This window comes from Mus musculus, chromosome 7 (assembly GCF_000001635.26).
Source record: "Mus musculus strain C57BL/6J chromosome 7, GRCm38.p6 C57BL/6J".
In the NCBI taxonomy this organism is placed as follows: domain Eukaryota; kingdom Metazoa; phylum Chordata; class Mammalia; order Rodentia; family Muridae; genus Mus; species Mus musculus.
In genome coordinates this window covers 65,565,359-65,619,599 of record NC_000073.6, presented here as the reverse complement: position 1 = coordinate 65,619,599, position 54,241 = coordinate 65,565,359, and the positions used below count along the sequence as shown (strand labels likewise).

Genomic DNA, 54,241 nt, shown 5'->3' with positions numbered 1-54,241 from the left:
CTATCTGAATTTCTCACAAAGGTTCCCAAATTACCTCTAACTTCACCACCTTTGCCCTCACGTTGTCTCGTGAGCAATTAATTATCCCCTTAAAAACATTCTTGGGCCAGGAAGGAAGCAGAGCACTTGCCTAGCCAACACTGTGAAGTCCTGGGTTTTGCTCCAGCTCAGGCCCTCCGCATAAAGCCCCCGTCCACCCTCCATAAAGATCATTGCTTCCCAACAATACACACCATGCCAAAAGTTTATTTTGGGGGGCTTAGATTTATTGAAAGAAATACACAATAAACAATTCTTCATAGTAAGAAGAAAACACAGTAATCAGAATTTCACGGCTGGATGCAGAACTAATTGCTATAGTATTTACTCAATATTTAAAAATACAGTTTATTGAGATCCCGTTATGGGCTATGCCTGAGCCCTGGAAGCATTTAAACTTTAATATTATATCTTATGAGTTATAGATGTCTCTTGTGTGTTCCTTATTACTCACTTCGTCTCCTTAAGCAAAATTCAAATAAAAGATGAACTTTTCACTTCAGAGTTTACAATCAGTGTGTGGGATAAGCTATTGACTGACTGGATTCATGAGTCTGAGGTGAAAATGAACCATGGTCCTCACTTAAAACAAGAATGGAGGTACATGGCCACTAGATGGTACTATTAAATCCCACATTGTTCAAGCTTGACATTAGTAGTGAATTTTATTTTAGTATTATTTTTTTTTTTTACAAAGAATAAATTCCTCTTAGTACATTCTTGGCCTTCCTATCAGTATGTACCTCCTGACTTGGGTCTGCTAAGTCACCTGTTTTGAAGGGATGACAGCCTTTGATTCATAACAAGAACCCATAAGTTATGTTCTCTGGGTTAAATGGAGAAGAGCCACGGATTCCCTGTTTTCTTTCATAATTGCCTTTGCGCTAAAAATATCGCAAAGATTTGAAATAATAATTTTCATAGCCAACTAGGAAATTTCAGAGACAACAGAGATGGCATTGAAGAAAGCCAGAGTTAACCATTCTTCCTGATGTACGCAGTTGATGCCATAGGCTTGTTTGTTTTCATTGCTGAGTCTAGCATGGAAGAATGTTGTTCTTATCAGTGGGATTCAAGCAACTGATGCCCTGTTTAATCCAAGCACTGAAGTCCCCAGCGGCCCCTCTGACAGTCTTAGTGCTGGGCTCAGTCACCCAGGAAAACAACCCGTTCAGTCCAGAAAGCACTGGTATATATATATATACACTGGAATGTATATATATACTATTTACATGAGATCATTTTTATTCTGCTCTGTAACGCATAGCTGAAGTCCCTTGCTCATTTTTAATGAATGCATCACAGAAATGGTTCTCCAAGTCCCGACGCAGTTCAGCTTTCAACAATTCCTTCAGACTAGAAGCTTCCCCTCCAGGCAGCCGGCATTTGAATTGTGTGCATCAGGTCAAAGGTGCAAAGACAGTTCCAGGAGCTTCTACCGATAGCAAAATCCATCAGTGTTCACGTCTCAGATAAAATGACACAGCGCTTGCAGGTGACTATTGGGCCTCTTTCTAGATATTTTAAACCATCCCTAGATCACTTACAATGCTGTATGCAATGCAAATGATTTTATTCTATGTTGTTCGGGGAGTAATTGACAATTCAAAGTCTATCCACATTCAGGACAGATACAATCTTTTCCTTTAATGTGTTCAGTCCATAGTAGTTTACACTAATGGGTACAGAACTCAGGAACACAGAGGTCTGGTTATGTAGATAAGGATCTCTTCAACAAGGAACACATTGAATGATTAAATTGCAAAAATAAATAGCTGAAAAACACACTTACATTTATATCTAATCCTACGTCCTTCACAAAAGAGCATATCCTCTAAACATCTAGCTCAGTGCCTTAAAAAGAAATCCCTTATATGTATTTATACATAAATACAAATATATGTATTCAAGTTAAAAGTGCAACCATATGTATATGTATATATGTATGTATATACATATATATATATATACACACACACACATATACACATACACACACACACACACACACACACACACACACATATATATATATGAAAGAAAATGGCTTCCATAGGCTTGTAGGGAGGGGCACTATTAGGAGGTGTGACCTTGTTGAAGAGTTTCTTCTTACTATGGAAAACAAATGAGCTCCTAGGTTCCAGTCACCCAGCTTTAGTGATGGTCACTATTTTTTGTCCTTGCTTTCTCTATGTCTGCATCCACACCCACGTCCCTCTTCCAATCAAGTGGGGTGTTTGTTTGTTTGTTTGTTTTGGTTTGCAGTTTTATTGGAGGTAAAGTTTACATATATCAAAGGCCATAAAAGTAACAAAGTTTGGCATGTACCACTGGCAAATGCACTATGCAACTCACCCCCACTTTGTGACATAGCACATTCCCCTCACACTGGAAACTTCATGTCTCTTTCCCAGTGATTCCCTACCAACCATGTTCAACTCATAGGACTCTTTCATCCTGCAGGGAGGGCTTCACTTGTTTAGGTCCAGGCTGTCATCTGAATGAAGAGTACAATATTTATTATTTTGTACCCAGGTTCTTCTGGTCCACATAATGTATATGAAGTTCAGCTACTAAATAAATACTTTTTTAGATTTATTTATTCCATGTATATGAGTGCTCTATCTGCACGCACACCTGCATGCCAGAAGAGGGTATAAAGATCCCAGGATAGATGGTTGTGAGCCACCATGTGGTTGCTGGGAATTGAACTCAAGACCTCTGGAAGTGCACTTAACCACTGAGCCATCTCTCCAGCCCCTCGATACATACTTTAAAGTATTTATGATTTAAAAACATCATGCTGGGAAACAGTGATGACAGGCTAATTGTGTGTGTAGCAAAAAGATCCAACAAGTCAAAAGGGCTGAAGTAAAGAGTGTATCACACTGTGGCATAGCTACAGTGGTCCAGACAGTTATATAGTGTCTGTTTAGAGGTATTCAGAGATCTGTTTTCTGGGAGCAGGATCTACACAGGCTGTTAGTCACTGTCTCCATTTCACAGTGCCCTGGAATAACTGAAGCTAGAGGTTCTTACAGTTACCACTTTCTAACAAAAGTGGTTCTTCTCAGAGGCAACAGCATCTTTGCTCTGAGCCCATCATGTCCTGGGGCAGTATTGGCCTTGATGTAAGATTGCAGTATCTCTGGTAGTCACCCATTGTGGAATCCATGTTCCCTTTAGACAGAACAACAATGTAAAATAAGATATTTGGATGGAAGTCTCTCTTTTGAGCTGGCACGTCTTGGCCCCCTACTATGGTTGATTTGAAAGAAGTTTGGTTTGGTTTGGTTTGGTTTGGTTTGGTTTTTTGCAGGGAAGAGAAAGGACATGAGGATAGAAATGTCAGGTGACACGTCCCAGGGGTCTAAGGAACAGAAGTTCACAGGAAGGAACTGGAGCCCTTGTCAGAGTATCTTCAAGTTAACCTGCTAGGTCTGGAGGAAACAATTCAACAGAAAAGTCAAAATGCAAAGGCCAGAAAGGAGCACGTCCATGAAACTGTATTTAGCAGTAATAGGAACCAAGAAAGCCAGCCCCGTGTGCACATCCACAGAAGCCATCCTGTCCCCTTGGGCTACACAGAAACCATGTTGAGAGCATGGTGAATTCCTATTGCCGCAAGAGAATCACTAAGTTCCTAAGAGCCTTGAGGAGCACTGAGGTGTGCTCTAGTCTCATAGCTAATTCAGCCGACAAGCTAGATAAGTACAAGGGGCCAATTCAAGTTCACCTACTCCAGTGCCTCCAGTGTAATAACCAGTCCCACTAGAAAGGACATCAGCTGAACAGCTCTCCTAGGTGAAGAGATACCCAAAAAGGGTAGAGGTGGGATGTGTTAGGGAAAATTTGGATATCAGGATTGATGAAGGCAATGATGTAGGTAGTGGTTCAATTAGCTAGAAGACAGCAATGGGTGTTAACTACACGTTAATGCTTGAAGCATTGAGGCACCTGGCAATATGTAGGCAGGAAACTAAATAGTAATTCTAGGAAAAGAGGAAGTTGAGACATTAAAGAAATAAGGAAACTAAAACCAGTCTAAGAAGGGGTTGAAACCGAGGAATTTAGTGTTGGAGTGCTATTGATTATTGGAAAGGGAGAGTATTTCAAAGCTTTCTTAGAGGAGGTGTAACCTGGTTAAGGAGATGGGTAAAGGCAAGGGGGAGAGCATGCTTGACTGAATTGACACTTTTATCTAGAGTCTCACTAGATGTATTGATCTTAAATGTTTGTGAGACCTGTATGTTGTCTTAGAGAGTTGGAGGTGTGTGTGTGTGTGTGTGTGTGTGTGTATGTGTGTGTGTGTGAAAGAGAGAGAGACAGAGAGACACAGAGACAGAGACAGAGACAGAGAGACAGACAGAGAGACAGAGACAGAGAGGGGATTTTTTAAAAACCTAATAAGGTGGTATATTTGTGTTCTGACAGGTTTTATGTCAAGTTGACCAAGCTGGAGTCATCAGAGAGGAGGGAACCGCAATTAAAAATTTGAGAGGGAGATCTCAATTAAGATCTGGCTATAGGTAAGCCTATAGGGCATTTTCTTAATTACTGATTGATGTGCTGAGCCCACTGTGAGGGTTGCCATCCCTGAGTTGATGGTCCTGGGTTCTATAAGAAAGCAGGCTGAGCAAGCCACGAGGAGCAAGCCAGTACGCAGCACCCCTCCGTAGCCTTTGCATCAGCTCTAGCCTCCAGGTTCCTACCCTGCTTGAGTTCCTGTCTCAACTCCCTTCCCTGATGAACTTTGATGTGGAAGTGTAAACAAAACAAATTGTTTCCTCCCCAAGTTGCTTTTGGTCTTGGTGTTTCATCAAAGCAACAGTAACCAACCCTAACTAATACGAGTTGATTAGTGAAAGGAACGGATCCTTCCCTGGGGTCAGTGGCCTGAACACCAAGGGGAGCCCGGCTTGAGAGGCTAATGCCTGACAAGACTACACTACACCATCAAGTGGCAAGCAAAGAGATGTGTGGAAGGAGGGATATGCTCGTATATTTGGCCATGAGAATGTTGGAAGGGGTGACGGGGCTCCATTGGAACTGTATATGAAGAGAAATTATTAATTGGGTCCATTTCAATGGAGTGACTAGGTAAACACTGTCAATCCAATCAAGATCTAAAGGCAGGCAAAGCCAGTAGTCTTTTAAAAAGGTTAAATTGTGTTATCTGAGGAGATCGTGGGACTTTTGGAGAAGGTGGGAAGTGGAGACTGCTGTAGGCCACTAGGGAAAGGAACAAGTAGAGAAAGTTATAATAGTTTCAAGGATTGGGACCCTGTGGAGTTGGGGTGAGATCATGGCTTTAGAAACGTAACCATTTCTGTCCAGGTTAAGTCAGAAAAAGTCTGAAGTCTGAAATCTAGCATAAAGTATTTAAAGTGATCAGGACATGTAAGCTAGTACCAAGTAGAGCCTGTGATTTTCTAAGACGTCATCAGAGTTGAGAGATATGAGGTTTCATTTCAGGGGAGAAGAGAGATTGGGAGTCACTGGGTGAACTGAAACTGCCATCTCATTTATGGCTCTTAGTGCCTGGATCATCCTGTAAGCCCCAGCTGATGTCTTGACTGCCAAGATGGGGGTGTTGCATGGTGAACTGTGGAAGTGTAACGGCTGAGTGGCCAGGAGCTTGTTAATTAAGGACTGTAGATTCACAAGGGCGTCAAGTTTCAATGAGAAATAGGATCTTCAGGGGAAGTCAGCAAGGTTTGGAAGAGTAATTTACAACAGGTGCAGTGGTTAGGGAAGGGCTGAAGCTTGATGTATATGTTACATGATGAAATGGCCTCTACCTCGGCGTTGTGAAAGGGCTGCAGGGGTAGGAGAAGCATCAAAGTATTAGAGGGTTATGCAAAAGTAAATCAACCTGTAATTTTGACATGACATCTCTTCCTAATAGAGAAATTGCGCAGTTTGGCCAGACCAGGAAAGAAGAAGGGAAAAAGTGTTGGTTGTTTCCTCCCACACTTCTCAGGAAAAACCAGCCAGCCAGATTGGGGCCTGACAGCAATGTTGGTGAGAAGAATCGGGGACTGAGAGTTGGAAACTGGGAGATTTGTCAAGGAAGAATATGTGGCCCTTGTGTTGATTAGAAAAAGGGCTTTGAGGCATTCCATATCTAAAGTCACCCAAGGCTCATATTTATAAATATAGGAAGCATGGCATTAGCAAAGCCCTGGAGTCCATCACCCCTCAGGGGATGGATCTTTTCTGATGGACTCTTACTCATCTATGACCTCAGCAAGGTCCCAGTGCTTTCCATTGTGTGGGACCCCTGAGAACAGAACGTCCTGTCTCTTACAAGGGAGACAGTTTCACTTTCAGGAGTCCTCCCATTTGCAATTGGGGCAGGTGCTAGAGGTGGGTTATGGCAAGTCATGTGTCCCTGATTGCCACTGCAGAACCAGGTGGAGGGTGGCTTTTCTGAAGAAGGAGGCTGTTTTGAGCTGTGGGGATGAGGGTCTGGGTAGTCCTAAGATGGGTGGGATGTAATGATGTTTTGATGCTTTGATGTTGAAAGAGGCCTGGTTAGTAGAATGGATAGCTAGAACAGCCTAGCCTCATTGCCTCTTGGGGACCAGGTCATTGTATTTATGCATGGCTTCTATTACCCCAAACTGAAACAGGGCAGGGTTTTTAGCAAGCTCCTCAGTGAGCAATTTATTGCAACAGATAGGCTTGATGGTAGCCAATCTCCTTCCCTCTATTAGACAAGAAGTCATGAAGTTCCTAGTAGCCTCTATCAACAGCATAGAGTCTGATATGACTAGTTAGGTTTCCATCCAGGGCCTGCATCAGCACCATGGTTGGCCTTTCTGGGTCATGGGCATAGGCTTCACTGGCCCATCTTTGTATCAGTGTTCCTATGTAAGATTATCCCTCCAATGTATAGCACATAGTTCAAATAACAGAAAACCTCCTGCAGGTAAGGTCAAGGGCTACTGTAAATTCTTTAATCTCTTATTGAAGTGGGAGGGACCAAGAGCCCAATTCTATCTCAGTCTGTGACAGGTCTGACATAGGAAATGGCTCATGTACTCTGATGGTTCAAGTTTCCCCACTGGCCACTTAATGAAGGGGAAAGAGAAATTTGAGGTTTAGTTTTGGTTGTCCCTGATAAGAGTTTTCTTTCCCTTTCTCTTCTCACCTCCTCTGTATGGTGTGTGTGTGTGTGTGTGTGTGTGTGTGTGTGTGTGTGTGTGTGTGTGTATCTAGGTAAGGTAGAGAGATTTAAAGGATTGGGGCTGTCCAGGGGAGCAGCAGGAACCCTGGCTATAGGGTCAGAGTGAAAGCAGCCCTAGCAGGGGTTATCAAGAACATTTGAGCTGGTCGTGGTGGCGCACGCCTTTAGTCCCAGCATTTAGGAGGCAGAGGCAGGCGGATTTCTGAGTTCGAGGCCAGCCTAGTCTACAAAGTGAGTTCCAGGACAGCCAGGGCTACACAGAGAAACCCTGTCTCGAAAAAAAAAAATCTGGATTGGATATTGGTCTTCCAAATTTGGCAAGACACATGTAGCTTCTCTCATGCAAGGCAGAATCTTGGGACAGTGCCGTCAAGGACTTTAGAGGACTTTATAAGGTTGTAACAGAAAAAGTAAGGTATAGACTTGGTGTATTGTAGAGGGTCCAGACCTGACAATGCTTCTCAGATTGTAGCCTGGTGACATCACACAGGAAAATTACCTGTGTGTGGCTCAAATTTGTTCCAGTGTTCCAGTATTTAAGAATATAGCTTACTGGGAAGTCAGAAGGGAAAGAGGTCTGTCCCACAGCCAGACTACTGAGGAACTGCCCCACAGGAGGTTCTCTTAGTAAGTAGTGACCCCCTCTTACTATCTATAATGGACTGGAGGCACCCCTTTATAAGGGGGATTCACCTACTAAAAAGGGTTTCTCCAAGTTCAGGGACATCAACACAAAGACATGTCTACCTCTCAGTGCAAGGTTAGATTATTCAAGGGATTTGTGTAAGCAAAGGAGAGGCTCACTCACTGACTCAATGGAAGGTGGGGGCTTACTCCACAACAGTGCTTGAGGAATGAGACAGAAAGGCAAGGGTTGCGAAAGCACGTGAGTCAGCTGCCACTGTGCCAGTTCAGATAAATAATAGTACAGACATCGAGATGGGAGAAGGAATAGAAGACACAAGCCCTCCAAAGTGCAGTGGCAGCAAATCTGTCAGGGAGAAGGGAGTGGGAGTCCTCCAAAGATATGTGGGCTCATCCTGAATGAGTAGCTGCCAATCATACCCCTCACTGAGAGCGAAAGGGGCTCTGAGGAGAGGAATGTAACCCCCTTACCATCACGGGCTGTAAAATGTAAAAACCGTCCAGCTTCTCCATTGCTTTCATGTCCGTCCAAAGTGTAGCCTTGGCCAGGGTCTGTCAGTTAAGAATGGGCAGTAAGCTTTTCCACAAGGCACCAAAAGGAATCCCAATGCATGATGGTAACCCAGGGTCACAACTTGGAGGCCTTTGGGCATCTCTGGAAAGCAGCCCCAGCTAGGACTTTCAGTTGCCACAGAACAACTGACCAAATACCACTAGCATTACTCGGAGGGGAGGCAAGAAGAGAAGTCCCCATGTGGGTCCCAAAGTTGTGTCAGGAAGTGTTGGTAATGGGCCAGTGATGTGGGAGATGAAAGGACTTACCAGGACGTGAAAGCGGAAGTAGAGTTTATCCACACACTGTGGTACAGCTACAGAGGCAGGAGAGTAGACGCTGTCTGCACAGAGGCATTCCTGGGGGTGCCCTTATGCAGAGACTTCCAGGCAGGCGGTGTTTCAGCGTTTGCAATAACTGCAGACAGGCTTGTTATAGTTCCATCTCTTTGAGGAGATAACGATCCTGCTCACAGGCTACAACGGTTTTGTTTGTCTAAGCCCAACCTGTCCTTGGGTAGTAAGCCTTGTTCTGAAGCTAAAACAGCTGAGTCTAGCCATCACTCCAAAATAGTGTCCACAGAAAGCAATCATGGGAGCAGAGGGCAAGCAGGTTGGCATGAGTGTGTGGAAGCCCCAGGGCGCCAGGAAACAGGACTTTTGCTCTTTTCTCTTGGCCCCAAGTCAATGGCCTGCTTCTAATTGCTGGGAGCCTGGAAACTGATTCTCAGCCCCACATCCCACTCCTTGCAGCTTCTGTGACTCACCGCTGTGCCACTGGGTGGCGGTGCCAGCTGGCAATCTTGCTCGGAGCTGATACACTCACATCTCCCTATGAGGACCAGGCATGTCTGCCAAGTTCCATCCCATGCGCCCTGGAAAGATGGGAAGACACATGCATCTGAAATGCTTTCTGCCTCAGAACTGGAGATACAAGATCAAGGGGAGTCATCCAGGAGCCATGGGCCAGAGCTGGTGCCAGGAGCTGGCCTTGCTTTACTAACTCAGAACCCAGCCTTATATTTCTGATGGATGGAATCTGACCATCCTGCAGGGATGGGTTGCCAAAGCTATTTTTGATTTGTGTGGGTACAGTGCAAAGTCAAAAAAAAAAATGTAACCCATAGAATACAGCTGCAATTATTAAACAAAAAACCAAAACACAAAGCAAAAAACTCTACCGACCAGATCAGATCAGAAATGCAGCAATCAGGCTCTAGGTCAGGAATCCAGGTCAGGCACACAGAAGAAGACCACGTGGCTCTGAGCCTAGCTTGGGAGCACCAGATGAGCGAGGCAGAAGAATGAAAGGAGCACTCACTCCCAGAAGAACTCGGGATCAAGATCAGACTGGAGCAGCAGTCGTCCAGCAGAGGAAAGGGTATCCGGAGGCATATGTGGCTGGGGCAGTAGGCTCCTCCCTAAGTAACTGACTACCTTCCCTGGAATTCCAGAAGGGTGTAAAGTCAGGTGCTATGGGAAGCACAGGGAACAACCTCTAGTAGTTGGTTTCGATGAAAGTATGAAAGGGTGAGTATCCTCATCATCTACTGATGCATAATAAACTATTAACACAAACAGCACCTGCGGGCAGGATACCTGGACACAGCTCACTTGTGAATCCAGCTCCAGGTTTCTCAGAAGGCTACAGTCAGGGTGTCAGACATGATGTCATCTGAAGGTGCCACTGGAGCAGGATCGCGTCTAAGCTTCCCCCATGTCCTTTTTGGAGGCATTCAGTTCTGCTAGACACTGGGATAAGGGTCGTGCTCCATTGGCGGTGGTCGGAGGCTGCCCCCAGCTTCTTGCCGTGTGAATGTCCCCAACTCGCTATAATCACAGCAAGCATGTGAGAAGAGTCAGAGAATGAATGAATAAAGAAGATGGAAAACATAGTCTTTTATAGTCCACTCTCATGATACCCATCATCCTTGCTGAATTACATACATTGAAATGGGGTTATTGGGTTCATCTCCCACATACAAGGAGGGGATTATTCTATCCATTGCATGGCTATCAGGAGTGGGAATCTCACCAGAAGCTAGTTGCATTGCTAGAGATTGGGAAGGTAGAAATGTCTTGGGCCTCAAATACAATGACAGGATGGAATTCCGTAGGCCTCCGATGACGAATCCATGTGTCGGTGAGTGTGCAGTGAGAATGTGGCTTCCAGAACCACAACCTATGACTATCTGAGACACAGGACAGCTCCAGGACGAGAGCAAGCTGGAGAGACAGGTTAGCAAGCATCCTGTTCTGGCCACCAGCAAGGCATGGTCATTTAACTTCATTGCACATGTCCCCACCATAAGAGAGTTCTCCACTAGGACCAGCAGGCCTCCTTGAGAACTTTTAACAGACCTACCTCCAGCTGATGTCCATTTTCCAGAAAAATCTCATGTGATTCCAAAAGAACCGGCTGATGAAACTGACCTTGACCACGGTATTAGACCATATGGGAGAAATGAGCCACTTAAACATTTTTAAAAACAAAATAAAGTCTGAAAATTATGTTTCTTTTATTAAACAGTTACTGGTTTCTTAGGAATAATTTTGCTTTCTGTTTTCAACAACAACAACAACAACAACAACAACAAAACGTAAAATGTACAAATCAATTAATATGCTTGAATGAATTTTGAAAATAGCTTTTAAAAGCCAAGTATGACTGATACTTGTAATTCAAGCACTTCAAGGGCTGAAGGGGGAGGATTGCTGTAAATTTAAAGTCACCTTAGGCTACAGTGTAAGGCTTTGCCGAAAACAGAACAAAACAAAAACAAGCAAGCAAAAAACAAAAACAGAAAGGGGGACAAATGTCACACAACCAAACTACATATTGTCATTACCTCTGCTGTTGTTTCAAGAAATTCCTCATCAGGAGACCCAAGCCTTGGAGACAGTTCTGGCTCCTTCCACATCTTAAGTTACTGTTACAGACAATCGCCACACTCTATGTGGAGGATCTTCACCTTCTGCTCCGTCTCCCTGCTCAGGTTCACGCCCTGCTCCCTGTAGCTCTGCTCCCTGCAGGGCATAACACTCATGGTCCTCCTGTTTGTCTCCACACAGCTTTTAGGCTTCCTTCTGGAACATTCACCACATGTCAGTCCCTGTGTGCCATACAGAGTGCTTGCACTATTGGCACCACTCTCGACCCGAACCAATTCTCACATCTCCACTCCATGGTGCCTTGTTCTAGACCCACTACCCCAGATGAACCCTGCCCCTTTATCCTTCTCTGTCCACCTCAGAGACCGCACATGCACCAACCCCAACTACTGTCTTTCCTTAGCATTTTGGACTTGATATATTCCATGCCATTCTTTCTGTCTTAAGTATCGACTTGAGGTCATTAAGTCCTCTTGCACCACTGAGGCCACTCTATGAAGATAAATTCAGTCTTCACAACTGCGTGCAAAGTTGATACAATAATCTCCAGTTTATGGTTGGGAATACTACAGTTCAAGGCTTCAAAGCTAATAAAGGTTAAAGACAATACCCAAATTTAGGCACTGGGGTCCCCTCTGGTCAGGGCTCCACTGACATCCCCCCCCCAACCCCCTTAGATCAGGAGGCTCTGAGTTCTCCAAATCTTTTGAGTCTTCACAAGAACTGGGCATTTGGTCCTGGCTAGAAAGCAGAGAGATGTGTGCACACTTTTGAAAGACGATTTGTGCTGTAATTCATCAAGTCCTGATAAACTTAAATGGGTAAATAAACTTAACTTGTATTTCATTAATACTGCTTAATGGAAATTCTAAGTTTCTGGTCACAGTGCACGTCTGTATTAAACACAAACACTGGTCAGTTAGGCCTCATGCTTGGCCATGAAATAGCTACACTAAAGGCAGTATTGGGGTGTCTTAAAATTTGGGCTTTTACAGGAATAGACTCCAGGGTGTAACACTGTAATCTATAAAAAGTACTAACAGTAACCATTGCCATGGCAACATGGTGCATTCATTAGTTGGCTTCAGAGGCAAAGCACTTCAGGGAGGAAGCTTTGCTGAGCGTCACCGTAGCTAATTAGCTCCACAGCGTGGATTTGAACTCACTCCTGGCACCTGGAATCTCATTCCCAGAGTCTAATACCTTGTTCACTTATGCTGCCCTATGTCTCTCTTCTCGCTATGTACTCAAGGCTAGCCTTAAACATATGATAACATGTGTGTGTGTGTGTATGTTCTTCTGTGTGTCTTTGTGTGTTTGTCTGTGTGCGTGTCACATAATGTATATGGAAGTCAGAGGACAACCCATGTCTCAGTTCTCTCCTTCCATCCCAGAGAGACAACTAGGTGGTGTAGCTTGGCAACAAGCACTTTTGCCCACTGAGCTACCTCAGCAGCCTTAGCTTTATCTTCGTAATTCTCCTCTTCTATTTCCCCTTTGTCCTGAACATCTGCTTTGTGTGTGTTTCTATAACCTGCCTGCTCTCCAGGCAGAGAGAATCAATAGGATATAGAGGGTGATTTGTGAGAATCGTCACCTATGATTATGGACGCTGAGAGGCTCCATGACAGGCTTTGAACAGCTACAAACCTTAGGATGCATGACGCATAACCGAATCCAGGTCCAGTGGCCCCAGAACCAAAGAAACTGAAGGGGGAAACTCCTGGGTGAGAGCCAGAGTTCAGTCTAAACACCAGAGAGCCCGGAGTTCTGACATCCATGAGGAGACACGCATCCCAGCTCCAGGAGAGAGACACAGGCTTTTCCTCTGTTCTATTCTCATATTCCCCAGGCCATTGGATGGTGCCCACCCACAGAAGAAATGGCTCTCCCCCTCTTACTGCTGGGCTCTATGCCAATCTCCTCTAGCAGCACACCTCTATGCATGCCCAATTGCCAAGGCATTCCTTCATCTAGTCAAGCTGACATCTCAAATAACTAACACTCTGCCCCAGATTCCTCTCTAGCTGTGGAATGATACACCAGGACACATGGACAATCCCTGATCCTTCATGGGCTGCTCTAGCTGAGGCTGGCGTCCCAGGGTCTGTGAGCTTTCACAAGTAGGACATTTGCTGATAGGAATACTGTGCATTCTCATAGTGAGTACAACATGGGTGTTTCTTTGTGGTCACCTGTTCATTCTAAAGAAGGAAACAGCAAGAGAAACCTAAAAGGCTTCCAAGACAGTGAACAAAGGACTCCTAAATCTTCTTGGCCCCACCCAGGTTAACATTCTAAAATTAAAATTGCATTTGTTTATTTTTATATCTATGAGTGTTTTGTCTGCATAGATGTCTGTGTACCACATATGGGTACAATACCAGAAAATGGCATCAGATCCCATGGACCTGGAGCTATTGACAGTTGGGAGCTGCCATATTGGTGCTAGCAATCAAACCCAGGTCCTCTAGAAGAGCAGCCAGAGCTCTTAACCACTAAGCCATCTCTGCAGGCCCCGGGCTAATGTTTCTAGGGCACATCATATTCTTTATTATACTCTTTTTTGATGTTTTGTCTTGCGTGCGCCCAACTGGCCAGGAAGAACGACGCTGCAACAGGATCTTTCTGCACACGTTTATTCAGTCCTGTTTCTTCTTGTTTATATCTCCCTTGTTTATATCTCCCTTGTTTATATCTCCCTTGTTTATATCTCCCTTGTTTTTATATCTCCCTTGTTTTTATATCTCCCCCGAACCCTGGGCCTCTCACTCTTTTATACTCTCAGTTCCCATCCACGCACAGCAGGCCACGCCACCTCACCAGGCACGCAGCTTCAGCTAATCAGGGCAGCAGGGGCAAATCTCCACCAAATTGGATTCACCTGTATCCTGGTACACCTTCGCAGCACTCAAGATGTTTGTGTCTTATATGAGGAAGTCAGGTGCAAGTCATATGACTTAGCTGCAGTCCCTGGCGCCTTTGGGACTGCCGCCACACCCGCTCCCCACAATTCCCCCTTTTTTCTTTTTTGGCAGAGAGAATGTCTGTAGATAGCCCCCCGCAGCCATGCCCCTTACCCGTCCTTGGGTGACAAACAGCATTGGTTTGATCCCTGTCTTAGGTTGGTGACATGCCCAGGGAGTCTTATCACTGACTACCTCTCTATCATGCCAAGCCACACCTGGGGAGATTGTGTTTTGCTTGTGGCAGGTGCATCAAAAGGCCAGGATGTTGATAATCTATGGCCAGATCTTAATTGCTGCAAGCAAGCCTCATGGGTGAAGGTAGAGGTCTGATCCCCAGTGTGCAAGCATAGGGGCCCTACACAAAACCATCCCTTAGGCTCATCACCCAGAGAGGTCTTGGCCAGCTCCCGTGTCGTTTTTCCTGGGGGAAGGGAACTAGGACACTGAACCTTCATGCAATCAGACGTGCCTTCCACAGGATGCCAACAGCAAGCTATCCTCTGTGCAGTGCTTAGCCTCGCACCCCACGGCATAACGCAGCATAATTTCTTTTAGAGTGGCAAACCGAATCTGAGGAGATTGTCCCGCCTCCACTGCAGCAAAAGCCTACGCTACCATGGCGAAAGTGCGGGCCGCACACTCTGCACCTAACACATGTGCCAAACACAAAAAACACACACACTATAACAAGCATACATCCCAGGGCTCTCATCCCCGCTCATCTTCCCTGAAGCAAGGGATAGATGGCCAGCGGGGCTATCTCTTTAAGGGGAATTCAGGGATCAAAAAGCGTGGAAAAATTTGAACATCATGTCGAGCTGGTATCGGCTTCTGGAATACCGAAAGGATCTCTCATCTCAGCTCCATCCTTTGTGCTTGTGGGATCATCCACCACATCCACAGGGGCAACTGGATCAGGAGCCTCATTCTTGCAGCGTCTCATCAATCTCTCCGGCACCCAAAGAGGTTCTGTCTGGTCCTGTGGAAACACAAACAGACCTTCTCGCCCAAGTCAACACCTGATCTACTCGATCCCCAGGGGGGATGGACACAATACCTCGTGGTGATGAGACCATAACCTCAATCACCTGTGTGTCCATCTGGGGAGTCAATATGAGAGTCAAGTTTTCACTAACTTCCCCTCTGTTAGGCAATGATTTCCACGCCCTTATAGGAATCTGATTCACCTGCTCAAACACCTGCACTGGATATCCTGTCTGTTGTTGTGCAAATCTACCTTGATCAAGCAGCATATCTCTATCCCATGCAAATTTAGCTTGATCAGTGAAAATAGGACATCCCAGCAAGGAGAATCTATCCTCTTTCCAGACCTCCGGACAGAAGGTCTGCCCATAGATGGCTGACGAGGAGGCATAGGGAGGAGGCGCAGAAGCTAATTCGCCTTCCTCTTCCGCCTCAGCTCTTTTATTTTGTCCTTTCTGTCCACCTGATAACACTGTGTCTCCTTTCTTTTTCCTTTTTCTTTTTAAGCCCTTTTCCTCTTCCGACATACTTTCTTGTTGCTCTGTAAGGATTTTCTGACCTGTCTTGACTGCCTCTACACACAGTTTCAAACAGTAACAGAGTCCATATATCAGAACAAGCAAGACCAAAACTATCAGACCTACCCACAAAGGGTCAATAGGAGAAAAAAGCATAACTACTCAGCGAGGATCTCTTGATCACTACACTGAGGTTATCATAGTTCCTTAACTTGTCCCCAAACCGGGAACCTTAACTTGTCCCAAAGCCAGGAACCTTTCGTTACCTTGTGCCTGCTTCCTGGCAACTTTATGCTCGCCTCTATTTTATCCGAGGTCCTTCCCAAACTCCTGGGGTCGCAAGTTTCACTCACCGTGAACTTACCCTGCCGGCAACCACTGACTGCTGCAAGTTCTGAACTCGGTGGGGGAGTCGGTTCCCCGTACGGGCCACCAATTGTCGCGCCCACTCTCGACCAGCAAGAACGACGTGACCACCAGTCCTTTTAACAGCAGTTTATTCAGCAAATTTCAGTCTTCCTCTCTCTTCTTTCTCTTTATCAGTACCGTTCCCCAGCTGAAGAGTTCTGAATCCACGCCAGATCCTTCTCAACAGTCTGTTTTACGGGAACACTTCATTACCACAGTTCCCCGTGATGCAGTTCTGAATCCTCCCTGTAGCAGGGGGTCTTCGCTCATGCCTGAAGATGTTTCTTTTCCCAGGTTTTCTCGTCCCGGGTCTTCTCGTCCCGTCCCGGGTCTCAGCACCAACTCTTGCGCGCACCCAACTGGCCAGGAAGAACGACGCTGCAACAGGATCTTTCTGCACACGTTTATTCAGTCCTGTTTCTTCTTGTTTATATCTCCCTTGTTTATATCTCCCTTGTTTATATCTCCCTTGTTTTTATATCTCCCTTGTTTATATCTCCCTTGTTTTTATATCTCCCCCGAACCCTGGGCCTCTCACTCTTTTATACTCTCAGTTCCCATCCACGCACAGCAGGCCACGCCACCTCACCAGGCACGCAGCTTCAGCTAATCAGGGCAGCAGGGGCAAATCTCCACCAAATTGGATTCACCTGTATCCTGGTACACCTTCGCAGCACTCAAGATGTTTGTGTCTTATATGAGGAAGTCAGGTGCAAGTCATATGACTTAGCTGCAGTCCCTGGCGCCTTTGGGACTGCCGCCACACCCGCTCCCCACAGTTTTGATTCCTGAGAAGAAAATGAAATGGCCTATAAAGCTAATGGATCCTGTAGTCAAAGAGGAAACGGAAGACATGGTAATGTGTCCCTTAGCGGAACAGAGACCACACTAAATGTTCTTGCCACTGCCCTTAGAGACATATCATTTAGATTCAGAGCAAGGAAATTAGTAACAGCCGACAAGAGACTCTCTGTGGGTTGTGGGGTGGGAAAGGTTGGTCCTCCATGCTAGCTGGAAGGGCTGAGGCTCATCAAGAAGCTGTCTGTTCCAAGTCACGGAACAATGCAGGGGAGTGAATAACAAATACTGCTCTGCTCAGAAAAATGCTCAGAGACACTAAAAAGAAAACATATCTCTATGTATGACTTATCCCATTATTCCATGTAATACAGCTGTCGATTAGAACAGAAATCACCTCTTTCTGGAAAATGAGAGCACAAGTTATAGAATCTCATGGTAGAGAGTCTTGGGACCCTGTCCTGGGCAGAGAATTGATTGGCTCCTACATCCAGAGTTCACATCTTAAGAAATAAATGGACAGGCCAGCTCGGTCTGAAGGAGTAAGTGGGAAGGCAAAAGCAGACTTACAGCCAAGAATCTGCAGTAGAACACAGCACCGTGGCTATGTATCAACACAGAAATAACCATAGCATCAAAAGCAGGAGCCTGGGGAGCTTCCAACGCATCCAGACCATAGGTGCCACTGATCTTTACAATCCAAGCTTGAAACACAAACTTAAATGCACTGTCAAGAGACAATATTACAATCAGAGAGTCTGAAGTTACTAACTGGTATTACCCCAGTTCTACATGGTGTCATCCTCATCAAATGAAATGTTGTACAATCCACGTAGAACTGGGGTGTCGTTTGCTGGTGGAGCGCTTGCCTCACATGAGCAAAGTCTTGAGTTTGACCTCCAGCATCACACTTAATTAGTTAATTGGGTGATTAATTAAGTTAAAGCAAATAAATAGGATAAATATCCCAATTAACAAGGCATAGGAGGTTAGTTGGGTGGAAAGAACTGGGCTAGTGGAAGCGGAAACAAAATAAAAAGCAGATTGGTCAACAGCTACTTTTGAAGAGAATAATAGAAAAGTTTGGTAAGTGACAGGTTGTTTTCAGTTACATCTTCAGTGTAAGGATGAAGGCAGAAAGAACTTTACTGTCATGGCAATTAAATCTGGCCTATTTGTGAAATCTTGCCTTTCTCTCTGTGTAATCCTGATTTCTTGGAAGGCCAGATAAAGAGCTTACCCTGAGCTTGGGGGCAGTGAATTTTTGTGTGACTCGATTTTTTTATTTTTAGCCTGCTGTGTTAGCTCAAGACAGTGGTGCCATGTAATTTTTAGTTAACAGCATTTCTGCTGGATTGGCGATCGATGATTAAGAGGAGGAGGTTGGAGGAGCACGCCCTGGTTTTTTTAACTTAATTACTTAATTTAATTTTCTGTTGTCTTTGATAACGCCCATAAAAGACACTGCATCTTTCCGGAGGCATTCCTAGCCTAAATGGGCAGGCCACTCCAGGTAGCTGAGGGCCTTGGTGCTCAGGTCTGAGCTAGAACCCTGCAGAGGGAAACGGCTTAGACGGCTGTTTCTCAACCTTCCCAGTGCTGCGACCCTTTAATACAGGTCATGTGGTGGTGAATCCCAGCCATAAAGCTATCATATTGCTGCTTCATAACTATAATTTCACAACTGTTATGAATCATAACGTAAATATCTGATATGTAGGATATCTAATATGAGACTCCCCCCACCCCACCCCACCCTCCCCAGAAAGGATCATGACCCACAGGTTGAAACCCGCTGGCTTAGATGGACACATTTGAGAAAATATGTGAGGATTTAATTCTAAATTTCCATTTCATTGGCTGTGAAATTCCTTCTGTTTTATAGTTTATCTTTAACATACCAACTCTGAGGAGACATCTTGTGTCCTACTTTGTTCCTCATATATGTAGTAAACTCCATGACCAAAAGCAACTTTGAAAGGAAAGGTTTGTTTCAGCGTGCAGCTGATAGTCCACCATGAATGGAAGTCAGGGCAGGAACTCAAAGCTTCCTGGAGGCAGGAGCTGAAGAAGAAACCATGGAGGAGTGCTGCTTGCTGGCATGCTCCTTGTGACTCTCTCAGTTTACTTTTTAAATTATAACTTAGGACCACTTGCCCAGCAGTGGTACTGCCTACAGTGGGCTGGGTCCTCCCCATCAATCATTCATTAAGAGACTGCCCCATAGACTTGCGTACAGGCAATCTGATGCAGGCATTTTCTCAGTTGAGGTTCACTCTTCCCAAATGACTCTAATTTATGTCACGTTGAAAATAGCAAGCAAGCAAACAAACAAACAAAACCCTAGCCAATACAACTTAGTAGTGAAGCAATTGCCATACAGGCACGAGAACTAGGGTTTGGTTCCCAACACCCATGTAAATATGAGATGGGAATAGCAACCACCTGTAATTCCAATCTCAGAGGTAGAGACAGGGGATCCCCAGGGCAAAGCTAGCTAGTAAGACTAGCTATGTCAGTGAGTTCTGGGTTTGATTGAGAGGTCCTGCCGGAATGAGTAAGGTGCAAAAGCCATTGTAGATGATTCTCAATGGCAACCTTGGGTTGTTCCAAGCAGGCATACATATATGTGAACATATATCCATAAATACACATATATGGAGATATGTGTAAATCAGGAAAAGGAGGTAATATCATCAAACATCCAAATGAGTAAAATTATTACTCACAAGCATGATCTTGCATATGCATGAAAAAAAATTCATAAGCCAACTGTCAGAGCAAGAAAGTGACTCAAAATGAACATGTAAAAGTGAGCTGCACATCTCTGTGTTAACAATGAACAATAATAAAAGGAAATTAAGAAAGTGATTTCGGGGCTACAGAGATGGCTCAGAGGTTAAGAGCACTGACTGCTCTTCCAGAGGTCCTGAGTTCAGTTCCCAGCAATCACATGGTGGCTCACAACCATCTGTAATGGGATCTGATGCCCCCTTTGGCATGTCTAAAGACAGTGACAGTGTACTCATATACAGAAAAGAAAAGAAAAGAAAAGAAAAGAAGAGAAGAGAAGAGAAGAGAAGAGAATTTCTTTGTGACAGAGTTTTAAAAATAGTTAGAAATTAACAATAGACAAGAGATTTTACACTAAAAACTGCAAAACGTTCCAGAAAAAAATTAAAGATTAACATAGATTATAATGCAGTCCGCATTCATGAAATGGAAGACTAACTATTGCTAAGATGTCAATACTACCCAAAGGAATATACAGACTGAACATGATCCCTATCAAATTCTCAAAGGCATTTTTACAGAAAAAAAACATAGTTAATGAGTATTATCTAAGGTACTGGGCAGTAGGGAAAATGCAAATCAGTCACAGTGGGGGCCTGAGGTGTGGCTCAGTGGTACAGCTCTTGCCTAGGATGCCTGAGGCCCTGGGCTTGATCTCCACTACATCCAAATGTTTACAAGACTGGAGGAAAAGAAGGGAGGGAGAGAGGGAGGAAGGGAGGAAGGGAAAGAGGGAAGGAGGGACGGAGGGACGGAGGGACGGAGGGACGGAGGGACGGAGGGACGGAGGGACGGAGGGAGGGATAATAATGGAAGTACAAGGAACTATACTATGAGGTACCATCTCTCTTCCATTAGTTTGGCTACTATTGATCATCAGAGGATGTAGGGAGTCAGAATCCCTGTGACCACCAGAGGGATGAGAAATGGTATCTCAGTTATGGAAGACAGAAGAATGCTTTCTCAGATTGGAGCTACCACCTGAGCCACAATTACACTTCTGAGTATTCATCCCCTCAAAGATGAGGCAGCCCAACTGTCCATCAGTGGATGACTGGGTAGCAGGGACGCTCACCCGTACAGTGAAATAGTCTTTAACATTAGGGCATTCTAGCACGTGTTACAACATGAGTGAGATTTAGAACACCCACAGACAAGTGACTGCTTGCATGCCGTAGTTAAACTCGTAGAAGCAGAAAGCAGAATGTTGGTTGCCAGGGACTGGAGAGATAGAAAGTGAGAGGTGTTATTTATGGGTATAGAATTTCAGTTTTCTAAGATGAGAAAGATCCAAAGATGTTGATTGTGGAACTAAATATGCTAACAGTACTGGACACTGGAGAATGGTTAAGGTGCTATAGTTCTCTTAGGTATATTTTACAATTCAAAATTTATAAGGAGACATTTAACATAGCCCATTCTGTTCTGAAATAATTAATTTAATAATTATGCAGGGTACAGTATTATTTGAGCACTCAGAATGAAGACTATATTTGCATAAAACTCCTTGTACAGTCAGTAACAAAGCTTTTCAATCAAGGCACTTGAGATGCGGTCACTCACCACTGAACACTGGGCTACTCTGGGAAATGGGCTGTTGGGTGATTTCATTATTGCGTAAGAACACAGAGTGTACATACATGAAGCAAATGACCATATACATCATCACCAGGTGAGAGAATAGGTCTTCGTTTTCTGTGTATGTATCTTGGCATATATGTGTTTATGTATGTGCGTGTACACACATGTGCATCTGTGCATGGAGGCAAGAGGGCAGCTTGGCTGTTGTTCTTCAGGTGTGAGTCATCTTTATTTCTGAGCCAAGGTTTCTCACTGGCCTAGAACTCACCAAGTAGGCTAAGCTGGCCAGCCTCTGCCTCTCTCTGTTTCGTTTGTGCTGGGGGAATAAGTATGTTCCACCACACCTGATTTTTGTTTGTTCATTTCTTTTGTTATGTTGTTTAACACAGACTATTTACTGGGCTTGAAGTCAGGCCATCATTCTTTTAAAGCAATTGTTTTATCAACTGAGCCTTTGGCTCTGCCCTTGGTGATAGAGTCTTAAGGGTTCATCATGAGCACTGTTAAGTAGCACATGACAGTGTTTATAGGCCTCTTTTTTTTTTAATGCACTGCAAGGAACAGTTCTTTGATTCAGACATAATCATGATATAAATTATAGCTTTGTCTTAAACACCATCTTTGTCTACTCACTGAAGTGTGGTCTTCCTCTGTTCACTTCCATAAGTCTTACTTTCCTAAGATTCCTAATATGGGTTGCTTTGAAAAGTAAGTGAGCAAACCTGTCACCACTGTTAATTTCTCCTAAAGCTACTATCTTCTCCCAGCATCAGGTTTTCCATCATGAGAAAGATTTCTTTCTTAGGCTGATCTTGAAGAACTGGTTCTAGGATTTCTACAGTTGGGTCTACAGACATATGCATTTCCACGGGAATAGACACTAAGCTTTCAGATAGAACCTTCTTGGAGGGTCCAGAGAAATGAGGTCAAGAGCCGGGAGCACAGGGCAGCCATAAGGCCTCTTCTCATCCCACAACTAACCACAGTGTGAATGCTTTGCTCAATGGCCCTGACTTTTCTTCCAGATTTGGGTGTGGCAACAACTAGGGTGACCATTATCTTCCTGGCTTAAACGTCGAGGCCCTGGAAAACATTGATCAAAAAGAATTTTCCCCCTTTCCAGGAGCTTTGGAAATTCAGCAGAACAATAACTTAAGTTTATTTCAGGGCCATGCTTTTGTTGTCACTGAGATGGTAGTAATGTTTTTTTCTGTTTTGCGTTTTGAGGCACTGTCTTACTATATATCCCAGGCTGGCCTCGATCTCGTGATCTTCCCTGACTCAGACTCCTAAGTGCTGAGATTACCAGTGTGAACCACTATGGCTGGCTTGGAAAGACAATTTCTTTCTTTCTTTCTTTCTTTTTTTTTTTATAGGATCTTTAAAACCTTTTTGCTCCATTTTCCTGTTTGTACAGATGATTTTCTTAGCAGTCAGTGCAGTGACATGGAAGTTGTTGATGTTCAGCCACCCAATAACCCACTCAGAACATTGGAGATAAAAATAGAGACCTCGATCTCGGAGCAAAGAGCCGCTCAGCGTATTTATTTAGTGTGTTATAATTAAAACTGTTGTGAACTCTGCAGCTTCGTTTTGAAGAGGCTGAGAAAACCCTTTTTTTCAGGTTAGTTCGAGAAAAACTCACACTTCCTGGATTCCAGTTTGTGCCCTGGGATCTAAAAATGAACCTAAGGTTGGAAATAAAAGGCACGTGTCATGCCATTGTGCTGTGCCCAGAGTGGTGGAGACACAAAGGGATGTGTGTGTAGTGCATGCCCAGCCCGTATCCAAAGCACACACTTAGGATACGCTCAGCTGAAGCTTGGTGAGTCCATTTTTAAACCAAGGATGTTATTGTTCACACATGCTTTTTTTTTTTTTTTTTTTTTCTCAACTGCCGATGGAGAGCAGCTCCCAGACCCTATCATCAACTGTATTCTCACCTTTTGGATTGAATTCTTTTTAGATTAATTGAAGCAGTAAAAGAAACGGCAGGAAGAAAAAAAAAAGCATTTCCAGCAAAAGGAGGTGGCTGAAGGGTAGCTACAGTGTTTACCAGACTGCATTTTTGGAGAGGGCAAGCCCCCAGAGGCTGTAGGAACATGGCCGGTGGGGCTTCCTAGCCCAGGACTTTGCCATGGTTTGAATGCACTCTCCCGTAGTTTATGTGTTAAAAACACAACCTCCCAAAATTGTATGCTGATGTATTTAGAGGTAAGACCTTTGGGAAGTGACTAGGATTAAGTTGAGGGCATGAAGTGAGATCCCCCTTGCACTCATTTGTGCTTTGAAAGCCAAGAAGGAGACATGCTGAGCTACCTACCTGCTCTCTTTCACCTTATTACAATGTAGCAAAAAGGCTCCCAAGCAAGCACCAAGCAGTTACAATGTAGCAAAAAGGCTCCCAACTGCCACCCAGCTCTTCTCTGCTCCTTCTCTTGAGCTATCAACGAAATAGACTTCTATCTCAGAGTAACACCAATCTATGGAATGCAGCTACAGCATCAGAAAGCAGACTAAAACACATGACAGCTCTACTACTGAATAATGGAGAGCGTTAATGGGGACTGTATGGTCTTTTCTTGGCACGATGTACATCAGGGGGTGACCCGTTGGCACCTGGGCCATTAAAGCTCGAGGATGTGGTGATCCATGGTTGGAGGCCACATCATGGGAGCAGTGGAAACCTTGGCAACCATGGTGGATCCTTCTGGGGTGGTCTCCGCCTCTACACTATGTCTCAAAGTCTCAGAACCTTTCAGTGCTGATGTTCCTAAAGGCTGTTTTTGTGCAAATGTCTCAATCCAGGGTATTCCATGGTTGAGGAGCAAGTTGGAATGTGAAATGCCCCTCACCCAAGTCCCATGTATTTGAATGCTTGGTTCCAGATTGTTGCTGTATTGGGCAGCTGTTAGAACCTTTGGAAGGAGAGGTGTGGCAAGCAGAGGCGTGTCACTGGGGGAGGGCCTTGAAGGTTAAATCCCCTTCTGGTCCAGGCTCTCTGCTCTTTGATCTGCCAAGATGTAAGGAAGGGGTTGCTGCTTTGTACTTCCATGACAGCCCTGCCTTCCCAGTCCTAATAGGATGAAACAGTGAGCCAACATAAATCTCTTCTCCTTTAAGTAGCGTCTGCCAGGTGTTCCTTCATAACAATGAGAAATGTAACTAACGCTTCAGGGAAGTAACCATTTTGGTTTTGTGTCTGAGACAGGGTCTTGCTATATTGAGATTAGGGGTGTCTGCCACTTTGTCCAGCTAAGGAAAAGAATCTCAAAGTAAGAAAAAAAAAAAAAGCCTGCAATGAGAGTCCAGTTGTTCCTCCCCAACCTAAAAGCTATGGCTCTTTGTTCCGTAGCACAAAGAGCCTTCTTTTGTTCTCATGCCACGAGTACTTTCCTGTCCACAACTTCCTTTCCCATCCACACCTCCGTTTCCTCTCCGTTTCCTCATCTGTGCAGTGTGGACAGGAGCTCTATCTTACAAGTTACTCTCAAATAAACGTGGGAGAGCCTTTCTTTCAGTGAGCTTCGTGGGAAGCAAAAGCCAGTCTAGATATCATTACTGGATTTAGAATTCCCTTATATTAGATGCAACAGTTCCTACTTCAGTACCTCTTATCCCATGTTAGACTGCTAGAAATGGCCTCACTCTCTCCTCTTATGCGTTCAAGAATGATACTGCATCAGGCTTTGAGGCTGGTTTAATCTGAGCCCTTCAGTTTTTCCAGTTTCAGCCCCCGAAGGATCTGCGTCCTCTCTACTGTACCACAGAGACAGTGTATCTTATCCAGAGACAGTCTGATCCCCACCCCCAGTTTATCTGAAAGAAAAGACTTTCTTGCAGGCCCAAAATATACCTTAGCTTGTTCCTTGTCCTGCATTGAATCTTTTGCCCAGTTTTCGTATATCTCTGGCAAAGGAATGGGCCATCCTCTGATCACCCACTCCCAGCTCTGAGGGTGGAGTCTACATCCCTGAGACTCATAGAGTGGAGCAGTGTTCTACTGGGAAGACTATATATGCATTGATGAGTCCAGATGAAAATAGGAGATTTCATATTCTGTCACTTTTTTGGTAAAAAAAGAAAAAGAGTATGGAATAGTACAAATATGCATTATTCATGTGCAGAAAATAAATTGGGGAAGAAAAATAGGAAACCATTCCTGTTGTTGCCTCATGGGAGACAGAAATGGACAGGAGAAAAATTTTCACTTTACATTGCACTATGAGTACTTTTTACATTTTGAATCTCCATTCTGCCACACAGAGACACTGTGCTATATGCATGTGTGTGTGTATATATATATATATATACATATATATATATACATGTATGTATATATATTATATTTCCTATATTATTATTGATTCAAAAAAATCAGTGAAGAGAGACAGGTGTGTTGGCCCCTTTAACTTGAGTGCTGGAAAGCCAGAGAGGCAGGTGAATCTCTACGAATCTGAAACCAGGCAAGACTACATGGAGAGTCCCTGGTAGGTCACAGGTTACAGAGAGACTCTTAAAAACAAACTTAAATTAAAAAATAATAAAGCTCTGGTATGTAGTTGGTAGTCTGCTTGCTCGGGGTCCTGGATTCCGTCTCTGGGATTGCACACACTGGGAGAATGGTGCTCATTTGTCACCAGAATACAGGAAAGAAACCATCAGGAGAATCACAATTTCAAAGTCACCTCTGCTACACAGAGAGTTTGAGGCCAGCCTGGGACGTATGAGGCTTTGTCTCAAAAATATTTTATTTTTCTCATCTTTAATTCATGTGGCCGGAAGGTTTGTTTAGAATAAGCAAATCTAGGAGGTAAAGTCGTACGGATAAATAAGGCAAAAATGCTATAAGCAACGGGAGGAAGGAATCGGAAAGAGACGCTTTAAAATGGAATTGTACTGGCAAGTGTAGAAGCATACACCCTTAGTCCTGGCACACAGGAGGGAGGGAGGTCAGCGAGTTCCAGACCAAACTGGGCTATGAGACACTGACAAAAGAAATAAAAAATAAATAAGAAAAATAAAAAATAAAAAGGAAAAGAAAAGAGTCAAAAGAAAGGAAGGAAGGAAGGAAGGAAGGAAAGAAGGAAGGAAGGAAGAGAGAAAGAAAGGAAGGAAGAGAGAAAGAAAGGAAGGAAGAGAGAAAGAAATGAAGGAAAGAAAAAGTCTATGTGTTACCTGAGGGTCAGTGTGGTAATGTGATATTATTTGTGAGTTAGTACACACACACACACACACACACACACACACACACACACACACCTTAACAAGCATCATAGATATGATAAACCATATGAGATAATTAAAACTGGAAAAAGCAGAAATTAGCCAGAAATACAAAGGGAATAAGCATAAAGGTTGTGATGTAGGTTGTGATGGTGAATGCCTGTAATCCTAGCACTTGGCTGACCGAGGCAGAAGGATTGTGAATCCTGAGCCAGTCTGAGCTGTATAGAAATTTCTAGGCCAGTGGGTGCAGCATGTGATGGTTTGAATAAAAACGACCCCATAGGTCCATAGGGAATGACACTATTAGGAGGTGTGGCCTTGATGGAGTAGGTGTGGCTTTGTTGGAGGAAGTAGGTCACTAGGGGGTGGTCTTTGAGGCCTCTGAAACTCAGGTCAGACCTAGTGGCTAACTGTCTCTTCCTGCTTCCTGCTTATCCAGATGTAGAACTCTCAGTTCCTTCCCTAGCATCATGTCTGCCTGGATGTCCCACCATGATGATAATGGACTGAACCTCTGAGACTGTAAGCCAGCCCCAATTAAATGTTTTCCTTTATAAGAGTTTCCTTGGTCATGGTGTCTCTTCACAGCAAGAAAACCCTTAACACAGAGATGGGAAACTGGGTCCAAAGAAAGAAAGAGATCATTTAAAAAGTTTCTTATAAAAGAGGCATTAACCTAGACTTACTAATAACCATTTAAAATAAACTGCTTAAATAAACTAATTAAAAGATACAGACCATGCCAGGTGTTGTGTACACCTTTAATCCCACACTTGGGAGATAGACAAGTGGATCTATGTGAATTTAAGGTTTACACAGTGAGTTCTAGGTCAATTGGAGCTACACAATGAGAATCTATCCAGAATGAGGAAGAGGAGGAGGAAGAAGAAGAGGAGGAGGAGGAGGAGGAGGAGGAGAAAAACACCATTTGAGTATGAGATCCAACTACTAGAGACCCACACTAAATAGGAGACATGTGTAGCTTCCAAGAAAATGATATATGTAAATACAATGATAACATCAATTAAAAGAAATCTGAAATTTCTAAAAGAATAGATTTATGAAGAAGAGATGATCAGGACGAGGATGAGCATCACACAGAGATAAAGGTTGGTTCTCAAAGGAGACATAAAACCCTTCACACGCATGAATCTAATACAAGAGGGTCAAGGTACACGAGGTAGTTAGTGCTGCGGAGATGGCCCTGCGAGTTAAGTGAGTCTGCTGCATAAGCATGAGGAGCTAGCTGAGCTGGATCTCCAGATCCGTGTAAACGTTGGGTGTGCATGCAGCTGCCTGTAGGCCCAACACTCGAGCAGCACGGACAGGATCTGCTTGGGACAAGCTGGTTAGCTAGACAAGCCATAATTGGTGACCTCGGGGGTCAGTGAGAGACATAAAATGGGGAGCAATCCAGGAAGACACTGGATATCAACCTCAGGCCTCCATCTCCTCCCACACATGTGCAGGCATATCCTAATCTTGAGTATCAATGTTATAAGCATCCTTGTGTTTCTGATTTTTAATTTTATTTGTTCATTGCTACCAGTGGAAAACAAATTGACTGCTGTATAAACTGAATTGCATCTACACACATGAACACATACACACATACATATGTAAAAATCAAGTACATGAGGGAAAATCTAGAACAAAATAGGACAAGTCACAGTTAAAACTAGGGTCTTTGGCACCACTGGCTGCAGTTCTAACAGGATGAAATTCCCGTGAGGATACTATTGAACTAAATGGCACTATACAACCTGATCTAACAGACCTTCATGCATCAACAACATCAATCAACAGCAGAACATACAAAAGAAGAGTTCCCTAAAGCAGGCCACATCCTTGCCTATAAAACAGCAATTTTTTTCTTTCTTTTTTTTTTTTTTTCTGAGACAGAGCTTCTCTGTGTAACCCTGGCTGTCCTGGAACTCACTTTGTAGACCAGGCTGGCCTTGAACTTAGAAATTCGCCTGCCTCTGCCTCCCAAGTGCTGGGATTAGAGGTGTGCGCCACCAACACCCGGCTAAAACAGCAAATTTTAAAGGCTAGAAATCATATCAAGTGTGCTGGATAAGTCATCTCACCTGGGAATTGATTCCACTTCTTGGCCTACATGACATTCAAACAGGCTTTAGGAGGAAGGCGACAGAAAAAATCACCTGAAAAGCATTTTCAATTCTGCTCATTCATACATGACACTGCAATATATAATATCTACTGGTATTACAGTTTCGCCAGTTTGCAAGACACATTTAAAAAACACAAGAGCTTTCCAATAAAATATAGTAAAATATATTAAGTATAAAATTGGATGCATCTACATGCAAAACTTGCCATGCTTTTGATTTCTGCCAGACCTCAGAAGGGGTGCTGGATTTTCACAAGTAGCCATTTGCATCCACCGTACACCTACAGAAATCATCAACATGAGTCCATAAGTAGATATCTTGTTAGTGTAAATAAATAAGAAATTCCTTCAAGAATCCAGAAATTAATTTTCTTAAAGTTCTGGAGACTAGGAAATCAAATATGCAGATCCTAGTTGATTTGGTTTCCAGGAAAAACTCTTTGCTTGACTTATAAATGGAACAGAAGAAATAAACATAAATGTATACTGTTTTACACATGACATGGTTCTTTCCATGGGATGCCATACAAAGAAACTCAGTTTATACAACGGTCAATTTCTTTCCCACTAACAGCAATGAACAAATAAAATTTAAAAAATCAGAAACACAATGATGCTTATAAGATTGCTACTCAAAACACTTTGCTATTAACAAAATATTTACAATTTTTATGTTATAAAACTATAAAACATTGATGAAGAAACAACCAGGGTATTGAAAAAGATATTTCATGTTAATGGCTAGACAGACTCAATATTGCTCAATGTCATTTCTCTCTCACTTAATCTCTAGACTCAGTACAATCCTAACCAGAATCCCAGGAAGGTGTTTTGAAAGCTGTGGGGATCCAAAAGACTCCAGAATTAGCCAACCTAATACTGAAAAAGAAAAGAGTTGAAAGATTGATGGTCCTAACCTTCAAGACACTGTAATTCTGGTGAAAGAATATATGGTAAACATGTAGCGCACAATTAGATCCACATAAGTACAGTTAATTGACCTTTGACAACGGAGTCAAATGGACACAGCAGGCGAGAACCTTCAGGAAAGGAAGCAGGGGGGGGGGGCGGATCTGGATAAACACTGAGAGAGATGAAGCTAGACACAGAACGTAGCCCTTCCACAAATTAACTCAAAATGGAGCATAATCCCAAATGTAAGATACAAAATTACAGAATGCCTAGAAGGTAACATGGGAAAAATTTAGGTCACCTGGGGTGGCGATGTCTCTTTTAATATAACAACAAATAATAACAATAACATAATATAATAATAATAACACCTAATGAGACACTTGTGAGGAAACAAAGAACTGATAAACTGAGTTTCACTAAATTAAAAACTTAGGCTCAGCAAAAGCAAGACAACAAGAACTTTCTATGCATGGTGTCACGCACCTTTAATCCCAGCCCTTGGGAGGCAGATGCAGGCAGATCTCTGTAGTGAGATCCAAGCTAGCCAGGGCTACATAGTGAGACCCTGTCTCAAAAAATAATGAGGGCTGTGGGGAGAACACGAAGCCCTGGACTGATAGAAATATTTGCAAAAGACTTACCCAATGAAGGAGCTAGAGAAAGGACCTAAGGAGCTGAAGGGGTTTGCAGCCCCATAGGAGGAACAACAATATGAACTAACCAGTACCCCCAGAGCTCCCAGGGATTAAACCACACCAAAGAGAACACATGGTGGGACTCATGACTCCAGTTGCATAAGTAGCAAAGGATGGCCTAGTCAGACATCAACGGGAGGAGAGGCCCTTGGTCCTGTGAAGGCTCGATGCCTCAGGACAGGGGACTGCTAGGGCCAGGAAGCAGAAGTGAGTGGGTAGATGAGCAGGGGGAGAGGGAAGGGGAAACCAGGAACTGGGATAACATTTGAAATGTTAAAAAAAAAAAAAAACCTTACCCAATGAGGGACTGTCATTCAAGATATACAAAGAACCCAGAACTCAGCAATAAAAAAAACCCTACCATTTTAATATTTTAAAATGGAAAGCAGATCTTAAGAGACATTCCATGAAATAAAATACACAGATGGCAAACGAGTACTCAACAAACACTGTTAGAGAACTGCACGTTAAAACAACTCTATGAAGTCATCCCACACCTAGGAAGATAGTGCAAAGGAAGATGAAATTAATGGCAGGTGTCAGAGAAGATGTGGGGCTATTGGAACACCAATTTATTGCTCATGGGCATATAAAACGGAAGACGGCTTGGCAGTCTACTACAAAATTAAGCATAGGCTTATCAAAGGATCTATCAATCACACCCCTCCATTTTTACCTAAGTAAACTGAAATCAGGAGCCCACACACAACTGCCTAGGAAGGTTAATACCATCTTTACTTTGACTCTCTAAAACTTGGAAATAGCCAAACATACCTCAGTACGTGGGTTTGTAGGCAAACCGTGGTACAGCCAAGCACTTGAATATTACTCAATGGTAAATAAACTTAAGCTGAAGGATCTTAGATTTGTATTGCTACATGTTAAGTTTTCCGTATGAAACGTCACCCAGTGACTAGTGTGTTTGAACAGCACACTAAAGGTTGTGGAACCTTATGTCTAGCTAGCCGTAGGGCCACAGGGCTAGAGGTTTTACATAGCCAGACCTCTTGGCTTTCTGATCTGCAGAGGTATAACTAGCTATATCATAAGCCACAGATGCCTTTCTTGTCATGAAACTGAGCCAAAAGAAGTCCTTCCTCCCTTACACTATTTATTTTTGGGGGTATTGTGTCATGCCTATGAGAAAATAACCAAAGTACTAGTTAAAAGAAGACAGTCTGAAAAGGCAGGACCGATTGGTTGTCAGGAGCTTAGCAGGGGGAGTGAAGGAGAACAAACAGATGGGACACAAGTGGTGAACTATTCTATGTAGCACTGTAACGGTAAGCATATGCCATCGTGTCATTTATAGGCACAGATACATAGCAGTCTTCAACATACAGAATGATTCCTTCATGTAAAGCATTGGGCTGTGCTTTAAGTGAAGGCTCCTTTGTATTCAACTCCTTTTCTTGTCTCAAAGTTTATTTTGTTTCATAGTATCCCAGCCACTCACAAAGTCACTATTTGGACAATTAACCTTCATTCTCTTGCTTCCAATCTCTTCTGAGGATAGCACAAGAGTTGGATGCTCCTTTTAAAATCTAACCAACCTGACGGTCTCTGCCGTTTGATATGGAAAGCTTGGTTCATTCATATTTAGTGTTATTCTCGATGCAGTCAAAACTGTATCTGCTATTTTTGCTTTTCAGTCTGGGTCTTACAAAATAACCCAGGTTGGTCTTGAACTCCCAATCCTTCTGTCAGTCTCTTAAGTGCTGGAGTTGTGAGAACAGGCTACCTAGCCTGGCTTTTGTCTGCCACTTTACTGATTTCTCTCTGTACATATGTAGGTCATGACACAATTCTGTTTGTTTTGTTAATGTTGTTAATGTTCCTGCTTTATGGCCTTCTTTTCTAAGTAGATACTTTCTAGTGTGCCACTTTAATTCTTTTGTTAATATTTTGACTATTTTAACTAATTTTTTTTGTCTTAGTTGGTGTTTTAAATCTCATGCAGCTAGCAAGACACCGGGAGATCAGGGAATTTCTGTGTGAATACTGTTTGATACTTGCTATCTGTGTGGATACTGTCAGTTCTGTCTCCTTTTTCTGGAACCATGAGCTTTTACAAATCAAATTGCTCTCATCTTCCTCTCTGGGGAAGCTTCTGTCTGGAGATTCCACCCTGGCCTGTAGCCCAGGCTCCCTCCCGGCTGGGCCTGAAGGGTTCACACCTTTTGATCTGAGCTCCTTCATGCCTCATTGGCGATGACCTCGAAGCTTCCTAATGTTAGAGCAGCCCCACTGCCAGAGGCCAGTCAGCAAGCTGTGTTTTTGATGCAGAAAGCGGGACCTGAATCTGATCTATTTGAAAGAGTCTTTCAAATTCTATTTTCCCTTGCTTGCCTTAAAATGCTGGAAAACATTGTCACCCAGCACCACTGTTACACTTCAAGTCTTTACATTCCTACCCATTACCCATTATCCGCTGTGTGCTTTAACAGCCCCCTCCCCCTTTAACCTGAATTCAGATAAATAATTACTGAGGTTCTAACCATTGGTGATGTGATTATCCAGAGTTAGCGTTTCATGCTGTAAAATGACAGACTATTTTACACATGTTGTCTGATAGATCTAGGGCACCAAATCCCTTCTGGATATTTTTCTCTGAAATTACACTGAGAGAAATAAACAGCTGTCAGGAGTAGGGACTTGCTAGCCGCTGAACTGCTGACTCAGCGCTCGGCAGCTCGCTGCGTCCTGGAGTGGAAGGCGCACACCCTAACATCCGAACGCTTGCTTTCCTTTGTGAAGGAAACATAAATTTGTTTTGAGGGTTAGGAAAGAAGACAGGGCCACACGTGGAAGAACACAGATGTGCGTACAAGTGACAGCCAGCAGTCTACCTGCATAGTCAAAGATGTGGTCAATATTGAAAATAGGTTCAACATTTGATTTCATAGCTTAGAAAGTCTGTTCTTGTCATAGTTTCCTGAACCATACAAGTACTTGTTGAATTGCCCTGTTTTTTTTTTTTTAATCCAAGACTCTATAAAATAGCTATATGCAGACGGTACTTAACACATACAGAACTAAGGCATTTAATACCAAGGCTACTTTTCATCTTAGTCTCTTATCTACATGGAGAGGTTTGTTGACCGAAGCTGAGAACTATTTCTGAATTGGTTGCTTTTCTTGTTGTTCTGACAAAACACCCGGGAGAACAACTTTCAACGAGGGAAGATTGATTCAATTTGGCTCATGGCTTCAGAGAGCACAGTCCAGGATCATGTGATCTGCATGCTAGGGCAGAACATCATGGTGTCAGAATGTACCAGACCATCTCTCAGGAGCCTCTCAACTCATAGTGGACAGGAAACTGAGAGCTGGAGGGAGGAGTTTGGGACGAGATACACCCTTTAAGAATACATCTATGGTCACCTACTTTAACCAGCCGTTCCACACCTCCTAATAGTTCCAGATCTTTCCAAAATAATATTATCATCCTGGGACCACACCTCAACACGAGCCTTTGGGAGGCATTTCATAGACAAGCAGTAACGCATGCTTTCTTTGGCAAGATGATAGGTTCATAATTCAAGCTGTGCATACTGATAGATCCTTTTAGTTGCCATTCAAATGTCCTGCTTCGTATCTCTAATAGCACAGGTAGGATTTTTCATCCCTTTCTGGTGGGTCTTGGTATTTTCTTCAGTGAGGTAGAAGGAGATGTAAAGGAAAATCTCCTATGTCCATTCAGAGGGATGTCCAGTAGAACACTCTGCTGACGTAAGCAGTAAGCATCCATCAGGAAGCCCCACCCAGAAAGGAATGACCTAATTACCTCCAAGCTGGACCCAAGCCAGTGGTCATGGAGAGAGCTAGTGAGGCTCAGTCAAGGGTTGATAGACTGTATGAAGGACAGTATTAGCAGTGGAGACATCTCCATTAGTGAGAGGGAGGAGAAGCTGGGTCTGCTAAGGGCAGTGCTGTGCAAGAATTGTTTCCGGCGTCAAATTAGAAGAGATCGTGGAATCAATACACAGGAAGTCAGGGGCATCACCAAGACCTGAAGTCATACCACTACACAAGGTTACCACATGCAGATCAAAGCCCACAGTGCACAAAGGACAGAAATAATGTATGCATCTAGTTTCAATCAGATAGGCTGTTACATTGAGTCCTCTTAGTTCGTTTGCTTTGTTGTTGCTGCTGCTGCTGCTAGCCATAGAAGGTACTTGAACAAGCCAGGGATTATACATATAATAGAACAAGAAATGTTTTGTATCATGCCAGGCAGGTTATCAGTAGACAGAAAATGTGTATGGATACACACAAACACATGGACACACACACACACGCACACGCACACACACACACACACACGAGTGCGCGTACTTGACACCCCGCCCCCTAATTTGTACAGCTGAGGTACAGAACCTCTTGATTGTGAATGTTCAAGTAGGGCAAGAGTACAATTGCAATGTCCAAGTATTTCCTGGTTCTCAGATGATTGCTGACAGCATCGTGGAGAGTCTCATCCAGAGAAGACAGTGTCACTGTGGCCCTGAATGATTGTCCAGCTTTCTAGGAGGCCCATGGAGGCTCAAAAAGAACTGCTATCTCATTACTTACTAGTTTCTCAAATATCAGTTGTGAAAGCCTGTGTGTGTGTTTGTGTGTGTGTGTGTGTGTGTGTATGTGTGTGTGTGTGTGTGTGTTTACCCCAATCAAGTGCTCACATTCAAGGCTAAAGGACAACTTTGGGTGTCAATATTTAACAGCCATGCATTCCTCATCTTGGTTATTTCGTTTTGTTTTCTGAGATAGGATCTCTCAGTGGTATGAAGCTCACCAAGTAGGCTAGGCTGGGTGAACAATGAATGAACCAGACCCACCTATTTCTGTCTCCCTAGTGCTGGGATCACCACACTTTTTTAATATGTGGTTTCTGGGGACCAAACATAAGTGTGGTAAGCACTTTACCAACTGAGCAGTCTCAGCCTTGTGAAAGTCTCCAGTCACAAGCTGATTTCATTAATTTGGGTGTTCTCTTCCTTCAAAAACGTGTTACCACTTTCTCTCTCCCTTGCAATGATAAGGCATTCATTCATGTTCTGTTTTGTTCTCATATCTATAAATGATTTTCATTAAGAATTTGATGAGTCCAAACTGTTAAGTTTCCTGTATCTTTCCCACCTAGTTCATCCTCTGCTGGGAAAAAGCCGTCCCCGAGGTACCACATGTGGTACATGAGACAGAAAGGCCACTCTTCCTACTGAGTGGATGAAACAAACACATGGGCAGAGCCAGATATATTCAGCTATATGATCAGCCCTCTATAGTTACAGGTTCTGTATCTATAGATTCCAGCATCCAAAGGTCAAAATGTTTGAAAAAAATTACAACTGGACTAAAGCTATGTAAATATTTTCTTGTCATCATTCTCTGAACAATACAATGTTTATGATTCAGCAACCATTTGCATAGCACTGACACTGCATAAAACATCACAGATCCCCTAGCAGTGACTTAAAATATACAGGACAATGTGCATGAGCTCTCTACAAATACTATATGTACCATCTCCTACAAAGGACCTCAGCATCTGCAGATTTTCATACTGGCTAGAGCTTCCAAACCTCATAGACACTAAAAAACTGATTGACAGAGGCTGCTGCCAATCAGGTGCAGATTCATATCCACTTACTTATATTAATAGAGGCAGACATCTCTCAAACATTATCAGGCATCTGGCATGCCATGACCCTCACAACAAATAGCGTTAACATTAACATTTCCCAGCAATCATGGCTATCAATGACATCTGTGTTTCTTCATGTCCCATTGGAAGTTATGCTTTCTCAGGTTGAGAACAGCTAGCTCTGACAAGTGTCTATGATATATTGAAAAATTATAATGCTATGTTGGCTTTTAGAGCAAGCATCACCATTTTTAAACTTCCAGTAACTTATTAGATGGTGCTGATCAAACTGGAATGGAGCCAACTTCTCTCTTACTAGCTCCAGGTCTCCAGGAGCCTTGGCCTTGTGTCCCCCGACCAGATCCTGAGAATTTGCTAGAAGTAGGAGATCTATCAAATCAGGAACTGTTCAATGTACACAGTGCAGTTTAAGACACAATGTTTCACAGAACAGCCTAGACCGTGCTGGCTGTTCATGTAGTTAGACCCCCCCTCCACCCCCCACCCCAGTGGCACAGATGCTCTGGATCCCAACTCTCACTGGGGATTTGATCTAATTTGAATTTTCCTACTGGAGTAAAAGTAGAAACTTCTCTACCAAAGACCTACCACATTCTTACCCCACATGGATTCCATCTTCTAATCACAAAACGCTAAGACTATTGGAGTATCTTACCCACCCCTGACAATCATTCACTGTAGTCAACAACAACCAAAGCCATTGCTTACGTTAGAGCAAATGCGTTCTAGTGAATGCTCCAGAGGTATGCTGTCTGGCACTGTCTTATCTGTTGTTATTTTATTTTTCTATCAAGTTTTCCTAGTCTATAGATAAGCCTACTTTGGGGATAGATGGCTTAGATGGTAAAGTGCTCTCTGTGCAAGCATGGAGAACTGAGCTCAGATTCCCAGCACCCACATAAAAATCTGGGCACAGAGGTACATGCCTGTCATTGTATCACTGGGGAAGCAGACACGGGGGCATCCCTGGAGCTTGCTGTCCATGTGATCTAGCTTAGTCCATGAGTCCCATTCAGTAAGGGGCCCTGCTTCAAAAAGTAAGATGAAGAAGTGACCATGGAAGATATTCAACATTGATTTCTGGCTTCCACATACAAGCTCATGCATGGACGCCCACCTCCACCATTTACTCATGTACACACATACACATACACATACACATACACATACACATACACATACACATACACATAAACACACACACACCCAAAAGTCCCACCTATTCCTCCAGCCCAATAATTTGTCCATGGCTTTCTTTACTGACGGAACCAATTGAGGAACAGGACCTTAGCATCAGAACCGCTCCTTCACATATATGCACGCACGCACACACACACACACACACACATCTTAGTTTGTGACAACCATTTACCTTGTGTTCTGTCCTTCTAAAGGGAAGAAGTGAATCAGGGATTGTGCCTCAGAACTGCCAACAGAGATCAAGATAACGAGCGGCTTGTGCTGACCCAGGTCGTTGCCAGCTGCCTCTGGGAGACATCAGGAGCATCAACAGCTCTCCTCTGTCTGCAGCTGGCTCAGCTGTGCGCTCACACCAACAGTCCATCCAAAACTCCCTGCATGTGAGCTGCCTGTGCCCCACAGAGCATCGCTGCCTGCCTAGCTCTGCAGGCTGAACTCTCGTCCATCCAGAAACTAGCAAATACTTCCCACATGTCAGCAAAGAACGTGATAGGTAATCCAGCAAACTCAGCTAGAGTTTATCTTTATGTATGTGTGTATGTATGTATGTATGTATGTATGTATGCATGTTTGTATGTGTTTATGAATTTATGGTTCCTGGAACATAGATCTTTCAGTCACATTTAGATTACATGTGCACTTGTTTTTCCTCTGTAGAAGGGGTTGGACCCAAGAACTGCTTAGTTTCTTAAATTTTTGTTTTGCTCTGCTTGGACATAAACTCTCAGGGTTCAGGCCTGAAACCCTCTGTGTAGCCCAAACTGCCCTTGAGTTTGTGACCCTTCTAACTCAGCCTCTTGGGAGCTGGCAGCACAATTTGCCACTGTGCCTGGTATGGCTCCTCTCCCCCTTTTAATGTGAGCTACTTTTCTTGTAACAAACACTGGACAAAAGCAACTTAAGAAGGAAGGGCTTATTTGGTCTCATGGTTTACGACACCGTCCATCGTAGCAACAAGAGCATGTCGGCTGTGCTTCACAGTCGGAAAGCATGTGTGTGTGTGTGTGTGTGTGTGTGTGTGTGTGTGTACATACTCTCTCTCAGATCGTTTCCCCCTTTATATCCGTTCCAGGACTCCAGCCCAACAAATGGAGCCATTCACACACAGATGGGTCTCCCTGCCTCAGTTAAACCTCTCTTGAAAGACCCTCAGACATACTCAGAATTGTGTTTCCTAGGTGATTCTAAACCCTGTCTCACTGACAAGATGATCCATCATAAGCACGTGATGTAAAGGGTCTCATTCAGCCACCTGAAGTGTTCAGCTCAGGGCTGTTTAGTGTATTTGCCTGGAGATGTCGTAATTCCACTCCCGCTTCTATCTTCATTACATATCCAGGGGAATTGGAAGTCTTCTTGAATTACTTCTTTGTGTTCAGCCAGGATGCATTTGATTTATCTAATTTTGAAGACCATGTGCCATTTGTGTGATAATATGCAGAAATATCTGAAACTGGCCAAACTAAATTCACAAAGGGACTATTTTTAACTCATTAATAACCCATGTGATGCCTTTATTATTATAAACACATATCATTTTCTCCTACACACTGTTTTTTCACTAAGAGTTGAGGCACGTATAATACAAACAGAAGAAGAATGTCTTTAATTACATGTGTGGTACTCCTCATAAATTCAGAGCAACCTATTTTAATGTTAACATTATACAAAAATGAATATTTTAAAAGTTAAATATAGGTGACATAAATACTATATTCTTTCCATGGGCATACAAGCTCATTTCTATTTATAAAACTTAAGCACACATACACATTTTAAAGCTGCCTGACTTCGATAGGAGGCTAGTATTTGGAGGCAAAAGACCAAAAATATTGGCACCAAAAAAATTGCTGTCAGGAAAATTGGGGGTTGTTGACTTAATAACACAAGTCATAATTGAGGTTGCCTCTGGCCCTTGTTGTGGCTGATAAAGTTGATAAGGCTATGATTAAGATCCCATTCTTTTTATTGGTCATAGTCTTTTCCTTATTCTTATCTTTTTATAGCCACCTTCCCCAGACAGTAAAAGCCTCACCCTAATTTGGGATCTCTGTCACCTTTTTTTTTTTTTTAAACATAAGCACCACCCACAGGGGAAGTGAATTTTCAACAAGTTACTTATAGATACTTTCTCCCTCCTTTTCATTTGGACACAGTAAGCAAAAAAAGAGCTTGTTGCATCTGGAAACTTTTTTGTCAGTTATGAACATAAAACTGGCCTCAGTTTCTCCAAGAATCTGTATGTTATTCTTCCCCAGGTCTATACCTACTTGCTACCAACCATAAAGGACCGCTATACTTGGAAAACTCTTGAAAATAGTAACTGAGTTATGAAAAGTTGAGACAAGCTAAATTCCAAGCACTGGACTTCCAATAGGACCAAACCAATGGCTGATCCAGGTAAATGGTTAGTCAGCTTTCCATTACTGTGACAAAACACTGTGAGAGAATCACCTTAAAAGGAAGAAAGGTTTATTGTGACTCATGGTTCCATCAACTTCCAACAGCATCATGAGCTGGGGATATTCAAGACTCAAACCTAGCAATTAAATATTTAACACTTTCAGTCATGTATTACACATCTTGCTTTCTTACTAAACTCTGAGGAAAATTCATTCTGAAATTATGTTTTACAAACACATATTCCTGGAAACCATCCCTCTACCTAGAATATAGGTAAAAAGTTGGCCAGTCTTGAGCCTAGAATCAAGAGTATCTTAAAAGACCTGGCCTGGCATTTGGCTTCAGTAGATGAAGAGCTTGCTGCCAAGACTGGGGACCTGAGTTCAATCCCCAAGACTCACATGGTGGAAGTAGAGAACCAATTCCTGCAAACTGTGCTCTGGCTTCTTCCTGCAAATAAGTAAATGAATATAATTTTTAAAAAAATGTAAAATAACATCTTAAAATATCTGAATCTAAATGAGTATTGTGCTTAGAAGGAGGGTGTCTTTCACTCCAGTGGCTCCTGAAGGCAGATGTTTAAACTTGGGAAAGAGACACAAGGAGACGGGTGTATGACCATTGGAGGAGTCACAGGGGGGCAGATATTTAACCATGGGAAGGAGTTACAGGGAGACAGGTGTTTGACCATGAGAGGAGTTACAGGGGGAAGATGTTTGATTATGAGGATCAGTCACTGGGGCAGCATTCAGCTACACACAATAAATATGCCTAGAATTTAGAGCTGTTTAAGAATGAACCTGGTTTCCTGTTTCGGTGATTCACCACTTAAAATACTCAACCAAATGAGATTGAGGGTGTCTTAGTGATCACACATTTATTAACCTAGAAACTCAAGGCCCTGGATTCCATTCCCAGAAAACACACACACACACACACACACACACACACACACACACACACACAGAAAAACAGAGCCTGAGTTCAAACAAAGGTAAAAACTGTACAGAAACTACCAAAGAATGGATTTTAAAAACCAAACAAAGAAACAAAAGTGGCACCTTTAAACAATGAAGCATTACTCAGCTGTTAAAACAAATAAATAAAGACATAATGAAAATTTCTGGCAAATGAATGGAATTAGAAAAGATCATCCAGAGCGAGGTAACCCAGATCCAGAGAGACAAAACACAGCATATACTCACTTATAAGTGGATATTAGCCATAAAATATGGTCATGCTAGAATTCACAGACTCAGAGAGGCTAGAAACAGGGAGAGCTTAATGGGGGTGGGGGTGGGGGTGCAAAGATCTCCCTGGGAAGGGGAAATATAATAGGTTTCCTTGGTGGACTGGGGGCTGGTGGGGATGGAAACTGGAGGGATCAGTTCGGGGTTATGGAGAGAGAGAGATAGAGAGAGAGAGAGAGAGAGAGAGAGAGAGAGAGAGAGAGAGAGAGAATACTGTCAGAGACGACTGGAATGGGGGCATTTTGAGGGTAAGCTAGAAATCTAATGCAATGGAAACACCATGGAATATGTGGGTGACACTAGCAAAGACTCCTAGTGTTGCGGGACAAGAAGGCTGAACCAGCCATCTTCTGTAACCAGGCAAGGCCTCGAGTGGAGGGGTTGGGAAAAGAATTCAGCCACGAAACCTCCATCCTACAGTTTATCACACCTGCAGGATCTGCGGTACCAGCGCCTAGCTTAATTGTCACCGGAAAAACTTCATCCAGCAACCAATGGAAGCCGATGCAGAGTCCTTCAGCCAGATATTAGACAGTGCCCTGGAGTCCTGAAGAGGAAAGGGAGCAAGGAGACCGGAGGACCCATAGGGGTCAAGGACACCACGAGCCCAATAAAGTCTTGTTTTTGCCCTTTCCCGTTGTTTTTAGATAGTGCTAAAGAAAAGCAACAGTTTATGCAAGAATTGACAAGATAACAGAAGGGGGTTACAGAAGAGCCCTTTAAGAAAGACCAGATACAGACAGGCAGAGGTTTCAGTGCTCCTAAAAGGAGTACTATGTAACTTTTTTACATAGTTCGTAAAAGAAAATACTGAAAACTAAAATTGAGATAAATGCCGCTATTAAGGACAAAAATAGGGCCGGATGGAAAGGAGGCTGAGCCTGTCCGAGCTCACTACCCACAGACGTGAGATAATTGCTTCCCTCTGGTCATTAATTTCTGTAGCTCAAGGGCTGACTAAGAACCAAGTGGGAGTGGAGTGTTCTTTAAAGTCCTTGGCTCACACGCTTTTATTTTAATCATACAATTTAAATTATAACATTTAAAGCGAGTTACTGTTGTATAATTTGGGCATATTTATAATTTTGATATATTTGTATCCATACATATAAAATGCCTTGTGCCATATAGACAAAACTGTTGAAACGTTGCCAGAATGATCCCTGGCATTGCAAAACACAAGCATAAATTATAAACCAGACGATGAATAAATTGCACCACGCACAAATACACAACATCTACTGATCAGAGAGAGGCTTGCAGAAGCGACAAGTCCTCGTAAACAGACAGAGTGCACTTGCCCCATGCGGAAGCATCAGGGGACTAGTCCGGAATGCGTGCCTGTCAGAAGGCAATAAGCAACCAACAGATCCACAGGAGAGGAGACAGTAGCAGCTCAGTTCTCCCCCTCAGGCAGGAAAAAGCAAGCTACAGGGACACCGTGTCATAATCCTCACACTGGCGCCAGCCCTGTCCTGTCAAGTGCCAGCAGCCTGCGGAGCACAGTGTGCAGGCTTCCTCCCATAGACAGGGGCTTTGTAGAGCGCAATCAGAGACTTTCAAGTCAGAGATGTGTATAGGTCACCCCCGGGCGTTATACCCCAAGATCTACAGGGAAGGCCTTTGTACTTGGGTAAACATTTAAAAATAATTAAAGAGAGGAAGAAAAAAAAAGCATAACCATGAGTCTGTTTCTGAAAATTAAAAAAAAAAAAAAAAAAAAAACAAACAAACAAAAAAAAAACTAAATTGCCCCTAATCTGAGTTGGGATGCATCTATTCCTAACAGGCTTCAATCTTTTTTGTTGTTGTTGTTTTAAAGATTTTATTTAATTTATTTTATGTATATGAGTATACTGTAGCTGTCTTCAGACACACGAGAAGAGGGCATGAGATCTCATTATGGATGGTTTTGAGCCACCATATGGTTGCTGGGAATTGAACTCAGGACCTCTAGAAGGGCAGTCAGTGCTCTTAACCACTGAGCCATCTCACCAGCACCCAACAGGCTTCAGTCTTATGTGTTTGTTTATTTATTCAGGGACAAGGTCTCATGTAGCTCAGGCTAGACTCAAACATGCTATGTAACTGAAGATGACATCACACTTCTGATCTTCCTGCCTCCTCCTCCTCCTACCAAGTGCTGGGCTTATAGACAGACAGATGCCACCATGCCTGGTTTATTTGCTGGGCTTATAGACAGACAGGTGCCACCATGCCTGGTTTATTTGCTGGGCTTATAGACAGACATGTGTCACCATGCCTAGCTCTATGCAGAGCTGGCGATCATACCCAGGAATGTTAGGCAAGCATCTACCACCTAAGCTGCCCCCTAGCCCCGATCTTTAGACTTGCTGCAAGGAGCAAAAACCTTGTTAAGAAACCCCTCCCATTATGTCTACACAGTTCTAGTTTCTTCTCCTGAGAAATGGAAATCTCCATTTGTTTCCACAAGAGGAAGGCTGGGCCCCTGGGTGCCCCTGAGTCCTGCCATGGTGGAGACAGCCCAGGATTTATGGACTGTCATCACTACTAAGGCATCCTTTTGCCTTTGGCTGAATGAAGGGATAGGTCCTATTCCTCAATTTCCTGAGTATTCTTTCCACCAAGAGCCTGGGTCTCTAATGTCTCTACACTAGATACAGAAGAGTCAACAGTTGCAAACTCAGAGATTTACAAATAAACCTGGTGGGGCATCTGAGTGCCTAAAACAATCTCATGTCCATCAGTGAGAAACAAACGACATAATGGAAGAATTATCATGAGACAAATAGCGAGCTCACCAAAAAAATTGAGAACTAAGTTTTAATTCTTCCAATAATCACCAAAAAAACACACAATGTTTCTACATGGGAAGCAGTGTCCACTGTGGCCAAGCGGGAGAGGCTGCTGCCATCCTAGAGAAGTCTTTAGAGCTCAGCCATGTGCTGCTGTAATCCCAGCTGCTCCAGAAGCCGAGGTAGGAGAATCACATGTTCAAGGCCAGCCTGGGTAGTTCAGTGAAACTGTGCCATTAAAAAAAAAAAAAAAAGTATTTTTAAGTCTGGGTGTGGTGGGGGCAGAGGCCGATGAATCTCTGTGAGTTCAAGATCAGCCTGGTTTACAAAATGAGTGCCAGGACAACCAGAGCTACATAGAGATCCACACATTTTTGAGACTACTGTATTCAAAAACAAACAAAACACTAACAATAGCAACAACAACAATAATAATAATTTTAAAATATAAAAATGTCATGGGGTGGAGCTCAGTGGTAAAGCATTTGCCTGACACATGTAAAACTTTGGGTTTGGTTCTTAGCTCTTCTTCACTTCCTAAGTGACCTCCAGTCACTGGAGGTCACTTTTTATAATAGTTTGTATCCAAATAGGATGACCACCGTATGTTTGAATGCTTTGACCGTAGGGAGTGGCACTATTAGGTGGTATAACCTTGTTGGAGAAGATGTATCATTATGGGAAGGGGGGGGGGTGCTTTGAGGTCTCCTATGCTCAAGCTATGCCCAGTGTGGCACACAGTCTTCTGCTGCTGCCTGCAGATCAAGATGTAGAACTCTCAGCTCCTTCTCCAGCACCATGTCTGCCTGCACGCTGCCATGTTTCCCACCATGACAATAATAGAATAAACCTCAAAAACTGGAAGCCAGCCCCATTACCTGTTTTTCTTCTAGAAAAGTTGTCATGATCATGGTGTGTCTTCACAGCCATGGAAACCCTAATTAAGACAGTATCCAAATCCCAAGCGTTTGTTGTTTGTCTATTTCAATTTTCTTGTTAGTTCATTGGATACTTTGTATCATTAACATTCAGTTCAACAACAGAGTATGATTTTTTTTATACTGGCCATTTGGCTTGCTTTGAAATTACTGCTGTATTGTACATAACTTCAATCTTTCGAGTGAACAAAAGGCTCTGGGCTATTTGTTTAAGTTTAAAGGCAGTGTTAAGGGCTGGCGAGTTGGCTTGGTAGGTAAGGGGCTTGCTGCCAATCCTGATGACCTCAGTTTGATCCTTGGTATCCACTTAGTAGAAGGATAGAACTGACTTCCTCAACTTTATTCTTTGACCTTCACATAAAAGGTGTGGTGCATGTGTGGTGCCCCTTATGAAACAGGTCAACACAATGTAAAAGCAGTGTTAAAATGGAAACACTGAAAGTTTAATACTGAACAGGGTTCCAATATGTTTGCAACATGCATTTATATGTGCTCAGACAGGATAGCTTCCTATGTAATAAGTTCAAGAATATTTCCAAATAATTAAAATAAACAATTCCCATAATAAATAAATAAGTATAAATGCCCCACACTTAGGCACACGATGTGCACTAACTGGACTTGGTGAGTTATAAACAAAAAAGACATGAAGTTGATTGCGGGGCTTTTTGGTGACACAGAGAGAGTGGGAGGAGAGAAATGGCAAGTGTATGTGATCATATTCCATTAGAGATACATGCATGAAACTCATATGAACAGATAGATAAGATTGACTAGGAATTACAGAGATGACCATCAGCAGTTATGGTTTTTTGGTTGTTTTTTTTTTAAGCTTGGAATGGTAATCTATTTCTCTAAAAGAACCTCATCAGCCATGAGAATTTAACAGTGGGTAGCATAATCTACTATATTAATCAAATTTCAAGAATTTCTGTAGGCTCATATATCTAAATGTTTCTCTTTCCATCTCTGCCTCATGCTAGTGGATCAGATGGAAGCTCTCAGCTAGCCCTCTAACACCTGCCTTCCTGCCTCCTGCTATAACCCAGCCATGTATGAGGGACTCATCCTCTGAAACTTTAAGCAAGCCCCCATGTTGTAGAAGACATAGGGACTTTAGACCAGAAGAGTGGTCATCCACTCGGAGCTTAATGGGAGGGCTATGGAGAACCAGCCCGGGGGGTTTCAGAGGAACAACATTAGCACCTGAGCTAGAGACTCTTCTTCCCCTTCTTCTTCTTCAACATTTATTTACTTTATATAATATCCCATTACAGATGGTTATGAGTCACCATGTGGTTGCTGGGAATTGAACTCAGGACCTCAGGAAGAGCAGACAGTGCTCTTAACCACTAATCTATCTCTCCAGCCCCCTAGAGACCATTCTTAACTGATAAAGGACAAGGCTGCCTTTGCCCTAGTCCTAAGAATCTGCCTGAGGCTGATTTGATGAGTTTTGAACTAGTTTTGTTGGCAAAGGAGATTTGCAGACAGTGTGATGTTGATCTGTCCTGTGGCTATAAGTCGGCTCATGCAGGTCTATCATGAAAATAAGCAGCAAACCAAGGAGAAAGGAAGGGAAGGGAAGGGAAGGGAAGGGAAGGGAAGGGAAGGGAAGGGAAGGGAAGGGAAGGGAAGGGAAGGGAAGAAGGAAGAAAGCAAGAAAGCAAGCAAGCAAGCAAGCAAGCAAGAAAGAAAGAAAGAAAGAAAGAAAGAAAGAAAGAGAGGAAAGAAAGAGAGAGAAAGAGGAAAGTAAAAAAGAAATGCCAAGTGTACAGTCTGAGGAGAAAAAGATCACCAGGGAACATTCTGCTAGAGCCAAGCCCCATGCTGAAAGAGATACCTTTAAATAAAGGCCTGGTGTGAATTGGAATAAAGGAATGTTGGGTCTCAGGCCAAGAGCCCACCCAGCTAATCCTGAAACCTGCTAAAAGAAAAAAAAAAAAAAAAGGCCTAAAACATTATCTGTTCCTAAAGAGCAACAACACACCAAAATTTATGCAAATGTATTCCAATAAGAGCAATGAGGGGGCCAGACTCTATCTCAAGCTGGCAGCGGGACTTGGCAGCTTCCCCTAGGTGCTTCTGGCTTTAGAGCCCTGAAGGATACAGTCGGGAAACTGTGGCACTCCCTCTGTGGTTAAGGAAAGCTATGGAGGCCAGGAGGGTGGCAGAGGAGTCCCCGCCTGGGGGCTTGGAGAAGCGGTTGTGAAGCTGCTGTGTTGGGGACCCCGGGATGTTGGATGCACCAGAGCCATGGGATGTTTGCCAGGGAGAGGTGCACAGAGGGAGAGGAGTAAGCCCAGAGAGAGTTGTGTGTTGCAGTCAGCGAAGCTGGAAAGGCTGGGCCGCCTAAGCCCTTTGACATCAAACCTAGAGTTACAGAATTTGGAGTTTTTCCCTGCTGGGTTTCAGTTTTGCTTTGGTCAAATATTTTCTCACTAAATTTCCTTTCCTTCCTTTTGAAATGTAAATGTATAGTCTGTGCCACTGTGTGTTGGAATTTTGTAATTTGCTTTCGATTATACAGTGTTTCAATGAAGAGATTGCCTTGAGTCTCAGAAGAGACCTTGGACTTTGAAGCAGTGCTGAGATGGAAAGAGAATGGTGACTTTTGAGGTTGGACTAAGTATAATTTGCACTGAGATATGGCCACAAACCTGTGATGACCAGAGAGTGGAGTGTGATGGTTTGAATGAGAATGGCCTCCATAGTTTCATATGTTTGCATGGTTTGGTTCATAGTTAGTGGAACTGTTTGGAAAGGCTTTGTTGGAGAAGGTGTGTCACATGGTGTCGACTTCGAGGTTACAGAGGCCCACACCATTCCCAGTTAGCTCTCTGTGAGACCTGATGTAAGCTCCCAGGTCTTTCTCTAACACCATGCCTGCCCATCTGCTGCTGTACTTTCTGCCATGTCAGAGACTCACTTCCTAAACTGTAAGCAAGTCCCCAGGGCAATGCTTTCTCTCTATAACTTGCCTTGGTCATGGAGCTTTGTTAGAGCCAATGAATAGTAACAAGAAGAAAAGGCAGAATCCATCTATATTTTTATGTATTTCCAGGCAGAGCACAGTAAGATACTTCCCAGTAAAGCAATGGAAGTTATGAAACCAATGAGGTCTCCCAGAAAAGCAGATAAACTCTGTCTCTAAAGGAGAAGACATCAAACCAAAGAACACTGTCACTGTGTCCAAAAACAGAGGGTCAGCGAGATGGCTCAGCAGCTAAGGGTGCTTGCTGCCAAGCTGGGTGTCCTGAGCTAGATCCCCCAAACCACCTGGTAGATAGAGAGAACTGACTCCAGAAAGTTGTCCTCTGAAAGCCTTGTCTGGCCTCAGTGGGAGAGGATGTGCCTAGTCCCGACAAGGGACTTGTAGTGCCAGGAGGCAAGGAGTGTGTGGGGGTGTGACACCTAGAGGGGGACTGATCAAAGGGGAAGGCAAAATGGGGGGAGGACTTACGTGAGGGGGTACTATGAGGAGAGGAAGGGCTGGTATTGGGTTTTAAAGGAAATCAATAAATTGAAGAAGAAGAAGAAGAAGAAGAAGAAGAAGAAGAAGAAGAAGAAGAAGAAGAAGAGGAAGAGGAGGAGGAGGAGGAGGAGGAGGAGGAGGAGGAGGAGGAGGGAAGGGGCTGAGCTGCAATTCTAGTGGTCCTGAGTTCAATTCCCAGCAACCACATGGTGGCTCACAACCATCTGTAATGAGATCTGACTCTGGTGTGTCTAAAGACAGCGACAGGGTACTCACATACATAAAATAAATAAATCTTTAAAAAATTAAAATATTTTTTTAAATAAGAAGGAAAGTTGTCCTCTGACCTCCAATACGTGGATCTGTGCACACACAGAAACATACAAACATACACACAACACAAAATATAATAGGTGTAAAAAAATAAAAAGGCACAGGGCAGAATATTTCCAAGAGACCTGAAAAACTAGCCTTTATGTTGGGCTAAAGATATAGTTCAATGGCAGAGGCTCAAGCTTAAAAACTTTTCCATAGACTTGTTTGGTACTGTGAATTGTGACATAAACTGAAAGAGAGATGGGGGATGGGCTAGAAATAAATAATTCAGAGCCATCTAATACAAGTACTGTTGGATTTCTGGGCAGGAACCCAGGACACACACCCACATCCCTGCTGTTGGCAACATGCAGAGGCCGTGTGGTCATATGCTGTATTCTACTGAAAGAAATAAAGAAGAAGAAGTACTTTTGCTCTTTGTGGGTCATCTAGTGGGGATGCTTTCTGACATATGAACTGGAACTTCGTTATGTTATCTTCATTGATATCGGATAACTTTAAGATATAGGAATGGACGTCTGTCAGCAAGAATGCTCTGAGACCTATCAAGAAGCAAGCCGTACTGCCGTTCAGGTCTACTACAAGGCTGTTTGCCATCACTTTTCCTTGATTCTGCGAATTACAAGTGTTTGCTCCAGTCCCCAATAAAGATTGTCGCTGTCTTCAAAGGATTGACGTGGGGAACAAATTATTGCTTCTTGGATCTACTAAGTGAGGGCAGCCTTGCACCGTCTGTATGGCAGAGGCAGGAGAGGATACTTACAGGTGTGAGTGTCTCTTCCTGCTGTGGTAATACAAAGTCTTGGCCAAAGCAACTCCAGGAAGGATGATTTTATTTGTGTTCACTGTTTACTCCTGGTGGAAGTCATGATAGCAGGAGCCTGGGACAGCTAGCTGGTCGCATTGTGCTCCCAGCCAAGAAGCAGAGGTGCTCAGCTAGCTTTCCACTTTGTGCAGTCAGAGGCCCCAGTGCCTCTTTTCCCCTTTTTAAAAGTGTTCCTCCCACTTTTAGGATGGATCAATCCTCTCTGGCTTCAACTAATCAAGGTAATCCCTCACAGCCATTCCCGGGGGCTGATGTAAGGTAGATAACCCCTCACAGGTGTTCCCCCCAGGTGATTCTCCTCTGCCAAGTTGACGATCAACAGTAACCATCACATAGGGCATTTCTACATTATTTGTTTTAGAACACAGCTCATTGGCTGAGCAGAAATCTTAAACTGCAAGCCCTTTCCCGTTGGTTAGTTAACTGGGCTCTCTCAGGCAGCAAATGCTGCTGGAGGTAGGGTTATTAACCTCAATGATGTCTCCAAGACTACAGGAATATCCATGATTTTAAGCCTTAGTGTGAATACATACAACTCTCTCTCAATCTCTGTATTTAGAAAGTCTGAGTCTCTCTCTCTCTCTCTCTCTCTCTCTCTCTCTCTCTCTCTCTCTCTCTCTCTCTCTCTCTCTCTCTCTCTCTCTCTCTGAGACAGGGTTTCTTTGTATAGTCCTATCTATCCTGGAACTCACTCTGTAGACCAGGCTGGCCTCGAACTCAGAAATCCGCCTACCTCTGCCTCCTAAGTGCTGAGATTAAAGGCGTGTGCCACCACTACCTCACAGAAGGTCTAAGTCTAAATAACCCCATTTTCTTCCACAGAAGCAAACATTGACAGCCAGACACCACTCAAGGGGAGCGAGATTGGGCTTTATGTTTCAGAGGAGGGTGCACATGGCATCCCAGAACACACGTCCCCAACTTAAATCAGAGTTTTAAGATGTGCAATGAATCCCAGAATTTCTAATTCAACTTTATTTTTGGAGCAGTGCATTAATTGGATAACCTGATAATAGGCTGTGTCCCAAAATGTGGAAATCCCTGCTTCAAATTGTAGCTATTTCTTTACCTCATGAGCCGGAGTGAGTGTCTACGAAGGACACAAGTACAGGCACACTTAACTCAGTCTCTTACCTGCTTTCCCAAATGCTACTACTTAATTTTTATCATTTTTTAATGTTCTTATGCTATTTTCTATCGTAGGTGCATTGTGTTCCGTAGACCCAATCAATGCTATAAGTTAGTTATTAAACATTAAATTTAATAAAAGACTATGTACAATATAATTACTATTAGACTCTTGCCATCCCTGTAATAAATACCCCATTTAAACAATTTGTAGGAAGGAAAGGTTAGACAATACTGTAGCTAATGCTGTACTGTAGCTAATGCGGAGCTCACTGCTCTCTTACAGTGCACCCAATAAATTATTCTTACAATCAAAAGATGAAAATGAAACCAAGTTCTATTTTAGTTGTCACTTCTAGGGATTTGAGTTCATGGTCCCCATTGCTGCCTTTTTCTTTTCTTTTCTTTTCTTTTCTTTTCTTTTCTTTTCTTTTCTTTTTCTTTTTTCTTTTTAAGACAGAGTTTCTCTGTGTAGCATTGGCTGTCCTAGAACTCACTCTGTAACCCAGGCTAGCCTTGAACTCGGAGATCTGCCTGCCTCTGACTCTCCAGTGCTAGTATGCCACCACCACTTGGCTAGAGAGGAAGCCTTTAATACACAGCCTTTGGGAATATCTGTGCAAGGATAATTCAAGGATTCATTACTGCAGATAGAAATGTTCAACTACACCCAAAGCAAAACTACAGAGACTGCTAAGTCTCTAAACCATGGCCAGCTGAAGGAAAGGAGCCCACACATCAAAGCTTAGCAGATTTTCTCCGGAGTTCTGGGCTCTTTCTGCTTCAGCCATGTTCAGCTACCTACAGCAGTCCCTGCTTGTTGTGTCTCATTCCCTTACTCCAGGCTAGCTTCCTACCTGCCACAATCTCAGGCAGGGTTGCTCAGTGGTCAGCTCCCAAGCCTCAGTGTGACTTCACTTTGACCATACCCAGTTTGGAATTATTCCCTGAGAATTTCCAGGCAATGCTTCTTTGTCTCTGAGCACATCACTGCCAATAAGGAGCCTGTGCTCTTTGGATTCTTATTCTCTGCTAGTTAGGGACTGTTAGGACTCCCTTCGTCTTGGGAGGGCTGTGGTTTCTTTCTTTGGTTGAGAGTCTGTCTGTATCTGTCCTGTTCTCGGACTGTGCATTCTCGTTATCTGAACACCATTTTCCTCCAGACATGGAGACCTAGGATCCTGTTTTCATTTCTCCACGTATTCATTTCCCATTGGATTTGTTTCAGCAACACTGTTTAATAGTCACTGAGTATAAAGAATCTATGCTGTCTCTTAACTTCTCTCTGATAATTGGATTTTCCTATTGAAAATATTTTAAGAGAGAAAGACAGTGTACGTGTGTGCGAGTGTGCATGAGTGTTTGTGTGTGTTTGTGTGTGTATGGGTGTGTGCGTGCGTGTTTGTGTGTGCGTGTGTGGGGGTTGTGCATGTGGAGGTTGAGAACAACTGGCCTGAGTTAGTTCCTTCCTCTCACATGTGTGACTGAACTCGGGTTGTCAGGTCCGGCAGCACACGCCCTTATCCACTGAGCTCTCTCCCCGGCACCATCTTTCCTCTTCAGTAGGTTTATTCTAGTTTGGTTTTAGCAACTGCCATTCAATCCAGCCACTGAACTTTTTATTTGGCAATCATGTTACTTGGTAGAAAGTTTCTCTTGCTTTCCAGTTGAGCCTTCTTCTTTTTTTTTTTTAATTTTTTATTAGGTATTTTCTTCATTTACATTTCCAGTGCTATCCCAAAAGTCCCCCATACCCTCCCCCACACACTCCCCTACCCACCCACTCCCACTTCTTGGCCCTGGCATTCCTCTATACTGAGGCATATGAAGTTTGCACGACCAATGGGCCTCTCTTTCCACTGATGGCCAACTAGGCCATCTTCGGATACATATACAGCTAGAGACACCAGCTCCGGGGGATACTGATTAGTTCATATTGTTGTTCCACCTATAGGGTTGCAGATCCCTTTAGGTCCTTGGGTACTCTCTCTAGCTCCTCCATTGGGGGCCCTGTGATCCATCCAATAGCTGACTGTGAGCATCCACTTATGTTTGCTAGGCCCCGGCCTAGTCTCACAAGAGACAGCTATATCAGGGTCCTTTCAGCAAACGCTTGCTAGTGTATGCAAAGGTGTCATCATTTGGAGGCTAATTATGGGATGGATCCCTGGATATGGCAGTCTCTAGATGGTCCATCCTTTTGTCTCAGCTCCAAACTTTGTCTCTGTAACTACTTCCATGGGTGATTGTTTCCAATTCTAAGAAGGGGCAAAGTGTCCATACTTTGATCTTTGTTCTTCTTCAGTTTCATGTGTTTTGCAAATTGTACCTTATATTTCGCTATACTAAGTTTCTGGGCTAATATCCACTTATCAGTGAGTACATATCATTTGAGTTCTTTTGTGATTGGGTTACCTCACTCAGGATAATGCCCTCCAGGTCCAACCATTTGCCTAGGAATTTCATAAATTCATTTTTTAAATAGCTGAGTAGTACTCCATTGTGTAAATGTACCACATTTTTTGTATCCATTCCTGTGTTGAGGGGCATCTGGGTTCTTTCCAGCTTCTGGCTATTATAATAAGGCTGCTATGAACATAGTGGAGCATGTTCCTTTCTTACTAGTTGGAACATCTTCTGGATATATGCCCAGGAGAGGTATTTCGGGATCCTCCGGTAGTACCATGTCCAATTTTCTGAGGAACCGCCAGGCTGATTTCCAGAGTGGTTGTACAAGCTTGCAATCCCACCAACAATGGAGGAGTGTTCCTTTTTCTCCACATCCTCTCCAGCATCTGCTGTCACCTGAATTTTTGATCTGAGCCATTCTGACTGGTGTGAGATGGAATCTCAGGGTTGTTTTGATTTGTATTTCTCTGATAATTAAGGATGTTGAACATTTTTTCAGGTACTTCTCAGCCATTCGGTATTCCTAGGGTGAGAATTCTTTGTTTAGCTCTGAGCCCCATCTTTTAAGAAGGTTATTTGATTTTCTGGAATCCACCCTCTTGAATTCTTTATATATATTGGATATTAGTTCCCTGTCTTATTTAAGATAGGTAAAGATCCTTTCCCAATCTGTTGGTGGCCTTTTTGTCTTATTGATGGTGTCTTTTGCCTTGCAGAAGCTTTGCAGTTTCATGAGGTCCCATTTGTCAATCCTCGATCTTACAGCACAAGCCATTGCTGTTCTATTCAGGATTTTTTCCCCTGTGCCCATATCTTCGAGGCTTTTCCCCACTTTCTCCTCTATAAGTTTCAGTGTCTCTGGTTTTATGTGAAGTTCCTTGATCCACTTAGATTTGACCTTAGTACAAGGAGATAGGAATGGATCAATTCGCATTCTTCTACATGATAACAACCAGTTGTGCCAGCACCATTTGTTGAAAATGCTGTCTTTCTTCCACTGGATGGTTTTAGCTCCCTTGTCCAAGATCAAGTGACCATAGGTGTGTAGGTTCATTTCTGGGTCTTCAATTCTATTCCATTGGTCTACTTGTCTGTCACTATACCAGTACCATGCAGTTTTTATCACAATTTCTCTGTAGTAAAGCTTTAGGTCAGGCATGGTGATTCCACCAGAGGTACTTTTATCCTTGAGAAGAGTTTTTGCTATCCTAGGTTTTTTGTTATTCCAGATAAATTTGCAGATTGCTCTTTCTAATTCGTTGAAGAATTGAGTTGGAATTTTGATGGGGATTGCATTGAATCTGTAGATTGCTTTTGGCAAGATAGCCATTTTTACAATGTTGATCCTGCCAATCCATGAGCATGGGAGATCGTTCCATATTCTGAGATCTTCTTTAATTTCTTTCTTCAGAGACTTGAAGTTTTTAATCATACAAATCTTTCACTTCCTTAGTTAGAGTCACACCAAGATATTTTATGCTTTTGTG

At 43.3% G+C, this 54,241-nt stretch overlaps 1 long non-coding RNA gene across 1 annotated transcript; it reads right to left on the bottom strand.

Annotated features, from left to right (window-relative positions):
* Positions 1-252: 252 nt before the first annotated feature.
* Positions 253-37,569, bottom strand: BC046251 (cDNA sequence BC046251). The gene is made up of 8 exons (NR_131060.1): positions 37,385-37,569; positions 11,278-11,455; positions 10,028-10,258; positions 9,614-9,870; positions 9,196-9,303; positions 8,699-8,846; positions 8,348-8,428; positions 253-3,219 (listed from the first exon to the last, which is right to left on the bottom strand). It is a non-coding gene; the product is annotated as a cDNA sequence BC046251 (long non-coding RNA).
* Between the last annotated feature and the right edge of the window lie 16,672 nt (positions 37,570-54,241).